The sequence below is a fragment of the Papio anubis genome, chromosome 6 (assembly GCF_008728515.1).
Source record: "Papio anubis isolate 15944 chromosome 6, Panubis1.0, whole genome shotgun sequence".
NCBI lineage: Eukaryota > Metazoa > Chordata > Mammalia > Primates > Cercopithecidae > Papio > Papio anubis.
In genome coordinates, this window is record NC_044981.1 from 130134974 (window position 1) to 130207062 (window position 72089).

The 72089-nt window shown below is 38.8% G+C and overlaps 1 protein-coding gene and 1 pseudogene across 1 annotated transcript; one reads left to right on the forward strand and one right to left on the reverse strand.

Moving 5' to 3' along the window:
- Positions 1-5748: 5748 nt before the first annotated feature.
- VNN1 (vanin 1) lies at positions 5749-39652 on the forward strand. The gene is made up of 7 exons (XM_003898170.4): positions 5749-5989; positions 7985-8115; positions 26288-26480; positions 27163-27454; positions 27890-28251; positions 35928-36098; positions 37124-39652. The coding sequence occupies exons 1-7, from the start codon at positions 5780-5782 to the stop codon at positions 37304-37306; spliced, it is 1542 nt and encodes a 513-aa protein (XP_003898219.2). The 5' UTR covers positions 5749-5779; the 3' UTR covers positions 37307-39652.
- Positions 20825-21710, reverse strand: LOC103884028 (annotated as a pseudogene).
- Positions 39653-72089: the final 32437 nt, after the last annotated feature.

Genomic DNA, 72089 nt, shown 5'->3' on the forward strand with positions numbered 1-72089 from the left:
ATTCTCCCGTCAGGGACTATCGCTCTCAGATCTTAGGTTTGTGCCCCAGATTCCTCTGTGTGCAGGAGGTGGCCATCTTCCCTCTTTATTGCCTCATGTTGGTTCCTTCTAGACTTCTCTCTTCTCTTTCCTAAGCCAGTTGTCTGGAGGCTGCACTATGCGCTCTGGTTGCCCCAGTTTCCTCGGCACCTCTCACCTCATGCATTTTTATGTAAGCTGACTCCTGCCCCCCTCTCTTTATTAAAAGGAACTTTAAAATCTAATCTCGGGGCAGGCTACCGTAACTCACACCTGTAATCTCAGCATTTTGGAAGGCCAAGGCAGGCAGATGGCTTGAGCCAAGGAGTTTGAGACCAGCCTGGACAATATGGCAAAACCCTGTCTCTACAAACAATAACAACAACAACAACAAATTAGCCGAGTATGCTGGTATGTCCCTATGGTGCCAGCTACTGGAGAGGCTGGGGTGGGAGGATCACTTGAGCCCAGGAGGTAGAGGCTGCAGTGAGCCAAGATTGTACCACTGCACTCCAGCCTAGGCAACAGAGTGAGAACTTGTCTGAAAAAAAAAAAAAGGCAAATCTCGTGGTCAGTTTTCAGCTCTTACTAAGCCTATACTTCTTGGAGTAATTTTCCCCCTGACATTTTAATACCTTTTGCTTTTTATTTTCTTGGATCTTTTTGTCTCTTCTCCCTCCCCCAACCACACTTATTTTGTTTATCATTGATAAAAACGATCGCTCTGCTAGACTCAGCTCTCACAGCTGTATCTTCCTCATCTAAAATCTTTCTACGGAGAGTGAAGCCACTCTTATGGCTTGACTTATTATTTCTGATACAGCAGAGTATAACTCACTGGTAAGCAAACAAATTTTTTCTTTCATGAGAGCAAGTTCAAGCTACATCATCATGTTTATAGGCTACATTAACAATGCAAAAATAGTTTTATTAAGTCCTATGCAACAATATGTATTCTTGTAACATTAACAACTTGTGATATTATAGTTCCTGGCTTATAAATCCCATATCCTTTGTTAGGGTTTTTTTGTTTTTGTTTTTGTTTTTGTTTTGTTTTGTTTTTGTTTTTTTAACATTAGGGGGTTTTAGGCCTCAGGAGCAGGTGTTATGAAACAGCATCTCCCTCTCTAACATTCCCCTGTCTTCCCTAAGGCAGGACTATAATCTGATTGTGGCTCAAAAGACCCTCATTTCAGAGAGGGTCCCACCCCATACCCTAGAGGAAGAAATGCTACAAAGAGATGTCAAGACAAACCTGAACAGACAAACTCTACTGGGTTTCCCCACTCAAACTGTTAGTATGGGATCATATCCTTTTTGTCCAATCGCATTTCTACACGGTTGTCAATCGTGACTATGTAATGAAGCTTCCATAAAAACCCAGAAGGACAGAGTGCAGAGTTTCCTTACAGCTGAACACGTGGAGGTTCCTGGAGGGTGGCATATCTAGGGGTGCGTGGAAGGCTCTCCAGTCTTTCCCCCATACCTCGCTCTATGCACCTCTTCATTTGTATCCTTTGTAATATCCTTTACAAGAAGCCACTAAAGGTCAGTGTTTCCGCGAGTTCTGTGAACCACTCTAGCAAATTAATTGAACCCAAAAAAAGGGGTCATGGAAACCCCAACCCAGAGCCATTTGGTCGGAAGATCTGGAGGCCCAGACTTGTTACTGGTGGGAAGGAGGGGGCGGTTTTGTGGGACTGAGCCCTTAGTATGCGGGATCTGATGCTATCTTTGGATAAATAGTGTTTGGATTGAACTGGAAGATAGCCAGCTGATGTCTGCTACAGAGTCAATTACTTGCTTTCTAGTGGGGAGAAATCCCCACCTACTTGGGGGTAACCAGCCTTTTGTGTTAATTGTTGTGGTGTGAGAGCAGAGGAAAAATGAATAGTTTTTCCTAAATGTCAACAAAAGAATTGACATTGTGTTGTAGACACTAAATATGAAAATATGGGCATATATTTTGAGTGGCAATGCAGAGGCCGACTGCCAGTCAATCTTTTATCGGACACATGTATGTGGACACACTTTTACACGCTGTGCACATGGCTTTTCAGAGTTCACCGGGTGAAGTGCCGGAGGCAGTGCTCACTGCACTCAGTCCTTGCTCTCCTCTCCTTTTCCCTTGTTTCTGGTTCTCTCTGCGTAAGCTGGGCAGGACTTGCTTCGGAGTTCCTCTGGGGGCCTGCTGCCTGGGTTGGGGTGATCACTGCTCTGCTAGCAAAATCCAGAACACTGTGGGTCTTGCTCTGTTCTGGACAGTGCGATGTCATGTTTTCCTTGCAAAAGGCAATCTGCTCCATCTATGCAAATTTGGTTGAAGGAGTCTGGAGGTACCAATTAGGGCTTTTGTCTACACTCAAAGTCATTTCCTTGGAGACAATTCTCCCAGTTTCTACTCTGTGTGAGCAGAAGGGCTGCATTTGGGGACCTTGGCAGGCTGTAGCAGCAGGGTTAAGGATCCAGAGAACCACCCTAGGAGTTGTAGTAGAGGCTGTTGGTGCCTCCCAGGTCCACATCCTGCTGATGATACTCTACTGCAAGAACTGCACTGTTTCTATTTCTATTTATTTTTCTCTCTCTTTTTTTTTTTTTTTCTTTGAGATGAAGTCTCACTCTGTCACCAAGCTGGAGTGCAATGGCACGATCTCGGCTCAAGACAAACTCCACCTCCCGGGTTCAAGCAATTCTCCTGTCTCAGCCTCCCGAGTAGCTGGGATTACAGGCGCCCCCCACCCCACTCCCTCCATGCCCAGCTAATTTTTGTATTTTTAGTAGAGACGGGGTTTCTCCATGTTGGTCAGGCTTGTCTCAAACTCCTGACCTTCGGTGATCCGCCCGCCTCAGCCTCCCAAAGTGCTGGGATTATAGGCGTGAGCCACCACACCTGGCCGAACTACAGTATTTCATCTGAAGATTTGCTCTCAGCTAGTATATGCTAGGTAGGCCAGAAAGGCTAGATTCATGTGGCAGTGACATGCTGGAAGAGGGACAGGGTTATTGGTCCTATGATTCAGTCTCAGTCTTTTAGTGAGCCTGTACCCCTGGGTTTATGAACTTCACTTGGCTTTTTTCTTCTGCCATTAGTTGGCATAAAAACAAGCTAGAGCTGAGATTTTCCCTTTCCCCATGTTAAAGATTAGAGTGGCTGGGGTTGGAGTTTTTCCTTCCCCTAGGTAGGTTAGGCTCTGGTAAAATACTTTACCTTGAAGGCAGGCTTTTATTTAGAAGAACAGACCAGAACTCTCAAGGTTGTCCACCCTGAGCCTCCAGCAATTCGTCAATTACAGTTCAAGTGACCCCATGGTACTGGCGCCAGCCATAGAGGACTCTGCTCCCAGTACACTCTTACCCTCTGTGTTTGCCTGTCTCTTCAATTTTGAGGACCGCAGTTTGTCCTGTGATCTCAGTTCTCTGATGCATCTTAGAAAAGTTGTTGATTTTCATTTGTTTAGCTTTTTTCTTGTTATGAGCATGGGAAAAATGACCGCCAAGCTCTTTATGAGTTGGACTAGAAACTCCATGGGAGGTTCAATATTTTTAATCTAAGAAGGGCAAATAAGTAATTTTTTAACTTCTTGGCAACTCATCTCAGTTTTAACTTTTATTTCAGTGCTTCCTTTTATAAATTGTTACATAATAATGACATCTGTTTGTGAAATATGTGGCATTCCCACCCACCTGGGCATGAAAAGGCCCTAAGAGGTCAGCAAGCAGTCAGAGAAGCTGGTGTTTACCGGAGACTCAGGAGGACCAGCCAAACACAACCGCTGGGTTACCTTGGCAATTGCAGAATAAATGCATTATAGTTACTAAAGTAAAAAATTAGATATGCATGTTTGCATATTGAATATAAAAATACCATTCAAAGACAAACAGATCTAAAAATAAAATGGAAAAACATAAACACTAATTCTGTAAATATTACCCTTAATGCACAACTGAAACAAAATTTGCCAACTTAGTATCAAAATCTACGAACAGTTTTTCTATTTGATATAATTTCCCTCTCCTCGCTCTGGATCTCCCTCCCCAGCTCTCAGTATTTTATTTTATTGTTTTTGCTCTCATTCTTCGTACACTTCTGTTGCCTCTGTGATAAGCAGCTTCAAAGTTGGTTCCCAATGTTTTATTGGATAGAATAGAGCAAAAGTGATGAAGTGTTGCTTCCCCGATTACATTACGAAGCATCCGTGGCTTCCTTCTCAAGTGGGTTCACTTGCTCTCTGGGAATCTCTCCTCTAAGGGAATCCAGATACCATACTGCTGGCTGCCCTGTGGTGAGGCTTGCATAACTAGGAACTCATGTCTCTGGGCAGCAGCCAATGAGGACCTGAGCCCTGCTGTCAGCCACATGAGGGAACTTGGAGCTTGGAAGTGAATCCTCCTGGAGTCAAGCCTTGGTATAACTAGCCTTGGCGGCTGCTTGACTGCAGCCTTGTGAAAGAGACTTTGGGCCAGAGGCACCAGCTAAACTGCCCCTGGATTCCTGACCCACAGAAAGTGGGAGATAATGTATGTTTGCTTTTTGAAGTTGCTGAATTTGGGGATAATTTGTTATATAGCAATAGAAAATGTGTAACTCTTTTGTATTCCTCTTTGTCCTGGCTTCCCCATTTTGAGGAAAAGCAAATCCAAGTGTAGAGCTGAAATATTCACATGAAAATAATAATAAAAGTTTTAAAATTATTTGAAAGTCTATGTGCTGACATTCCAAAATATATGAATTCCAAAAATTTATAAGTTGAAGTCCTAACTGCCAGTATCTTAGAATGTAATCTTTTTTGGAAACAGGGTCATTTCAGATCTAGTTAATTAAGATGAAGTTATACTGGAGTACAGTGGGCACTAAATCTAATGGGTCCTATGACTCAGTCTCAGTCTTTTAGTGGCCTGTAGCCCTGGGTTTATGACCTTCACTTGACTTTTTTTTTCTGCCCTTAGTTGGTATAAAAACAAAGGAGGTGGATCACCTGAGGTCAGGAGTTTGAGACCAGCCTGCCCAACCTGGCAAAACCCTATCTCAACTAAAAATACAAAAAATTAGCTGGGCATAGTGGCAGGCACCTGTAATCCCAGCTACTTGGGAGGCTGAGGCAGGAGAATCGCATGAACCCGAGAGGTGGAGGCTGCAGTGAGCTGAGATTGTGCCACTGCACTGCAGCCTGGGTGACAAGAGTGAAACTCTGTCTCAAAACAACAACAACAACAAACAACCAACAACAACAATAACGATAACAGAAGCTAGAGCTGGGATTTTCCTTTTCCTCATGTTAAAGATGAGAGTGGTGTCCTCACAAAAAGGGAAAACTTGGACACAGACACACACATGGGGAGAATATCATATGAAGAGACACAGGGAGAAGGCAGCCATCTATGGGTCAAGGATAGAGGCCTGGAACACATCCTTCCCTCACCGCCCTCAGGAGGAACCAACTCTGCTGACACCTTCCTCTGGGACTTCCTCTAGCCTCCAGAACCGCGAAACAATAAATTTTTTTACATTTTACACCACCCAGTTTATTGTATTTTGTCAGGCAGCCCTAGTGAAATAATGTACACACAGTTCTTGATTTACTCTTCACAAATTACTGCAATAAGGGAGGGTCCTTTGTTAACTAACAATGCTGTGAAATCATAGCGTTTTCTTAATCAACTTCCATAGTTTATTTTTAAGGTACTAACTCTGGACACCACGTGTCTTCTCTCTATAAATACCAGGACATGCTCTGTTTTTCAGCAGTCATTGGACTTCAGCATGACTACTCAGTTGCCGGCTTACGTGGCAATTTTGCTTTTCTATGTCTCAAGAACCAGCTGCCAGGACACTTTCACTGCAGCTGTTTATGAACATGCAGTGATATTGCCCAATGTCACCCTAACACCAGTGTCTCGTGAGGAGGCTTTGGCATTAATGAATCGTAATCTGGACATTTTGGAAGGAGCGATCACATCAGCAGCACAGCAGGTACCATCTCTACCATCTCTCCAGTGTACTGGATTCTATGAGAAAGGAGGGGGGTCCTAGGAGACAGGGCCAGTGTCAGGGTCCTTTATACTTTTAGATGACATATGTATCAGAGTAGCCAAGAACCTTTATTTTACAGTTAGAATTCTAGTTTCCTCTCAGAATTAGAGCAAGGACACTACCCTAACAGTAAGAACAATGTTAAGAAAAGAACAATTTGCTCATTATCAAGAAGCAGCAGACCTTTGAGGAACTGGCCATAAATTCAACAACTTTGTTCCCTTTTTCTGGTACAGATGGAGGATGGAGGATAAATAGATCAGGGACCAGGTGCTATTTTTAGAGTATTAGTGGCCTTCATGTACTCATGTGCTATTAAGGGTTTTCAGGTTTTGGAATAAATTTATAATCTGAAAACAAACAAGTTTTCAATTCCTTGCCAGCATGCATTATATACTTCATACTTCATTCTAATTACAAGATAAAAGTATATGTAATGCATTGTGAGTCCTTTAGTTGAGTGAAGGTTTCAGTTTCAAGTTAATCATACAGTATAAATTGTGGTTTATAGGAATATTATTTTAAAAGCTATTAATCGATTAGGTGTAGACCAGGGATATATGAAGTGTGATAAAAGTCATGGATAAATGTGTATTACATATATCCATAAATATGTATTCTTTTGTGTTGTTGTTGAGACAGGGTTTCACTCTGTCACCCAGGATGGAGTGTAGTGGTGTGATCACAGCTCACTGCAGCCTTGACTTCTCGGGCTCAGGTGATTCTCCCACTATAGCCTCCAGAGTAGCTGGGACCACAGGTGCGTGCCACCGTGCCCAGCTAAGTTTTGTATTTTTTGTAGAGATGGCATTTTGCCATGTTGCCCAGGCTGGACTTGAACTCCTGACCTCAGGTGATCCACCCGCCTCGGGCTCCCATAGTGCTGGCATTACAGGCATGAGCTACTGTGCCTGGCCTATATTCTTATATATACTAATATTTAAAAGGTTATCAGGAGTTCTGATGTTCTTTTTCACCCTTAGTCCAACTATTTCCTTAAAGATCACAGAGCTTTTTAAGGTGACTCTCTAATCAGAAGGTGCCCAGGTTAGCTCAGGCAGTACTTGCAGGCATGGCACAGTTCAAGTAACCAGTTTGTGGCTCCTCTTTTTCTGAGAAGCAGGAATCATGTTTGCAGGGGAAGGCTGGGGCAGAGGAGGAAACAAACAGAGCATTTATTAGTCAGTCCTGACACAGGCACAATTATCAGCCAAAGTTCAAGGAGAGGCTTGGTTCCAGGACAAGCTAGGTTTATAGTTAACAACTGCCATAGGAAACAACAATGGCAGGATTAGAAAATTAAAATGCTTGACTAAGTCGGGCGCGGCGGCTCATGCCTGTGATTCCAGCACTTTGGGAGGCTAAGGCGGGCGGATCACCTGAGGTCGGGAGTTCAAGACCAGCCTGATCAATATGGAGAAACCCCATCTCTGCTAAAAATACAAAAATTAGCCAGGCGTGGTGGCAGGTGCCTGTGATCCTAGCTACTCATGAGGCTGAGGCAGGAGAATCGCTTGAACCCGGGAGGTGGAGGTTGCGGTGAGCCGAGATAGTGCCATTGCACTCCAGCCTGGGCAACAAGAGCAAAACTCCATCTCAAAAAAGAAAAGAGAGAGAGAGAGAGAGAGAAAAAATGCTCCACTAGAAGCCCAAACCTCACCATTATGTAACATATCCATGTAATAAACCCGCATATGTACCCTCTGAATCTAAAATTAGAAATAAAGAAAAGAAAAGAAAAATGAAAAGAAACAACACTGCACTGAAAAAAAAGAAAATTAAAAACCTTTGGAAAAGAAAATAAATTATAAAAATATAGAAAACAAAATAAGATTTAAGGGGCGTGGGGGGAAGCCCAAATGGTTGTTACTCTGCCACTCAGTTCCTCAGCTCCTTTTGCAAGTCCCCCTTTTGATTAAGGTGCATTTTTAACAGGGTGCGCATATTATTGTGACTCCAGAAGATGGTATTTATGGCTGGAACTTCACCAGGGACTCTCTCTATCCATATTTGGAGGACATCCCAGACCCTGAAGTAAACTGGATCCCCTGTAATAATCCTAACAGGTAAAGAAACAACTTGTGAAAAATTCACTAGTGAATATCACCTTGATTTACCGGGGAAAACTTTGTTGATGATCATTGCATAGATCCACGATCAACTCTTAAGTTTCAGTATAGCTTAATTTTCATCTACTATGAGTATATTTACTGGGAGAGTAAATATGAATTATGAAGTCACAGAAATCAGAGCTAGAAGGTAGCTTAGAAATCATCACATTTGGGCCGGACGCGGTGGCTCACGCCTGTAAATCCAGCACTTTGGGAGACCGAGGTGGGTAGATCACGAGGTCAGGAGATCGAGACCATGCTGGCTAACATGGTGAAACCCTGTCTCTACTAAAAAAATACAAAAATTATCCAGGTGTGGTGGTGGGTGCCTGTAGTCCCAGCTATTCTGGAGGCTGAGGCAGGAGAATGGCGTGAACCCAGGAGGTGGAGCTTGCAGTGAGCCGAGATCGCGCCACCTCACTGCAGCCTGGGCGACAGAGCGAGACTCAGTCTCAAAAATAAAAAATAAAATAAAATAACGAAAATAAAGAAATCATCACATTCAATTTGAACATCTCTGGTCTCTGACTCCTCACCAGTGAACAGAAAAATATTTCCCTGTGTGGGTCTGTGATTTGAAAACTATATGAGTAAATGGCAAAATAGAGTCACATCGGTTTAAGATTAACAGTTTTCCTTTCTCATTGATGAGATAGCTGGTGAGATTAATGTAGTAAAGTCCTTAAAGTGTAAGCTGATTGTAACCTAAGAGGTGATATGTCAGGATTGTAAGTGGTTTAAGTCAGGTCTAGACTAAAGAGATATTAAGTATGATGAAAGCAGCACTATTAATTTTAATGTAAGGAAACCAACATCTTATACACCTAAGAAAATCATGTCGGTTCACATACTTCTTTCTGAATACACAAGGCTAAAATTGTTTTAGGAATTCCTCTTTTGGAACTATTCTCAAAACGACACAATGCCAGTTAGAATGGTGATCATTAAAAAGTCAGGAAACAACAGATGCTGGAGAGGACGTGGAGAAAGAGGAACGCTTTTACACTGTTGGTGGGAGTATAAATTGATTCAACCATTGTGGAAGACAGTGTGGTGATTCCTTAAGGATCTAGAACCACAAATACCATTTGACCCAGCAATCCCATTACTGGGTATATACCAAAGGATCATAAATCATTCTACTATAAAGACACATGCACACGTATGTTTACTGCAGCACTATTCACAATAGCAAAGACTTGGAACCAACCCAAATGCCCATCAATGGTAGACTGGATAAAGAAAACGTGGCACATAACACCATGGAACACTATGCAGCCATATAGAAGAATGAGTTCATGTCCTTTGCAGGGACATGGATAAAGCTGGAAACCATCATTCTCAGCAAACTAACACAGGAACAGAAAACCAAACACTGCATGTTCTCACTCATAGGTGGGAGTTGAACAATGAGAACACATGGACACAGGGAGGGGAACATCACACACCAGGGCCTATCAGGGTGTGGGGGGCTAAGGGAGGGATAACATTAGGAGAAATACCTAATGTAGATGATGGGTTAGTGGGTGCAGCAAACCACCATGGCACATATATACCTATGTAACAAACCTGCACGTTCTGCACATGTATCTCAGAACTTAAAGTATAATAATAATAATAATAATAATAATAATAATAATAGAAAAAAACCACAGAAACTGGCTGGGTGCGATGGCTCATGCCTGTAAGTCCAATACTTTGGGAGGCCGAGGCGGGAGGATCACCTGAGGTCAGGAGTTCGAGACCAGCCTGGCCAATTTGGCAAAACCCCATCACTACTAAAAATTAGTGGGGCGCAGTGGTGGGCACCTATAATCTCAGCTACTTGGGAGGCTGAGGCAGGGAGAACTGCTTGAACCTGGGAGGCAGAGGTTGCAGTAAGCCAAGATAGTGGCACTACACTCCAGCCTGGGTGACAGAGCTAGACTCTGTCTCAAACAAACAAACAAACAAACAAACAAACCCACAAAAACTACTTACAGAGACTCCTTGATTTTGATAAGATGGATTTTGACAAATTCCATGTTATATATCATAATCATGTACTCTATTCTTTTTTTTTTTGAGATGGAGTCTCGCTCTGTTGCCCAGGCTGGAGTGCAGTGGCCGGATCTCAGCTCACTGCAAGCTCCGCCTCCCAGGTTCACGCCATTCTCCTGCCTCAGCCTCCTGAGTAGCTGGGACTACAGGCGCCCGCCACCTTGCCCAGCTAGTTTTTTGTATTTTTTTTAGTAAAGACGGGGTTTCACCGTGTTAGCCAGGATGGTCTCGATCTCCTGACCTCGTGATCCTCCCGTCTTGGCCTCCTAAAGTGCTGGGATTACAGGCTTGAGCCACCACGCCCGGCATACTCTATTCTTATTTAATTGTATCATAATTATTTATTATTTAATCATGTCATATGTCAGTGCTTTCGTTTCTAGAAGGCAAGCACTCTATTATTACTTCCACTATGAACTGAATTGACTTATTTCCAAATGGCCTTTCCCTACAACCTCATCTCCAAGGGCCTCCTGAATATCCCCACAAGGATGTCCCATTCACTTCATTTCAAGGAACCCAGTCGCCCCTTTATGTTTTCCATCAACTAATGATGTCTGAATTTCTTGCCTCCTTAATTCTCTCACTCTCTCTACTTTTTTTTTTTTTTTCCGAGAGAGAGACTCTGTGTCACCCAGGCTGGAGTGCAGTGGCATGATCTCAGCTCACTGCAACCTCTATCCCCCAGATCCAAGCAATTCTCATGCCTCAGCCTCCTGAGGATGACAAGTGTGAGCCACAACGCCCAGCTAGTTTTTCGTATTTTCAGTAGAGACAGGTTTCACCATGTTGGCCAGGCTGGTCTTGAACCCCCGGCCTCAAGTGATCCACCTGCTCGGCCTCCCAAAGTGCTGGGATTACAGGTATGAGCCATCACACCCAGCTGCCTTAATTTATTAACTCTGCAATTTGTTTTTGACTACCTATTATGTCTAGACATTGTTCTTGGCAATGAAGTGAACAAAACAGATTAAAAATTCCTGTCCTCTTGAAATTTATATTCTAGTGTGGGGAGGTAATAAATTTTTTTAAAAAGATAATTATCTATCTATCATCTATCTATCTATCTTTATATAGATATCTTTCATCTGTCTACCTATCTATGATATGAGGTGGAAGTAAATGTTATGGAAAAAATAAAGTGGGGAAGGTGAATAGGGTGGCAAGCATGGGGCTGAAATTTTTAAAAGGTCATCAGAGGGCATCGCGGTGAGATTTCAGTGTAGACCTGAAAGAAATGAGGCGACAGATCATATGAGTACCCGAGAAAAGTGCATTCCAGGCTGAGGGAATTCTAAATTCCAGGATCCTGTGGTGAGAGTATGTGTCTAACCTATGGAACAGCAAAAGGGTTAGTGTGGTTACAGTGATGTGACAGAAGAGGAGAAAAGCAGGAAATAGAGGCAGAAGGGCAGGAGGATTGCAATGTAGAGAATAGATTCCAAGGTATAGGTCACCAAAGAAGCAGAGGACAGTTAAAAAGCTGTTGTGATAATTTTGGCAGAGAGATGATGGTGTCTGAGATCAAGAGATGGTAGACGTTTAGGTATTGAGAAGTGGACAGATTCCGAATAAAGTCTGAAAGTAGCACTGGCAGGTTTTGCTGAAAGACTAGATGTAGGATGTGAGAGAAAGGGAGGACTCAATATCCTTCCCTGCTCTCATAGAATCAGATCTCATCCTATTCAGTATGTTTGAAGTATGCGCAGAGTCGATTGCTTCCTCTTCTCATAGACACCGAACTTTTGGGACCACATCACCTCTTAGACTGAGTGTTAAAGGAACAGGCTGTCATCACTCTTCTTTTTTATTTAATTAATTTATTTAGCATTTATATGTCATATCATTCCAGAAGGATTTGAAGTTTCTAATTATATCTAATATAATTAAAAATAGGATAGTTTAGTCTTAACAACAAACTAGAAACCATATGAATAGAGGAAGCAGTTGTTATGAGGCATCATGGTAAAGAGCTGTTCATTACAATTGGACATTAAGTATAGTTTTAAGAGTTTCTGAGCAGTTAAGAGAAGTACAATTTTGTTCAGACATTTTCATTGCATCATAGAAGAAAGTTTGCATATTTCTTCAGCGACAAACTATGTCTAATAACCTAACTTAAAGATGAATTTACTTATTCAACTTTTTTTGTTAATTATTTTATTCTTAACTTTCATGGGTACATAGTAGATGTATATATTTACAGGGTACACGAGATGTTTTGATGTTTGTACACAGGCATGCAATGGTAATAATCATATCATGAAGAATGGGGTTTCCATCCCCTCCAGCATTTATCCTTTGTATTACTAACCATTCAATTATACTCTTCTAGGTCTTTTAAAATGTACAATTATTATTGATTATAGTCACCCTGTTGTGCTATCGAATACTAGACCTTATTCATTCATTTTAACTATTTTTTTTGTACCCATTAATCTCACTTTCTCCCCCACCCCTCCCCTAACTACCCTTCCCAGCCTCTGGTAACCATCTTTCTATTCTCTATCTCCATGGGTTCAATTGTTTGATTTTTAGATCCCACAAATAAGTGAGAACATGTGATGTTTGTCTTTCTGTGCCTAACTTATGTTATTTTGCATAACCTAATTGTCTCCAGTTCCATTCATATTGTTGCAAATAACTGAATCTCATTCTTTTTGTGGCTGCATAGTACTTTATTCTGTGCATGTACCACATGGTTGTTTCCAAATTTTGGTTATGTGAACAGAGTTGCAATGAACATGAAAGTGTAGATATCTTTTCTACATACTGATTTCCTTTTTGAGGGGCATATACCCAGCAGTGGGATTGCTGGATCATATGGTAGCTCCATTTTTAGTGTTTTGAGAAACCTCCAAACTGTTCTCCACAGTAACCGTACTAATTTACATTCCCACTAACAGCATACGAAGATTCCCTTTTCTCCACATCCTCACTAGCAATTTTAACCGGTACGAGATGATATAATTGTAGTTTTGATTTGCTTTTTTACTTTCTTATTTTTTTTTTTTTTTTGAGACAGAGCCTCACTCTTGCCACCCATGCTGGAGTGCAATTGGTGCGATCTCAGCTCACTGCTACCTCTGCCTCCTGGGTTCAAGTGATTCTTCTGCCTCAGCCTCCTGAGTAGCTGGGATTACAGGCGCCCGCCACTACACCCAGCTAATTTTTGTATTTTGAATAGAGACGGGGCTCCACCATGTTGGCCAGACTGGTCTCGAATTCTGAACTCAGGTGATCCGCCCGCCTAGGCCTCCCAGAGTGCTGGGATTACAGGCGTTAGCCACCGTGCCCTTGTTGATTTGCATTTTTCTGATGATCAGTGATGTTGAACACCTTTTCATATGCCTGTTTGCCGTTTGTATAACTTCTTTTGAGAAAAGTCTATTCAAATTGTTTGCCCATTTTTTAATTGGATTATTTGATTTTTTTCCTATAGAGTTGTTTTAGCTTCTTATATATTCCGGTTATTAATCCCTTGTCAGATGGGTAGTTTGCAAATATTTTATCCCATTCTGTGGGTTGTCTCTTAACTTTCTTGATAGTTTCCCCTGCTATGCAGAGACTTTTTACCTTCATGTGATTCCATTTGTCCATTTTTACTTTAGTTACCTGTGCCTGTGAGGTATTACTCAAGAAATCTTTGTTCAGACCAATGTCCTGGAGAGTTTCTCCAAAGTTTTCTTTTAGTAGTTTCATAGTTTGAGGTCAAATATTTAAATCTATAATTCATTTTTATTTATATGGTGAGAGATAGGGGTCTACTTTCATTCTTCTGCCTGTGGATATCCTGTTTTCCCAGCACCATTTATTGAAGAGACTGTCCTTTTCCCAATATATGCTCTTGGCATCGTTGTTGAAAATGAGTTCACTGTAGATGTTTAGATTTATTTGTGGGTTCTCTATTCTGTTTCATTGGTCTATGTGTCTGTTTTTATGCCAGTACCATGCTGTTTTGGTTACTAGAGCTCTGTAGTATAATTTAAAGTCAGGTAATGTGATTTCTCCAGTTTTTTTCTTTTCGCTCAGGATGGCTTTGGCTATTCTGGATTTTCTGTGGTTCCACATAAATTTTAGAATTCCTTTTCTATTTCTGTGAAGAATGTCATTAGTATTTTGATGGAGATTGCACTGAATCTGTACAATGCTTTGGATAATATGGGCATTTTAACAATATTGATTCTTCCAATCCATGAACATGGGATATCTTTCCATGTTTTGTGTCCCCTTCAATTTCTTATATCAATGCTTTACATACTTCATTTTAGAGAGCTTTCACTTCTTTGGGTAAGTTAATTCTTAGGTATTGTATTTTATTGATAGCTATTATAAATGCTATTCCTTTCTTGATTTCTTTTTCAGATTGCTTGCTGTTGGCACATAGAAATGCTACTGATTTTTGTATGTTGATTTTGTTGTCTGCAACTTTACTGAATTTGTTTACCAGTTCTATTAGTTTTTCGGTGGAGTCTTTAGGTTTTTCCAAGTATAGGATAATAGCATCTGCAAACAAAAATAATTTTACTTCTTTCCTTCCAATTTGGATGTCTTTTATTTCCTTCTCTTGTCTGATTACTTTAGTGAGGACATCTACTACTACGTTGAATAATAGTGGTGAAAAGGGACATCCTTGTCTGTTCCAGATCTTAGAGGAAAGCTTTCAGTTTTTCCTCATTCAGTATGATACTAGCCATGGGTTTGTCATAAATGGCTATTATTGTGTTGAAGTATGTTCCTTCTATACCCAGTTATTGAGGGTTTTTATTATGAAGGAATGATGAATTTTATCAAATATTTTTTCAGTGTCAATTGAAATGATCATACGGTTTTTGTTCTTCATTCTGTTGATATGATGCATCACATCAACTGATTTGTGTATGTTGAGCCATCCTTGCACCCTTGGGATAAATCCGACTTGGTCATGATAAATAATTTTTTAATGTGTTTTTGCATTTGGTTTGCTAGTATTTTGTTGAGGATCTTTGCATCAATGTTCATCAATAATTTTGGGCTGTAGTTTTCTTTTTTATGTGTCTTTGGTTTTGGTGTCAGGGCAATACTAGCCTCATTAAATGAGTTTGGAAGTATTCCCTTCTCTAATTTTTGGAATAGTTTGAATAGCATTGGAATTAGTTCTTTAATTGTTTGGTAAAATTCAACACCAAAGCCATTAAGTCCTTGGCTTTTCTTTGCTGGGAGAACTTTTATTACAGTTTCAATCTTATTATTTGTTATCGGTCTATTCAGGTTTTGGATTTCTTCATGGTTCAAGCTTGGGAGATTGTATGTGTCTAGGAATTTATTCATGTCTTCTAGGTTTTCCAATTTATTGGTATATAGTTGCTCATAGTAATCTCTAATGATCTTGAGAATTTCTGCAGTATTGGTTATAATGTCTCACTTTTCAACTCTGAGTTTATTTGTCTTCTCTCTTTTTTCTTAATCTCACTAAAAGTCAATTTTGTTTATCTTTTCAAAAAACCAACTTTTTGTTTCGCTGTTCTTTTGTATTTTTTTATTTCAATTTCATTTATTTCTGTTCTGATGTTTATTATTTTTCTTCTACTAATTTCAGATTTGGTTTGCTCTTCTTTTTATAGTTTTTAAATGCATCATTATGCTGTTTATTTGAAGGTTTTCTTCTTTGTTAATGTAGGTACTTATATCTACAAACTTTCCTCTTAGACTGATTTTGCTGTATCCTGTAGGTTTTGGTATGTTGCATTTCCATTTCCATTAGTTTCAATAAAATTTTTAACGCTCTTCTTAATTTCTTCATTAACCCACTGGTAATTCAGGAGCACATTCTTTAATTTCCATATGTTTGTATAGTTTTCAAAATTCCTTTTGCTATCGATTTCTAGTATTATTTCATTGTGGTTAGAGAAGATACTTGATATGATCTCAATTTTTTAAAAATGTTTTAAGATTTGCTTTGTGACCGAGCATATGGTCTCTTTTGAGAATGATCCATGTGTGGAGAAAATGTTTATTCTGTAGCCATTGGATGAAATTTTCTGTAACTATCTATTAGGTCAGTTGGTCTATAATGCAGATTAAGTCCAATGTTTCTTTATTGTTTTTCCCTCCAGATGATCTGTCCAGTGCTGAAAGTGGGATGTTGAAATCTCCAGCTATTGTTGCATTGGGGTCTATCACTCTCTTTAGCTCTAATAATATTTCCTTTATATATCTATGTGCTCAAGTGTTAGGTGCATATGTATTTACAATTGTTGTATCTTCTGACTGAATTGACCTCTTTATCATTATATAATTAATTTCTTTGTCTCTTTTTATGGTTTTTGTCCTAAAAACTATTCTGTCTGATAAAAATATAGCCACTCCTGCTCCTTTGGTTTTCCATTTGCATGGAATATCTTTTGCTATCCCTTTATTTTCAGTCTATGCGTGTCTTTATAAGTGAAGTGTGTTTCTTGTACACAACAGGTCATTGCCTTTTATTTGTTTTTAATCCATTCAGCCACTCTATGTCTTTTGATTGGAGAGTTTAGTCCATTTACATTTAATGTTTTATTGTTAAGTAAGGAAATACTCCTGACATTTTGTTTTTTGTTTTCCGGTTGTTTTGTGGTATTGTCTTCCTTGCTTCCTTCCTGTCTTCCTTTTTTGAAGGTGTTTTTTCTCTGATGGTATGTTTTAATTTTTGCTTTTTATTTTTTGTGTCTCTGTTGTAGGTTTTTTGATTTGATGTTATCATGCAGTTTGCAAATAACAACTTATAATTCTTATTTTAAACTGATGACAACTTAACACTGATCGCATAAACAAACAAGCAAAAACTAATAAAAGCTCCATACTTTAACTTCATCCCCCATACTTTTTAATTTTTAAAATTTCTATTTATATCTTATTATGCTATCTATGTCTTAAAAAGCTTTTCTCATTATTATTTTTGATTGGTTCATATTTTAGTTTTTCTACTCAAGATATGAGAAGTTTACATCACAATTATAGGTTATAATACTCCATGTTTGCCTATGTACTTACTATTACCAGTGAGTTTTGTACCTTCAGATGCTTTCGTATTGGTTATTGACGCTCTTTTCTTTCAGTTTGAAGAAATTTCTTTAGCATTTCTTATAGGAAACGGCAGTGGGTTCTTTTCTGGCCCACAGTGGGTCTAGAAATGCCACCCAGGAACTAAGTCTTGGAATTGAGAACTTTAGGATTCTGCTTGGTGCTTATGTTACTGTGGCTAAGTTGGTACCCAATTTGTAAGACAAAGTCCTTTTACTCTTCCCTCTCCTTTCGTGAAGCAGGAGTCTCACCCCATGGCCACCACAGCTGGGAAGGTGCTAGGTCACACCTGAAGCCAGCATGGTACTTGGACTCACCCAAGGCTTGTAGTGAGTACTGCCTGGCTATCACTGATGTTTATTCAAGGCCCAAGGACTCTTTAGTTAGCAGGTGATGAATCTTGCCAGGACTAGGACCTTCCATTCAAGGCAGAAAGTTCCCTTATAGCCCAGTGTATGTCTAGAAATGCCATCAGGGAGCTAGGACCTGGGTTGGGGGCTTCAGGACTCTGTTTGGTGCTTTATTTTACTGTGGGTGAGCTGTTATCCAAGTTGCAAGACAAAGTCCTTTCTATGCTCCTCTCTTCTTTTTTAAGGTAGAGGGATGGAGTTTCTCTCTCAAAGCTGTGAGCTGTGCTGCCTGGAATTGGAGGAGGGGTGATGCAAGCACTCCTTTGACCACTCCAGCTGGTGTCTCACTAGGTTATGGCACTCCAAGGCTACTGGTTCGGAGCTCAGTACAGCACTAGGACTTGCCTAGGAATTGTAGTCCTTGTGGCTTAAATCAGTGGTCCCCAACATTTTTGGCACCAGGGACTGGTTTTGTGGAAGACAATTTTTTAATGGGCAGGGTGGAGGATGGTTTCTGGGTAAAACTGTTCCATCTCAGATCGTCAGACATTAGTTAAATTCTCATAAGGAGCATACAACCTAGATTCCTCAGATGCACAGTTCGCAACAGGCTTCCACTCCTATGAGAATCTAATGCTGCAACTGATCTGACAGGAGGCGGAGCTCAGGCAGTAATGCCACTCACCTCCTGCTGTGCAGCCGGTTTCTAACAGGCCACCGACTGGGACTGCTGTGCAGCCCAATTCCTAATAGGTCACAGTCTGTGGCTTACGGATTGGGAACCCCTGGCCTAGACTGCCTTTCGAGTTTATTTAGAACCCCAGAGAACTTTAACCCACACTGGTGATGCTTGGTGGAACTCAGGTTCTGACTGCTGGGAAGGACAATTCCCCTCTGGCTAGAGCTGTTCTAAATGTGCCCTCTGTGGGCACTGGCTGAATTCTGTGCCATGTTGCTTTCTGCTGTTACACGGCATCACTGACTTCCAGTGCAAAGTCCCACAATTACTGTACTTTCCTTCTCCCAAGGGCACAAATTTTCTCTCCACACCATGTGGTGACCTGGAGGATGGGGGAGAGTGGTGTTGGCAATTAAAGACTTTCTTTCCTACCCTCTTCAGTGCCTCTTGTCTTGATATGATTTTAAAACAAAGTATTGTGATTACTCTTCTGATTTTTGGTTCTTATGAAGGTGCTTTCTTGTGTGGATGGTTGTTCAGTTTGGTGATCCTGCAGGAAGACAATCGCTGGAAGGTTCTATTTGGCCATCTTGCTCTGCTTCCTCCTCATCCTTTATTTCTTTCTCTTGCCGATTGCTCTGGCTAGGACTTCCAGTACAATGTCAAATAGAAGTGGTGAAGGTGGGCTTCCTTGTCTTGTTACAGTTCTTAGAACAAAGGCTTTCAGCTTTTCCCCATTCCATAGGATGTTAGCTGTGGGTGGTGACATAAATGCCATATATAGCCTTTATTATGGTGAGGTATGTTCCTTCTGTATAATAAAGTGCACATCTCTGAATTATGTATTACTTGCATTGTGGGTGCCAAGAAACTATTTATACTGCCTAGAATATTAACCTTTATTATGCCTAAAGAGTTCGTTAGTCAAATGTTGGTTTTGATGTACACCTCATAATTTAAAATTCAACATTTAAATTAAATAGTTTAATATTTTTTAATACCACCTAAATACAATATATTGATATAATCTAGAAAGTTAGATCAATGTTAGAAATGAAGTTTCACGGTGTACCTTTCCAGATTCATCATTAGCATTTCGTATTTTTACTTTTAGCTTTGATTTGAATGTTTCACAGATGAATTTAAATCTACACATGGTTATACCATAGCATAATATTAATAGGCAGTTCCCCTAAATTTGGGAACATCGCCTTAATGTAGTTGTGATGTTTTGAGGCTTCATAGTTTAAGCCCATTATACTATTATGGAGTCTATAGAGCAGGGTTATGGGGAAAGGCTTCAGAGAAGAGCTTTTTGTTGCTAGTATAACTTTATTTACAGAAACAACAAAAAACCCAAACTTATTTGAAGTCTGCTTAAATATTACTGTTAAATGTGAAGTATTTATATCTAAGATTCATAATCATATGAATGTCAACATTTAGTTTTGAGTAGAAAAAGATAAATCATTACTGTGAGTTAAGAAATTTAAATGGCGATGTGTGAGGGAGCTCGTAGCATGTCCATTCCACCCTTTCCATCTCCACCCTCCCCAGAGTTTCTTCCCCAGGGTGCCCTGCTTGTTGCTTTATTTTGGTGTCTCCAAGATGGTTGGAGATACCTGTCCAGCCTCTGGTGTTCTGCGTGGGGTCTTGTCTTCTTTCCATTCCACTCAGGCTCAACTCCAGACTGGAACATGGTTTGGGAAGCAGTGGGGATAGCCAAGATGGTTGTCAGTGGGTGGCCCAGCAGTTCCTGTCCCAGGAGTGGCCACAGACCAGGAGAGTGGTGGCTGTGCATGTGGCCAGCCTGCTGCCATTGTCTCATCCTTGTCAGGGCCCTCTCTTTCACCTTACAGCATCTGAGGGGCAGAGAGAGGGTTGGGGTCGACAATGCCCCTGCAAATTTTTTAAAAATAAAATTTAGATGACAAGTATATATCATATATGCAGTGACCAAGCATATAACTACTTTACAGTCATCTAACTGCTGTAGCAATGATATGTAACTACAGTGTCAAAACACCCTGACAGTTTTCGGAAACCCAAAGTGGAGACCACCTGCCATATCTTACTTTTTCTTTAGGTACAATACCCAAATTCATATTCATTTTGCTTACACATGAATAGTTTCAAATCTGTTCACATATGGTTTAAAGTTTTTGTCCCTATTGTCTTAACTCAGGCTTGTGTAACTTAAAATGAGCCTGAGCGTGGGTCTACATACAGCAAGATGTGCAATAAAAACACAATTTTAGTGCTACTTTCAAAATTCATGCTATTAAGAAGGATGCTGTTTTCAAAGCTGAAAAGATCATGAAATGGCTGACTTACATATCAGAGGTTGGATAATTCCTTATTATTGAGGTGTTATAGTTTCTATGTAGTAAATGTCTTCAAATATTAACTGAAAGATCAGTGAAGTATTTTCTCCTTTGTAATTCCAACTTCATTTTGCTTATTCTGAAGATAATTAATATTTTAATTGCAAAAGAAATTATAGCATTGGAAAATTTTCTCTATATGGAGAATAACAATGAACCAAATTTACCAATTAGGGAACCATTTCAGGAATTGTTAGACGGTGAATTTTTCTGCAGTAACTATGTTTCAGTTGCAATGCAGTATGCCCAGAAACAATCCATTTCAACTTCCGAATGTTTGATTTGGAAAATTTGTTTGATGAGTATTCAGTTAAACACTTGGATACAAGCTCTTTCCAGAAGGTCACATCTCTACCATTTATCTTGGAATGTTTCTGAAGACATTCTACTCATTTTATTAACTCTACATACTTCTGTTTTTGGATCTCCAATATGATTATAGACAATATCAACACAGAAGGCTTTGATTTAGACTCTAAAGGTTAGAGCTTTTGATCTTGACATGCCTTAAGTTGGGCTTCCAGTCAAAATTGAGGTCACTTCTCCTTTCAAATGGCAAGTTCTCTTGAATGAGTGCATAGTGGAGTTGCAGAAATTGAAAGGCAGTAGCCGCTTTCACTTTACATTACACCTTCTCCAATACAATCTTTTCCATTCTCATCAAGTCTGAAACTGTGAACCTTTATTCACTTATTTGGAACACATCCGTTGCCAACGGGACATTCCTTTCCTCTTCTATTGATTTTACAGCCAAATAGAAGCAGCTCAGTCCAACACATCCAAGGTGCTTGGACTGTACTTTCATTTAACACAGGAATCTGTCCAGTAAATTCACAGAGAAAATGCCTTTATGTTAAAGTCAAAGAACTGAGTTAGACTAGCATCTTGTACTTCAAAGTCCTGTAGCCTTGCAATCATTCTGAGGCTATTGTCTATCATGTGCAAATTCAATTGTCTCAAGCCACAGATCTTTAACTGACATCCAGACTTCTGTTCCAACAGGGCATTCAGCTGGTGTAGCAGTTTCTGAGAGTCAGGTGTCAGTACCTCTATCATCTTGATAGTGACTGGGGCTCAGTGGTAACCACCCTTCTTGGGCCTGCCCTCATCTCACCTCACAAAATCCAATCTCAGAGGCCTAGGAAACAAAGCAAAGAGAGAGACCCAGGGAACGGGAGCCTGGGTGGATGTCTCTGCAGAGCCACCTAGATCATATTGCCCTCCTCAGGGTCAGCTTGGAGCTGAAGGGCTCAAAAGGCATTTTGATATTTGATTGCATATTATTTCATACTGTTATTTCAGAGTTTTGTGTGCACATATTGTTTCTTCAGTAAGTCTAATGCTTTATAAGCATAGCAACCACATCTGACATTTCCATGTCTCGCACATTGTGTGCTTGGACAGCTCTGACTGGAATATTCTTCCCCTGGTTGCCCACATGTCTAATATAGTGCTTTGTGTTGTGTCAAAACCTAATGCATATTTGTTGAATATTTAACACGTGCTGATTTTAGGTTAGTAAATGTCTTTTCGATAATTGATGATTTTTGTTATACCTAGAGATTGAACACTTTGAAAGCAGCCTTAGAAAATGCATTTCAATTATTCTTTTTCACCCCCTCCTTCTGTGCCCAGGACAAAACTCTGCATGGATTAAGAACTTGGTAAATATTACAGATGAAGCAACAGGTGGATTTCAGGCACACATAAGCAAATTGAATTTTTTAACCCTCAATCAGGACATGTGGTTTAATTTTGGAGGATTTTATGTATATACCAAACAGCCTGAGAAATGTAGCTTGAATTGAAATATATTAGAATACATGAAGACTAACAGAGACAGTAGGAAAATATGTTTGTCATCAGAACTGTTTCAGAAATCCAAAACACCAACCTACCTATTCCACCACTTCAGGTGATCCAAAAAGACTGGGAGTAAACATGTTTCGAGTGGTTCAATGTGTTGTAATTTATATCTATGCATTTCAGATATTAATTGAAACAAAGGTGGGTTAAACTATTGAATGGTTGTTCTGTCTTATAAACACATTTAAATAATACTTTTCTACATGTATTATTATATCCTTTTCTGATCTTTTTCAAGGATCTATTTTATAGATGATTGCTATGGTCTTCCTTATATTAATTATACAAATTTGTTTGTAGATCTAATAACCAAGATTTGATGGCACCAAATTTTTCTTCATATAACAGTTATCTCAGCCTTCTCAGCTATGCTTCAATAACCTGGTGTAAACCATTTACCATTTCAGAGTTTTGCAATAGAGGATAAATATAGCAATATGTTATATATTATTTTCAAAATTGTATTTTAATTGCTTTACTGGGACAATTATTGGTAACTTTGAAAAAGAGTTAAAAAAATCAGACATTAACAAATGCTCCAGGATTTCCGTAGTTTCATACTAGCTGGTACTGCCCTAGCCAATCCTTGTTACCTCTTATTTGAACTATGGCAACAGCTTCCTAATGAATCCCTTGCATTTAGTCTCTCATTGTTCTAGTACATTCTATATTGCGTGTTCTATTTATCTTTATGAAGAAAATTTTGACCAGGTTGTTTTTGTCTTCAAAGGTTTTAATAGTACCTATTTGTTACTAAATTTGGAACAAATCTTAGCCTCTTGTGCAAAGCTCAATATCCATCCTTCCTTCCTTTGTCCCTCTCTCCCTCCCTCCCTTCCTTCTTTCTTTCTTTCTTTCTTTTTTTTTTTTTTTTTTTTTTTTTTGAGACAGAGTGTTGCTCTGTCACGCAGGCTGGAGTGCAGTGGCTCCAGCTAGGCTCACTGCAAGCTCCTCCTCCCAAGTTCATTTAGGTCATTCTCCTGCCTCAGCCTCCCGAGTAGGTGGGACTACAGGCACCCTTCACCACGCCTGGCTAATTTTTTGTATTTTTAGTAGAGATGGGGTTTTACCATGTTAGCCAGGATGGTCTCGATCTCCTGACCTCATGATCCACCTGCCTCAGCCTCGCAAAGTGGCTAGGAGCCACCATGCCCCCTCATCCCCTTCCCTCTCTCTTTCCTTTCTTCTAAAATCTGGTAATGTCTTCATTTCTCCCTCACTTTTGAAGGACAGTTCTGCTGGATAGAGCATTCTTGATTGTCAGATTTTTTTGTTCTTTCAGTACTTTAAATATATCAGCTCAATGCTTTCTGGTCTCCAAAGTTACTGATGAGAAACCTGCTGATAATCTTATTGGGGATCCCTTGTATGTATGAGTGACTTCTGTCTTGCTGCTTTCAAGATTCTTATTTTGTCTTTGGCTTTCTACAATTTGATTATAGTGTGTCTTAGTGTGGGTCTCTTTGAATTCATTCTCTCAGAGTCTGTTGAGCTTCTTGGATCTTTTTATTCATATCTTTCTTCAAATGTGGGAAGTTTTCAGCCATTATTTCTTCAAATAATCTCTCTTCTCCTTCTGAGACTCCCACAATGCATGTGTTGAACACTTGATGGTGTTCCTAAGGCTCTATTCAATTTTCTTTACTGTTTTTTGTTGTTGTTCTGCAGACTGAATAATTTCAACTGTCTTGTCTTCCAGTTTGCTGTTTCTTTTTTCTACATACCTGAATTGGTCTTTGAATCCTCCAATAAAATATTCATTTCAGTTATTGTAATTTTCAGCTCCAGTGTTTTTAGGTTTTCTATCTTTTTATTGATATTTCTACTTTGTTTTGGTTTTTGATTTTCTCCACATCTTCCTTTATTTTCTTGAGCATCTGTAAAACCATTGTTTTAAAGTCTGTGTTTAGTAGGTCTGTCATGCAGTCTTTTTCAGGGATGATTTTAGTTGGTTTATTTTCCCTCTCCTTTGAGTGAGCCATATTTTCCTGTTTCTTTGTATGATTTGTGATTTTTCTGGTTGATAACTAGACATTTGAATCTTATCACATGGTTACTCTGGGAACCAGATTCTCTGGGTTTGCTATGTTTGTTTTATTGTTGTTGTTGTAGGATGTTTGTGTTGAGGATCAGTTTGAGATGTAAATTTAAGGTCTTCTTAGGCCTTTTATGAGCCTGTGCCTTTCCCTGGGCATGTATGGCAACTTTCTAAATTTTCCTGTTTATTTAATTGCTTTTATGTATCTTTTTCCTTAAATGTCTCACTACCCAAAGGAGAAAAAGAGAAAAATAAATAAATAAATAAGGCACTGGCTCTTTAAATCTCCTGGGAGCCACTTCAGCCAGAGAGAGGGCCTGCAAAAATGGTGTGTGTGTGTGTGTGTGTGTATACACAACAATAGCTGCTTGCCTTTGTGTTTGTACCTCCATGATCAGAAGCAGCAATTAGTGATCAGAACACAGATCTCATATATTTGAAAGACAAAGTCATTATTGTCCACCCTGTTCCCATATGCTGCCTGCAAGCTGCTTTAGGAACACAGACATGGCAGCCTGCCACAGGGACATGGGATGAGGAATTGGTAACCACTATTGAGCTAAGAGTTAACATGAACTGAAATTAACTGTAAGTTACCTTCCAAGCATTCGTCTGGAAGTTGCAAGCACTAGAGCTCCAAAATAGCAATATCAGACAGATTTCAACTGTGCAATTGTTATCTAGGTGGGAGAGAAAAATTCCGTGCTCTGCTATCTTCCTAGGATCCCCCTATCTCTAAATTAAATTTTTTTGAGATGGAGTCTCCTTCTTGTTGCCTAGGATGGAGTACAATGGTGTGATGTCTGCTCACCACAACCTCTGCCTCCCAAGATCAAGCGATTCTCCCACCTCAGCCTCTCCATTAGCTGGGATTATAGGCACACACCCAGCTAATTTTGTATTTTTAGTAGAGACGAGGTTTCTCCATGTTGGTCAGGCTGCTCTCGAACTCCTGACCTCAGGTGATCCACCCACCTTGGCCTCCCAAAGTGTTGGGATTACAGGCATGAGCCACCGCACCTGGCCCCCCCCAATTTTTTTTTTTTTTTGAGACAGGGTTCAGGGTTTTGCTCTGTTGCCCATGTTGGAATGCAGTGAAACTTACTGTAGCCTCAAACTCCCAAGTTCAAGCAGTCCTCCCACCTCAGCCTCCCAAATATCTGAGACTACAGGCACACATCACTATGCCTGGCAATTTTTTTTTTGTTTTTTCATTTTTTGTAGAGAGACGGTCTTGCTTTGTTGCCCAGGCTGGTCTCAAACTCCTAGGCTCAAGCAATCCTTCCTCCTTATACTCCCAAAGTGCTGGAATTATAGGCGTGAACAACCACACCCACCCCAAAATATTTTTTAATGCCTCTCTTCTGTTAGACATAAGTTTAGTAAACAAGATATGTAAGTCATTGACCCATGATATCTACAGGATGCTGCAGACATTATAAGACGAACACATAAGTGAAAATATGATTATAGATTACGATAAATGCTATGAAGAAAAAATATGTGATCTGGTATCTTATCCTACAGTAGATTGCTACAACCAATTTTACTCAAGCATGGGATTCCTCTGAACTCCTTTCTTGTCTTAATCCTTCTCTTCTAATTATTGTTATTTATAATTTATTTTTGCATATATCAAATAATAAGTTTCGGCAACTATCATTCAGGATTTTCTTAAAAGCTAACATTGATTTACAAAGATTTTCTTCCTCCAATAAACATATATCAGATTTGGCCAAACCCCAGTACAAGAAAGACTCAGCTGCTTGGCCAAGAAAAACTCTATCTATGTTGTGGCAAATATTGGGGACAAGAAGCCATGCAATACCAGTGATCCTCAGTGTCCCCCCGATGGCCGTTACCAATACAACACTGATGTGGTATTTGATTCTCAAGGAAAACTGGTGGCACGCTACCATAAGGTAAAATTAATTTGCAAATAATCCAATTAGTTAATATCTAAGGAAATAAAGCGGGCAAGGAGAAAAATACGTTATTGATAATGATAAGCATACTTTAGAAATCAAGTAGAGGCAAAGCATAGAAAGTAATGATAAAGTGTGGAAAGCTCCTATAAAGAGGCTTAAGGGGTTCCGTGTGCATGTAAGAACACAGGAGTGTGTTTTTAGGAGTGTGTGGGAGTCAGAAAGTGCTACATGCATTATGCTGCACAATGTTGCCTTTTGGACTTTGTTTTTTTAAAGACATACCCTGGCAATGGGTCTAGGCTAGAATGAAAAACTGCTTACCACATAAACTCTGTCTTGAGGAGAATGGAGCAAACAAAGTTCCTTGCCAAGGAAAACAGTTAAGTATACTTGGCAAACAGAAGTAATCTATTTTACTCCCATGTCTTATAAGACTCCAAAGGGTCTTTATAGATAAAGATACCCATGTACACATCTGTAATGTGGAGACTGAACCAAAGGCTCAGTTTAGCCGGAATGGCCTCTGGTTCTCTAAAGCAAACTCTTTTCCCATGAAAACAGTGATCATAGATTAAATTGGTACTAAGATGTGAGCTTGCACTTTTTCCAACACTGTGATGTCCAGATCAACTTCCTAAAAGAATTTTTTTTTCTCTTTCTCTTCTGTTTATTGCAGCAAAACCTTTTCATGGGTGAAGAGCAATTCAATGTTCCCAAGGAGCCTGAGATCGTGACTTTCAATACCAGCTTTGGAAGTTTTGGCATTTTCACATGCTTTGATATACTCTTCCATGATCCTGCTGTTACCTTGGTGAAAGATTTCCACGTGGACACCATACTATTCCCAACAGCTTGGATGAATGTTTTGCCACATTTGTCAGCTGTTGAATTCCATTCAGCTTGGGCTATGGGCATGAGGGTCAATTTCCTTGCATCCAACATACATTACCCCTCAAAGAATATGACAGGTAATGTGTGATCTTAAAGATATGCAGGCTGATGTAATCAGAAAAAAAAAAAAAAACCATGTTTTTCTAGCTAATGCATACTCCTTAATACAATGTTTTCCAGCTCTTAATTTTTGAACATCTAGTTGTTAATATGCTATAGAATCAATCTCAGTCTAAATTGTTTTGTAGATTTATTTGGTTTTATTTATCTTGATTTTTTTTTCAAAATATATGACTTCTTACATACATCTCTCCTTTCTTGGCTTCTTGGTGTCATACTTTAACTGATTTCCTCTCACTTCTCTGTCTTTACCAGCATGTTTTACTGAAATTAATAAGACATATAACTTAGAGAGAGTAAAATGTGAATACGAGTTTAAAATAGTAATAGCAATCATGAAATCCCTTTTTACTTTCCCATTTCAAATGATATTTTCAATTTATTACTTCCAGGAAGTGGCATCTATGCACCCAGTTCTTCAAGAGCATTTCATTACGATATGAAGACAGAAGAGGGAAGACTCCTCCTCTCACAACTGGAATCCCACCCATCCCACTCTGTAGTTGTGAATTGGACTTCCTATGCCAGCAGTATAGAACCACCCTCGTCAGGAAACCAGGAATTTAAGGGCACTGTCTTTTTCGATGAATTCACTTTCGTGAAGCTCGCAGAAGTTGCAGGAAATTACACAGTTTGTCAGAAAACTCTCTGCTGTCATCTAAGCTACAAGATGTCTGACAACCTAACAGATGAAGTGTATGCCCTAGGGGCATTTGATGGACTGCACACTGTGGAAGGGCGCTATTATCTACAGGTAATATTTTGATGTCAGAAGAGTTACTGGACAAAATAAAGACACTCAGTTAAATATACATTTTAGATAAATAATGAATGATTTTTTAGTATACGCATATCCCGCTTTTGGGGATTTATGCATCCTAAAACTTTTGTTGTTTACCTGAAATTAAACTTGAGCTGGGAAGCCTATAAATATAGGCTAAATTTATTTGCTACATCTTTTTTTTTTTTTTTTTGAGACAGAATCTCACTCTGTTGCCCAAGCTGGAGTGCAGTGGCACACAATTCTCATGACTCAGCCTCCCAAGTAGCTGGGACTATAGGCAAGCGCCACCATGCCTGGCTAATTTTTTTTTTTTTTTTTGTATTTTAGTAGAGACTGGGTTTCACCATATTGACCAGGGTGGTCTTGAACTCCCTGAGCTCAGGCGATCCGCCCACTTTAGCCTCCCAAAGTATTGAGACTACAGGGATGAGCCACCAAGCCTGGCCTATTTGCTAAATCTTGAAATCTTAGATGTCAGTTAGATGTCAGTTCGATTTTAAGCTGATTGGGGAAAGGCAGAACATTTACTTGCAGTAGCAGTATTAAAAATAAATATTTAAATTATAGATAATTATAACAGTTCATTGAAAACCTGTTTTATTTCCTCCTGAACAAATTAAACCATTTTCCCTATGTGTTCACAAATACCTATCTTGCATTATAAAGAGTTTGACGCTAAGTATATCCTGGATATGAATGGAGTTGACCACCAAGATTGTTCAATGGAATGATTTATTGCTGCAAAGATCCAATCTCTCATGCTCACAAGTGGCCTCCATGGTCCTCTAATTCTACTCTTCTCTTCCTTGGTCTGGCCCTCATCTTATCTCACTTAACAGAGCTTCCTGTTGACAGTCTGACAATCTCAGCTCCATCCAGTCAGTTCCCTACACTGTAGTTACAGAAATCACAAAAAGCTGTTTTTGATTATAATACTGTCTGGCTTAAAATTCTTCACTGACTTCTAATTGACAGATCAAATTTCTTAACATGAAAGATATACGAAGTCTAGATGTGTGGTCCCTTCCTATTCTCCATCCTCTAATTTCACTTCTACTTACATATATCCTGGTCTTCTGCAATATAGAGATATTTTCCTATTTCCTATTTGCTAGCACCTGCAGAACCTCGAGGTGTTTGCATAGATTGTTTGGTCCTTTATCCATGGTGAGCCCCACCTACTCATTTTCATAGCACTTTTCAGGTGTTATCTTCACCAAGGAGCCTGCCTGGATATTTCCCAAGGAGCTACTCCTACCTCCCCAGCTGAGTTAAGTACCTCCTTTGTGTGCTCCCAGAGCACCATATGCTTAGCTTTATCAAAGACATACTATGTCATAGTATTCACATACTTATTTGAGACTGAGAACCCCTTGAGTGCTGAAATTATGCCAACTGCACAGTATTTTGTTTGCTCTATGATAACTACTCTATCAATACTTGTTCATTTTAGCAAGTGAAGGCCTACTATATGCCAGGTATTTATTTAGTGTTAATGATATGAAGATAAATAAGCATAGATTCTCCTCTTGAGGAATTAGTAATGGAGAAAGACATTTGAACAGATAGTTTCAGCATAGGTTGGCATGTGATAGTCCGTAGAATGCACATTTTGCTGCAGGAGTACTAAAGAGCTCCACTTAGATTAATTTGGGAATGCAGGGAAGTTTCTGGAGCTGATGCTATTATCCAGGTGAAAAAGAGGAGGAGGGGATTCTTTGTGGTGTGAAGAGCATGAACAAGGGTGTGGATGCAGGCAGGAGCAGGGTCTGCAGGGAAAATCAAGCAGGTCAGTGCTACTAAGGCATAGCTTGAGAAGCTGGGGTTGGTGGGAAATAAGCCTGGGGACAACATCCTGTCCTGCAGGATCTTACCGAGCACACTTAAAATTCAGCCTTTATTCTGCGGGTGATGGTCAGCTGGTGGAAGTGGTCCAGTGAGGGAATGATGTGGTCAGATCTGCCTTTGAGTGTATCATTTTTACGACTCTGTAGATGATGGAACAAAGACCCAAAAGACTAGATTATTAAAATAGTCTTATTAAGGGTCTGGACCAAGATTGTGTTTGTCGGAATAAAAGCAAAGCATGGAGTCTAGAAATGTTTAGAAAACGGAACTCAGTGGCTAATTTCATGTGGAACAGGAAAGCAGAATGAAGAATCCAGAATGTGGCAGGTTTCTGGTAAGAATGGCTGGGTGGGTGAGATGCCTCTGACAGATCAGGAGGCAAGAGAGGAGCAGACTGGTTGATAGTGGGTAGAGGCTGAGTTCAGTTATAGATACGATGGTTTTGAAGTCGTTATGAGACATTCAGCTGGACCCAGCCAGTTGGCTGTTGAATACTTTGGTGTGATGCTTAACGGAGGTACTAGAATTAGAAATATTGTTTCGAGAATCAGCAAGATACAAGGGGCGATTAAGCACACAAGAGTGAATGACACTGCAAAGGAGACTGTACTGACAATAAAGAACTATTGACAAGGTAGAACCTTTAGGAGCTTCAGTATTTAGGGCAGGAAAGGACAGAGGACAAGAAACCTGCAAATACAATTGAGAAATAAAAGATAATTTAAAAAGAACGTCTGGTAGATGCAAGGAAGTAGAGACTCTTGGAAGAAGGAAATCGGGAGGTGTATTAATGCAATACGTTGACCATTATTAGCATTTTTGAGTATAATTTTGGCAGAATTTTCTGAGCTCATAATGATAGGATGATGGGCAGATTATATTGGGTTGAAAAGTCAAAGGGAAGTGAATGCATTTTTTTCCCCAAGAAGTCTTATCTGAGACAAGAAGAAGAGAAGCAAGACAAGGGCTTAACAGAGACTCATGGTCAGGAGAAATGTGTGTGTGTGTGTGTATGTTTCTCAACAAATGAGAGAGCCTTGATTGCCTTTGTAGGTCTAGGAGAAAGAGCTACAAAATAAAAAATATATAAAATATGAGAGGAATCAGGCCAGGTGCAATGGCCTGTAATCCCAGCACTTTGGGAGGTCAAGGCGGGCAGATCACCTGAGATCAGGAGTTTGTGACCAGCCTGTCCAACGTGGTGAAACCCTGTCTCTACTAAAAATACAAAAATTAGCCAGGCATGGTGGCAGGCACCTGCAATCCCAGCTACTTGGGAGGTCGAGGCGGGAGAATTGCTTGATCCTGGGAGACGGAGGTTGCAGTGAGCTGATATTGTGCCACTGCACTCCAGCCTAGGCAAAAGAGTGAGACTCTGTCTCAAAATAAAATAAAATATAGGAGGAATCAATACTCCTACTCAGTGTTCCAAGGTGCTGGAGGAAAGGGGGAAAAATAGTATCATGAACACAGGTACAAAATGTCTAACAAGTGGAAATTAAATGAATTATATGGTATATTATGGTATATTATATGGTATATTAACATATGTAGCCTTATATATGTGACATACATGTGGTATTATATTGCTATATAAATTTTTATAATTGAAGTATAAATTGTGATGTATTATTTTTAAGTTTAAAAAGGTTGGTCACAAAACAAGAGGGTAATCTCTTAGCTCTTCTTGCCTCCTTTTCCTTCTTGCCTCCTCTACCTTTTCCGAACTTTTTGCCTCCCCCAGAGTCTCGGCTCTTCCTAAAGAGAGTTGTGGGAAGTTCTTTCTTAGTGTTGTGAGGTAGGTTAGCTTTGTCAGGTAAAACCAAGCTTTCTGTTTATCTTGCTAGACGGTGATATTCCATTTAAATGATTGGTACCAGTTATGTTTTGGAATCTTTCTATTTAAAGATAGTAATACATATTAATTGATATTACCAGCAGAATCTGGGAAAATACCCAGAATCAAGCATATTAATATATCTATTGGAAAACATGGGACTATTCAACTTAAATAGCTTCAATAAAAATGTTATAGCCTTATGTTAATTCAAGTTAGGTCTTAATGCCAATGTGCCAGTGGGTTACAAAAATCCTTTATTTTCAGAGGATTTTGGATTTTGGTATTGAAGATAAGGAATTTTGGTATAATATTATATTTATAATTTTTCATAGTCTAACTGTGATGATATATTATGCTTGAAAAATCTTGATTATCACCAAAAGCCACCTCCAATCCAAGTGAAGAGAAACAAAGAGAGGTAAAAGTGAAATAAACCCCTATCTTGCCACACAGATTTTCTAAGCATTCTATAGTGAATATGCATAATTTTGTTTATATCAATATGTCATTGCAAACTTATTGCTTTTATATTTTTTCTTTGTTTTTCCTAAAGTTATTAATTGCCTTATTTTTTAAAATTTAGTTAATTTTCTTTGACTTTTTGTTAAAACCCCATATCTTCCAACGGCATCTCAGAATAATTTTCCCACAATATCATTTTCATAAGATTATCTAGAGCTAAAAATAATAACCTTTCTCTGCACTGGTTTCCTTCTAGTCCTTCTGCACAGCTGTCATATTGAGATTTCCTTTACTGTCATCCTAGGAATGCTCTCTTAGCTATTTCCTTGCTTTGGGTTCTCTGTTTTTCTCCTTCTACCTTTATCTGTTCCTTTCTTCTGTTGGAGTCAACACTGTCTAGTTACATTGCTCTAATCTGAACTGGCTGCTCTCCATGCCTTGTACATGATAGGAGTCATCCTGGAATCTCCCTTTATCCTCGTGGTGAAGATTTTCTTTTTTTACCACTTCCTGGTGTGGATTTCCTGTTTTCTGTTCCCCATCTTCCTTGTTTTGGGCTTGTGCCCTCTTTCTTGTTGTTAACAGTTTCCGGAAAGAGAGTGATTGGGATGCAAGATTTTTGAGACTTACCAGTCTGAAAGTGCCTTTCCTCTTAAATTTAGTTAAGTATTTCCCTGGGCATGGAATTCAAAGGTGGTTATAACTTTTCTTCAGGATTGTGAATGTATTATATCCTCACATCTTATGTTGCTATTGAGAATTCTGAAGTTCTTCTGATTCTTGATTCTCTGTATGTGTATTCCTCATTCTGCACCTTCCCCAGAATGCATGCAGAGTTTCTTCCTTTACATTTTCTTTTTCTCTTTTTCTGAAACTCTTACTATTGGGATCTTTTGCCTCTTGGATTGGTGCTCTAATTTTCCGACATTTTCTCTGCTGTTTTTTACTACTTTATTTTTTCCCTCTACTTTCTGAGAGATTTCCTCCTCTTGATCTTCCAAATCTTGTACTGAATCTTTTATTTTTGTTAACATGTTCATAATTTCCAAGAACTCTTTTTTCTTGTCTTCTGAGTTTTACTTTTTCTTCAATACTTGTTGTTTTGAGCATGTATTATTTTTTCTTCTCTCTCTGAGGCTATTTAGAAAACTTTTTATTGAAGCTCCTTCCCCCTGCTTCCTTTAAGTTGTTTTTATCTGCTTTTTTATTTGCTTTTTCATGCAATAAGTTTTTCTCACATATCTGGTAACTCTTGGGGATTACCAAAAACTCATAGAAAATTCTGAGCATGTGAGTAACACTTGCCAATTTTGAGCTTCATGATAGAATGACCTAGCTGGACCTTTTGCTGGGGGGAAATCTAAGGTAAGTGTCTTTAGAGACTTCCTCTTGGGATGGTCATGTCTCGCAGTTTTCAAGATTCTTCTAATTTCCTTCTTGAATCAGTTGTCTAGTTTAGGAAATAAAAATACAGGATCTCCAGGTAAATTTGAAGTTCAGATAAGCATTTTTTTTTTTTTTTTTTTTTTTTGGTTGAGACAGTCTCTCTCTGTTGCCAAGGCTGGAGTGCAATGGCACGATCTCTACTCACTGCAACTTCTGCCTTCTGGGTTCAAACAATTCTCCTGCCTCAACCTCCCAAGCAGCTGGGATTAGAGGTGCATGCCACCACACCCAGCTAATTTTTTATATGTCTGGTACAGATGGGGTTTCACCATGTTGGCCAGGCTGGTCTCGAACTCTTGACCTCAAGTGATCCACCTGCCTCGGCCTCCCAAAGTGCTGGGATTACAGGCGGGAGTCACTGCTCGCAGCCCAGATAAACATCTTTTTTTTTATTAATTTTTTTTATTTTTAAAGTGTAAGAATGTCCCATTCAATATTTAAGACATACTTATACTAAAAAATTATTTGTTGTGTATCTGAACTTCAAATTTAACTGGGAGTCTTGCCCTGTGTTTTGCCTGGCAACCCTATTCCTGAAAGATAAATCCCTGGTGGCAGCATTAGGGAGCCAAGTGGGGAAAATGGCCTTGCAAGGTGTGGGTGGGGGTTGAGGGGGAACGTTTTCAACATTCAGTATTATTTATTCAGGTAATCCCCTTCAACTGTGTCTCTTAAACTTTCATCTAAAGAACATCCACTTTACACCCTCTGGAAATACTGTCAGTTATTTACTGGAGTAGGGGAGGATCAGTTACCCAATTTTTTGGAGGACTTAGTATGCAAGGCATCCTTCACAACTTTCTGCTCATTTTTTTTTTTTCCTTTGACTGCCACAACTTTACTCCTAGCTCTAGGTACAGAGCAGTCCCAGTGATTAAATCTTTGAGTACTTTGCAGTGTAGATAGGGTTGATTCTTGGCTCTTTCTACTGTTAGTTTAGAACTTGGCTTTCCTAGGTCTGCTAAATCAGTTACTACTTTTTCTATCAACATCCTAGTTTTTAAAACTGTGCTGTGGTCTATCCTATTTTCCTATCTTTGTGGGCTAAAAAATTAGTGTTCTTTTTGAAGGATTGTAGAAAATAAAATTGAAGCATGTGTTCATTCTACCTTTACCTGAAAGTTACTTCTATCCCATCTCAATACACTTGCACTGAAGTGATTACTTTCCACCTGCAAAGTGGAAAAAATGAGACCAGTTAGTGGCTACTGCTTTAGTCAAGCAAGAAATGAAGGTGACTTGGAATATGCCGTACAGATGGCATTAAATGAATATGGATCTCCTTTTGGAAACTTTTCACCCGCATGGTGAGATGACTCACATACTTAGATTTTATATTCAATAGCTACATACTATAGTGGAAAAAAAACTTAATGGAGAAGTGTTTCAGTTCTTGCACAGATATAGAGGATATGACTTTTCCAGATTACAGGGGTTGCCTCTAGGTCAACGCTGGGGTTCATTACAACTCTGAAGTTCTTTTATTGTGTGAAACAGGCAATAAGATATGATTTACACAGGTGCCTACATTAAACCTTTAAACACATTTTAAATTCTTGATAATTAAAATCATTAGTAACTTGAGAATATTGAAGATATAATTGTTCATGGCTATAGGCCAAGGATCTGATTGCTTTTATGTGGCTAATCTTTTTGACAGTGAATTGCAGGAGGCACTGGGGCTTAAAGTCCTTTATTTTTATTATTAGTTGTATTAATTATTCCGTAATAAGCTGGATGACTCTAATGAAGAAGTAACATTATTTTACCAAATAAAGTGGCATAGGCATTTTTCCAGATCAAGAGAGTATTTCAGTTGACTTTCTCATTTTTTTAAGAGCATCTAACATTTTATTTAATTATTTAATTCTATTTTTATCTTTAAAATTTACCCTAGCTTTATTGTCATTAACGAATGAAAATTATATATCTTTACAGTGTATGATGTGATATTTTGATATGTGTATACACCATGAAATGATTAAATCAAGCAAATTAACAAATCCCACATGACTTTCTTATGACTTACTGGTTTTCATGACTTCCCTAGATTTGTACCTTGTTGAAGTGTAAAACGACTAATTTAAAAACTTGCGGTGACTCAGTTGAAACAGCTTCTACCAGGTTTGAAATGTTCTCCCTCAGTGGCACTTTCGGAACCCAGTATGTCTTTCCTGAGGTGTTGCTGAGTGAAAATCAGCTTGCACCTGGAGAATTTCAGGTAAGAATCTTTGAATATTGCCAATTAGTTTCACGTAAGAGGAAGCACTTTTTGATATAAAAACCTGCTCAAGTGCTTACAAATATCATAAAAATTTCTGTTTGGAAAGTGCCAGATTGTCCTTGGGGATCATGAAGGACATTGAGCAGGCTGCTTTCTTGACTGGGAATTCTTAACATAGTAATTAGTGTGTCCTTGAGAATAAAAAGATATATATCTTATTTTGGGGATTATAGGGAGTTTAAGGTCTTCCACGTAGAAAGAAGATTCAATGAGAGTAGTTTCAGAACCAGTCCCACTGGAGCCCATTAGGATCACTGGGAAGTGATGGCCTAGGGAAGTTGAAAGGAGTCCCTCTCATCAAGTGAGTCAAGGCTCTGTGTGATGGTAGAAGGAAAAGAGACAAGGAAAAGCTGAAAAAGAGAGAATTCGACAGTGGCTGATGTTGGCAAAAAAGCAAAAACTTTTTAAAGTTCAGAAATAATCCCTTGTTGCACATGTGCTCTGCCCAGCCACATTCTTCTGCTGACTTCCTGCAAGTTCTCCTCTCACTCCCTGTTCCTGGTAGAAACCACTGCTGGGGTGACGGAGGACAATGGAATGATGAGGTGGTTGTAGTGAGCAAGAGACAGGAGATGACAGATGCTCAGTTCAAACCCCTCTTAGTCAATTGCTTCAGGCCATTGTGAGGAGCAATTGTGGGGAGCATTTATTTTGTCTGAGAGGACTAGGTTTATCTTCTGTACACTGCCAAATCCACTGGTTTGTGTTTATTAACTCTTATGGCGCCTCCACAGGTAAGTAAAGTAGAAGATATTGATTACAGGCATCTCAATAATAAATGAATCAGTGCCAGTTTCATAGCTCCAATTTTTTTCGTACTCGGCAACATTTCAAATTTTTCTGATACAACAGAATTTGGCCAGCTTTTTTGTTTCTTCATTCTGTTATAGTAAATTTTTAAAGTGAGTTATGGGATTGTATAACTTGAATGTAGCCTTTGCCTACTTTTTTATTTTAATCAGGTGTCAACTGATGGACGCTTGTTTAGTCTGAAGCCAACATCCGGACCTGTCTTAACAGTAACTCTGTTTGGGAGGTTGTATGAGAAAGACTGGGCATCAAATGCTTCATCAGGTCTCACAGTACAAGCAAGAAGAATAATGCTAATAGTTATAGCACCTATTGTATACTCATTAATTTGGTAGAATATTGACATTTTCTGTTTTTTACTTGGCATAATTTAAAAAATGATGGATAAGAAAAGAAAGATTGTTCTGGGTTAATATTGTTCTCTAGTATAAGTGAATTACTGATTTCTCTTTATTTAGACGAACACACACACACACCAGATAATATGAGCTTAATAAATTATCTGTTAATGTAGATTTTATAAAAAACTGTATTTGAACATTGGTCTTTCTTGGAAGTGAGCTAATTATATCAAATAAGTATTACAAATCTTTTATGCAGAAGAAATAAAAACTACGGGTAAAAAACATATCAGAACTATCATAAAATTTACTTACAAGAAGGCTGCTCTTGTTACCACTTTTATTATAATACATATCACTTATTCAGCTCTGTTGAAAATTTCCAAAGATTTTATTTGTTTGCTATTTTAGTTTTTTACCTAAACAATGCATTTTGATTATCTTGTGGTTTGAATAATGTCTCCCAAAAATTTACATGTTGAAGTACCTCAGAATGTGATTGTATTTGGAGACAGGGTCTTTAAAGAGGTAATATAAGGTCATTAGGATGGACCCTAATTCAATATGACTGGTGTTCATAAAAGAAGAGGTGAGTAGGGCACAACTAATTCACTATGACTGGTGTTCATAAAAGAAGGGGTGAGTAGGGCACAACAGGCTCAAAGGGAGACCATATGAAGACACAAAGGAAAAACAACTCTTTACAAGCTAAGGAGAGAGTCCCTCAGAATAAACCAACCGTGCCAACACCTTGATCTTGGATTTCCAGCCTCCAAAACTGTGAGAAATACATTTCTGTTGTTTAAGTCACCCAGTTCATGGTACTTTGTTAGGCAGCCCTGGCAAATGAATCAAAGACCATTCCTGTTCCTCTCTCCACCACTACTGTTTTCTACCATAATCTGAAGCTTCAACAAAAGGCTTACCTGGTAAGAATATTCAGCTGGTCTGGGTCCCCAAGACTCCAACAGACACTCTTAGAGAAGGATTGCTGATGGATTGATAGTGAAACCATTAGAACATTGAATTCCTCTGGAATTAGAAAATGAGAGAATCCCATTTTAAGAAATTAGGTATTTAATCTAGCATTATGTGTTCTATTTTAGTAACAGCAGAATCTCTTGACATTACACAATTCAGTGAAACAAAGAACATCATTTAAGCCAAAACATCTCGCAAAGTGACTAATAGACTCTGAGCACTAATATCATAGTACTGTGATGATGAACAATTACATAGCACCAATAGCAGCCATGCACTGTGCAAAGCATGCCCTTCTGCACAGGAGAGCAAGGCACTTGCAGCAGTGATCTATGCCAGCAAAACATCATTTTGAGACAAACATTTTTGTGGCAGATGTTTTTCCTAAAACGTACTATATCATCCAAGAAATATTTGAGTAAAATCCCTTGTGCCTTTGGGTGACATTAACTGAAGTTTGCTTTTTTTCAAGACCTAATAGAAAATAAGAAAACCCATAATGTATTTAGAAACAGGAATCCACAGAGCAAGTCTCCATACTCTCATATAATTTCAATGTAAAACAGAAAACATATTGATGTGTTGGTGATAGGTTTGAATTATTAAAAACTTCAAAAGAATTCTAAATGTTTCTTTTCTGCTCAACATTGACAACTATGGTAGGTCTCCCTTGTGGTATAATGAATTGTCCCCAAACTAATATCTTAAAACAACAAAGATTTATTACCTTATAGAGTTTCTGAGGGTCAGGATCCGGGACTGGCTTAGTGGAGTTGTTCTGAATCCGGGCCTTTGTAAAGTTGTAGTTAACTTGTCCCCAGGGCTGCCATCATCTCAAGGCTCAGGTAGGGCTGGAGAAAATCTGTTTCTAAGCTCACTCACGGTTGTTGCCAGGCCTCCATTCTGTAGGATGCTAGAAAAACTTTCATAAAATGTCATCTGGCTTCTCCTAGAGCAATGATACTGAGAGAGAAAGCACATGAGAGAAAGAACGAGGGAGCTTGGATGTAAGCCACAGTCTTTGAAAACCTAATCACAGAAGTGACATCTCTTCTTTCACACGATATTGGTCACATGGACCAACAATGGCACAATGTGGAGAGAACAGAGTTGAGAATATCAGGAGGTGGGGCTTCTTGGGGCCATTCTGGATGCTACCACAGTGAATATATGTATTTATATTTACATATGTATATATTGCAATGTAATTTTAAAAATAGGATTGTTTTCCTTTTCTTTTTGCTGTATGTGATATGTATTTCAAAATACACTCCCAATAGTCATATCTATTAGAAAAGTACTACACTAAAAAACTTTCTATATGTTGTATAATTAAATTAAATAATGTAATAATCTCTACTTTTGGTCAATAGTAAATTTAACTGTTTGCCTTAACTACAGTTTGTGGTAAAACCATCTCCTTTTAATATATACAAAGGACTTTTTTTTTTTTTTTTTTTTTTTTGAGACAGAGTTTCACTCTTGTTGCCCAGGCTGGAATGCAATGGCACGATCTCAGCTCACTGCAACCTCCATCTCCTGGGTCCAAGCGATTCTCCTGCCCGAGCCTCCTGAGTAGCTGGGATTACAGGCTGGGATTACAGGCGTGCTCCACCATGCCTGGCTAATTTTGTATTTTTAGTAGAGATGGGTTTCTCCATGTTGGTCAGGCTGGTCTCGAAATCTGATCTCAGGTGATCTGCCTGTCTAGGCCTCCCAAAGTGCTGGGATTACAGGCGTGACCCACCATGCTCAGCCCATGGGACTTTTGCATTCATTTTTCCGAAGCTTACTTTGTAGGGGAACATACATTAAAAAGTAACATAAAATAAACAGCAAAAGTTCCAGAATTATTAATTCATGAAGTGCAACCACTAGGAAAAAGGGTCTTAAAAACATTATCCTCTTTACCTAATTGATTCTTTGAAGAAACCAATATTCTTTTTCCTAATAATCTATTTTATATACAATATATATCAAAAGTATATAAATATATATGTATATAACAAAAGTGAAAGAAACTGACTCTTAATCACAATGTTCTGAATATCAAGAGGAACACTAAAAAAGTCAACTAGAAAATCAAGTCAACGTCAAAAGCTGTTCTGAAACACATCACTTTGATTTTATACTGAAAGCTGATACCTCGAATTTCCTCTGCTTCGCTGTCCTGTGGTTGTACTGGGCATGTTCCAAATGTGTCACTTTTATTTTTATTTTTTATTTAAAAAAATAATTTCAATGGTTATTTTAGATTTGGGGGTACATGTGCAGGTTTGTTACATGGGTATATTAGGTAATGCTGAGGTTTGGGGTACAAATGTCATCCAGGTGATAAGTATAACACCCAATAGGTAGTTTTCAGCCCTTTCCCTCTCCCTGTTTCCCAGCTGTAGTAGCCCCCAGTGTCTGTTGTTGCCATCTTTATGTATACCAAATGTTTAGCTTCCCTTTGAAAGTGAGAATATGAGTATTTGGTTTTCTGTTCCTGCCTTAACTCGCTTAGGATAATGACCTCCAGCTGCATCCATGTTGCTGCAAAATACATGATTTTGTTCTTTTTTATGGCTGTGTAGTATTCTATGGTGTATATGTACCATATTTTCTTTATCTAACCCATCACTGATGGGCAACTATGTTGATTCCATGTCTTTGCTATTGTGAATAGTGCTATCATGAACATACGAGCGCACATGTCTTTTAACAATTTCTTCTCCTTTGGGTATATAGTTAGTAATGCGGTTGCTGGATCAGATGGTAGTTCTGTTTTGAATTCTTTGAGAAATCTCCAAACTGCTTTCCACAGTGGCTGAACTAATTTACATTCCCACCAACAGTACAGAGCTCCCTTTTCTCCACAGCCCCAACAGCAGCTGTTATTTTTGACTTTTTAAATAATAGCTATTCTGACTGGTATGAGATGGTATCTCATTGTGGTTTTGATTTGCATTTCTCTGATAATGAGTAATGTTGAGCATTTGTTCATATCTTTCTTGACTACTTGCATGTCTTCTTTTGAGAAGGATCTGTTCATGTCCTTTGCTCATTTTTAATGGAGTTTTTTTTGTTGTTGATTCAAGTTCCTTATACATTCTGGATATTAACCTTTATTAGATCTTTGGTCAGATGCAGTTTGCGGGTATTGTCTCCCATTCTGTAGGTTGTCTGTTTACTCCGTTGATAGTTTCTTTTGCTGTGCAGAAGCTCATTAGTTTAATTAGGTTCCACTTGTCAATTTTCTTTTTTGTTGCAATTGCTTTTAAGGTCTTAGCCATAAATTCTTTTCTAAGGCTGATGCCTAGAAATGTAGGCATTTCCTACATTTTCATCTAGATTCTTGTTGTTCCCAGGTCTTATGTTTAAATCTTTAATCCATCTTAACAAAATAACCTACAGATTAGTGCTATTCCTACCAAACTACCAAGGTTATTTTTCACAGAATTAGAAAAACTATTTTATAATTCATGTGAACCAGAAAAGAACCCCCAGAGCCAAAGCAAAATCGTAAGCAAAAAACAAAACAAACACACAAAAACCAACAAAGGCAGCAGCATCACATTATCCAACTTCAAACTACATTAAGTCCACAGTAACTAAAACATCATGGTACTGATACAAAAACAGACACACAGACCAATGGAACAGAATAGAGAACTCAGAAATAAAGCTGCACACTGATATAGCTTGTATATTTGTCCCCACCCAAATCTCACGTTGAATTGTAATACCCAATGCTGGAGGTGGGGGCCTGGTGGGAGGCATTTGGGTCATGGGGATGCAGCTTTCGCAGCTTGGTACTTCTTGGTGATAGTGAGGTCTCACAAGATCTGGTCATTTAAAAGCGTGTGGCAGTCCCCCTACTCTCCCTTGCTCCTGCTTTTGCCATGTGAAACGCCTGCTCCTGCTTCGTCTTCTGTCATGAATAAAATCTTCCCAAGGCCTCCCCAGAAGCAGATGCTGGCACTGTGCTTCCTGTACAGTCTGCAGAACCATGAGCCAATAAAACCTCTTTTCATATAAATTACCCAGTCTCTGGCATTTCTTTATAGTAATGCCAAGAACAGTCTAATACACACACCTACAACCATATAATTTTTGACCAAGTAGACAAAAATAAGCAATAGGGAAAGGACTCTCTATTCAGTAAATGGTGCTGGGATAACTGGCTAGCCATATGCAGAAGAATGAAACTGGACCCCTACCTTTCACCATAATTTTTGTTTTTGAAAAGATAGTAAAATTCTTAGATGAGGAGAGTATCCTACACTTATAATAATGCTTAGGCAGCATGCTCTAGTGTGCAATGGAATTATTGTTTACAGAAAATGCAAAAACAAATCTATGTTCTAATAATATTCTTACCTATTTGGGGTTTGTGTAATTTAAATGAAACCTAGTGGATAAAAATACTAAGTAAATATGGGACCTAGTAAATCTAAATATCTGTAGCACTTCAAATATGATGATAATGATAACCCAATCTTAAAATACGAGGAAAACACATATAAATCAATAGTGCTGTATTATAGTGCTGTTACTGTGTATAACATTTTTATCATGGCAACTTATAGACTAAACATAAAGAAAAGCTGTACCCTTAAAAATTGAGATCTACAGTGTTTTCTTTTTTTTTTTTTTGAGATGGGGTCTTGCTCTGTCTCCCAGGCTGCAGTGCAATGGCACTGTCTTGGCTCACTGCAACCTCCGCCTCTTGGGTTCAAACGAGTCTCCTGCCTCAGCCTCTTGAGTAGCTGGGCCTACAGGCGCATGCCACCACACCCAGCTAATTTTTTGTGTTTTTAGTAGAGACAGGGTTTCACCGTGTTAGCCAGGATGGTCTCGATCTCCTGACTTTGTGATCCGCCTGCCTTGGCCTCCCAAAGTGTTGGGATTACGGGCATGAACCACCGTGCCCAGCAGAGATCTACTATTTATCCAGAGTTCTTAGTGAATCCAAGGAGAGGGTCATGGAAAAGTAACAAGGTCTAACGTGAAACAATGATGAGAGGGAAGTGGTAAAGAAAAGGGGAGGGGAGAACTAATGAGAGTTCGCCATAATACAATAAAAATCTGGCACTTTCAAATACTAAATATGAAGTTTCTTAAATTGGCAAGGCAGAGGAACATGTGCACACACAGATATACATGTACTGATGGCCACACACACAGGCCAAAGCATGTTTGGGGAACCACATTTGGACACAGATGCAGACTAAAATGTGAGTCAGCTGTGTTTCTACTTCTAGAAAAGTGCTATGACAGAGGCTGGGAGCGGTGGCTCACACCTGTAATCCCAACACTTTGGGAGGCTGAGGTGGGCGGATCAAGAGGTCAGGAGATTGAGACCATCCTGGCTAACATCGTGAAAACCCGTCTCTACTAAAAATACAAAAAAATTAGTTGGGCGTGGTGGTGGGCGCCTGTAGTCCCATCTACTCAAGAGGCTGAGGCAGGAGAACCGTGTGAACCCGGGAGGTGGAGCTTGCAGTGTCACACTCCAGCCTGGGCGACAGAGCGAGACTCCATCTCAAAAAAAAGAAAGAAAGAAAGAAAGAAAAGTGCTATGACAGAAAGGTTTGCTTGGGTGGTTTGCTTGGGTGTGGTGCTATCAGACAGGAAACAGACTATATATCCCTTCAAAAGCCAGCCTTCAAAAATGCCCTCATATAGGGAAAAGCATCTGGCTTGTGGTAGAGGGTTGACTTCTGCTCAACAGTGATGTCCAGGTGATAATCTCATTCTCCTCCAGCCTCCAAGCATCTCAGGAGTATCTGTCTGTTATAGTTTTTTTCTATTCATAGCTCAGTACAGTTGACCCTTGAGCAATGCAGGTTTGAACTGCACACATCCACTTATATGTAGATTTTTTCAATAAATATATTGAAAAATATTTTGGAGATCTGTGACAATTTGAAAAATCTTGCAGACAAACCACATAGCCTAGAAATATTGAAAAAATTAAGAAAAAGATAAGTCATGAAAGCATACAACGTATGTTATCATTTTATCATTTATTGCCATAAAATATATACAAATCTATTATATAAAGGCAAAATGTATCAGAATACACATGCACTTACAGACCGTACATAATCCCATTTGCAATGAAGAGAAATGTAAGATGTAGTATTAAGTCATTGTAAAGATTTTATGTGTAAAGATGAAGTATTAAGTCATTACCACATAAAATTTACTGTAGTATTACGTATTGTACTACTGTGAAAATGTTATTGCCCCTTCCTGTTGCTACTGTGGTGAGCTCAAGTGTTGCAAGACTCTGCTTCACGCCCTGTGACAATAATCGTCTTTGACTGAGCAGTTCCTCTTCAGTAAATTGGGGATTGCAGCAAAAGGTGATTTTGGAGTTCTTGTGTATTTTTCATTGTGTTTAGTGCAATACCACAAACCTTGAGTAACACCATGGGACCCATAGGAAGTGCCACTAGTGATGGTGGAAATGCTTCCAAGAAGCAGAAAAAAGTCACAACATTACAAGAAAAAGTTGAATTGCCTGATACGGACCATAGATTGTGGTCTACAGCTGCAGGTGTCCCCATTTCAGACAGACAATTGTATTTTCTATTTTTTATGGCTTTCTTAATACCATTTTTCCTTTAACTTACTTTATTGTAAGAATACAGCAAATAATACAATATGTGCATATACAATATGTGTTAATCAATCATTTATGTTATTGGTAATGCTTCTGGTCAACCGTAGGCTATCCGTAGTTAAATCTGTGGGGAGTCAAAAATTAGATTTGGATTTTTAACTCTGTGACAGATGGGCACCCCTAACATCCACATTATTCAAGAGTCAACTGTACTTGTCAAATTTCCATAGTCAGGTGTGAAGGCTTTGGAAGTTTCCTAATCCTGGACTGTGGTTTCAATTTAACCTTAGAGAATTTGGGCTTACTGGAGTCATTCATTTTCGGGGCACAGAGGCTAGAGAGAGGAAGATTTCTCTGGTCTGGCTCATACCCCACAAAAACTTCAATAATTGCAGGATCAACAGGACACCGTGTCTGGTGGTTTGCAGACAAGAACACACCGGACTAATAAGGCTTTCTTGCAGTTCTGAGACAGGACACTGGGATGAGTGGAGCCCAGGTGCCAGGACCAGGATAGAAGGGCCAGCCGAGCAGCTGACGGGAGTTCAGGAATGTGGTCTATGATCATGATAACCTAGTGTGAACCTTCATGAGGAATGGTTTTGTCCCAGAAGGTGGGACCAGAGAATGCTCAGTGGGGTACCATTAGACTGACTCTCTTCATCCAGCTTTTGGTCCTTTTCTTTATTCTTTACTAAATGCATCTTTGTGATGACAGGAGAGCTTCAAAGCATTCTCCAACAGAGACTTAGGGAGCCAGCAGAGGCGAGGGAAAGGAGATAACGTGGGCATCAGCTCAGGACGTTTTCTCCATCTCAATTCACTCTTTTTTGTTTATTTATCTTAAAAAATGCCAAACTTCCCCCCAAAAATGCTGTGGTGTTTTCATCCTTCTTTTGCTAAAAGTATTCACTTTCAAGTGAATGGAGAAAACAAGGGAGAGGAAAAGCTTCTTTTATCTCTACAAATACATCTGTATAAAAATTTAAAAAAATAAAAAACACAGAACTTTGAGGTTCCTAGAGCACTCAGTCCTTGGAGAGGGTTCCAGTTGCCCGAGTCCGTTGGTGTAGTGAAGGATGCTCTCACTGGCTCTAAACCCCTGGTCTTGCAAAATATTCAACATTGCAAAAAGGAAAGAAAAAGATCAATTGTGAAGTACAAAAATGCCCCCACAGTGTTCCATGACCCCCTCACCCTAACATTCTGGAAGCAAAGCAAGCTCCACCTTTCACACCCTCAAAAGGATGGCTGCTCTTTTCCTATGCTGGGCCAACCCCTCAGTACTCTGCTCAGTGCCTTCTACCACACCTGTGTAGTGGCCCTAACAAGAGTTATTGTGTTTGTTTTAAATATACTTGTAGTGTGTTTTAGTGTTGCTGAGGTATAACAATAACATGCACTTTTCAAGTACCTACTAAAACCAGGAACTTTCTCACACAAAACAATCTTGTTAAGGAAGCACTATTTATTTCATTTTAAAAGGATAATGCTTGATACATATACACAACAGAATACTATGCACCCATAAAAAAGAACAAAATCATGTCCTATGCAGTAACATGGAAGGAGCTGGAGGCCATTATCCCAAGTGAGTAAGAAGAGAAAACCAAATACCACATGTTCTCACTTATAAATAGGATCTAAATATCGGTTACTCATGGACATAAAGATGAGAACCACAGACACCAGGAACTACTGGAGGGGAGAGAAGGGAGGGGGCAAGGGTTGAAAAGCTAACTATTGGGTGCTCTGTTCACCACCCAGGTGATGGGATCATTTGTACTGGAAACCTCAGTGTAACACAATATACCCCATGTCACAACCCTGCACATGTACCCCCTGAAACTAAAAAAAAAGTTGAAACTGTTTACAAAATAGAAAAAAACTAAAGCACAACATTCAGACTTACAGAGGCAAAGGGTTATGGTCCCCTACTTATAACATTTTGACTTACAAATTTTCAACTTACAATGATGCAAAAGTCATATACATTTAGTAGAAAGTGTACTTCAAATTTTGAATTTTGATCTTTTCTTGGGCTAGCGATATGTGGTATGATATTCTCTCATGATGCTGGACAGTGGCAGCGAGCTGAGCGGCAGCTCCCAGTCAGCCACGTGATCACAACTGTAAAACATTGATACCATACTCCACAGTGTATTCAATACATTACATGAGATATTCAACACTTTATTATAGGCTTTGTGTTAGACTATCTTTCCGTACTACAGGGTAATGTTAAGTATTCTGAGCATATTTATGGTAGGCTAGGCTAAGCTATCATGTTTGGTAGGTTACATGTATTAAATACTTTCTTGACTTAAAGGTATTTTCAATTTATTATGGGTTTTTTGGAACGTAGCCCAATAAATTGTAATATATGCATCTGTAATATGCATACACTCAAGGTTAGCCAATAAGTGGTTGAGCTGGGATAAAAGGTAATTGTAAGCCAATACCACCTGTTCCTTCAAGGACAACGCTAACATAAGACTATACATTCCCTATCCTTTCCATGGATCTGAAGGCAATTTTATCTTTATCTTCTCGCCTTATTAATACTTTGTTTATAATGCTTTATAGTTTTTACAAGACATTTTAAACATACATTTTACATATTTCACAAGGTAGGCACATTTTTCTCCATTCTGCATTAGAGAGCAGAGTGTCACGTTCAAAGTTCCTAACTTATATGTATCAAATCCTCAAACCAGAATAATTTAACTTCATGCTTACTGCTTTCCCTACCACTTAATGTTGCTAGTATTTTCTTACTAGCAACTACCTGAACGCTTCCCTGTGCTTCTTGAAGAGCTCATTGTCAAGCCTATTTAAGTTCTGGCTATTGATTTATTGTTTAACGATTATTAAAGCCAAATTTATATCGCAGCCTTAGCTTTTAAGAGAGACATACCACATTCCTCAGAGTCAATGTTTTAGCTTTAACAGCACAGAATTCGATACAATGCAGTGTGAGGGTTAAGGTGAAAGTACGCAATTAATATTTAAACATATATGTGGAAGGCCATCATAATGTGCCCGGAATTGGTGGGTTCTTGGGTCTTGCTGACTTCAAGAATGAAGCAGCAGACCCTCGTGGTGAGTGATACAGTTCTTAAAGATGGTATGTCCGGCGTTTGTTCTTTCAGACGTTCAGATGTCTCTCGAGCTTCTTTCTTCTGGTAGGTTCGAGATCTCACTGACAGGAGTGAAGTTGCAGACCTTTGTGGTGAGTGTTACAGCTTTTAAAGGCAGTACGTCTGGAGTTGTTCATTCTTTCTGGTGGGTTATGCGGTCTCGGTAGCTTCAGGAGTGAAGCTGCACACCTCTGTGGTGAACGTTACAACTCACAAAGTCAGCATGAACCGAAAGAATAAACGGCAGCAAGATCTACTGCAAAGAGCAAAACAACAGCGCTTCGGAAAGAAGACCCACAGGGGTTGCCAGGGCCTGGTAGCCTGCTTTTATTCCCTTATCTGACTCCACCTACATCCTGATGATTGGTCTATTTTACAGAGAGCTGATTGGTCCATTTTACAGAGAGCTGATTGGTCTATTTTGACAGCATGCTGATTGGTACATTTATAATCCTCTAGCTAGACGTAAAAGTTCTCCAAGTCCCCACTAGGTTAGTTAGATACGGAGTACTAATTGGTGTATTTACAATCCTTGAGCTAGACACAGAGTGCTGATTGGTGCATTTACGATCCCTTAGTTAGACATAAAAGTTCCCCAAGTCCTCACCAGACTCAGGAGCCCTGCTGGCTTCACCCAGTGGATTCCTTACCAGGGCTGCAGGCAAGCTGCACTGCTCCGCTCCTGGTTGGTTAATGGGGACCCAGTGCTGTGGAGCAGGGGGCAGCACTTGTCGGGAAGGCGCTGGCCACGTGAGAGCCCACGGCCATGTGACAGCCCACCACCAGGGGTTGGGGCTCGGATATGGCCGGCTGCAGGTCCTACGCCCTGCCCCACAGGGAGGCAGCTGAGGACTGGTGAGAATTTGAGTGCAGTGCCAGCGGGCCAGCACTGCTGGGGGACCCAGGGCAACCTCCGCAGCTACTGGCCTGGGTGCTTAGCCTGTCACTGCCTTGGGCCTGCAGCGCCAGCCGGTTGGCCGCTTTGAGTGTGGGGCCTTCAGCCCCTGCGCCCGGGGGAACTCATGCTGGCCCTCGAGCCTCACGCGCAGCCCCAGTTCCCGGGCGCCTCTCCCTCCACACCTCACGGCAAGCAGAGGGAGCCGGCTCCGGTCTCGGCCAGCCCAGAGAGGGGCTCCCACAGTTCAGTGGCAAGCTGAAGGGCTCCTCAAGCCCCTCCAGAGTGGATGCCAAGGCCGAGGAGGTGCGGAGCATGAGGGCTACTAACACGTTGTCACTGCTCAATAATTAATCATATCTGTTGATGTGGTGTGGAGAATAAGAATTTTCCTTGGGACATTGGGAGAAGACTGGCAACATAAAGAGAATTTTTCTGGCATGGAAAGTAAGTTTAAAGGGATCAATGAAAATATATAAACAGAAGAGTGAGCTCTTTTAATCTCGCCATTTTGAAATTCTGTTTGGTGGTCCAGTTATAGATATACAGCAAAGGTGCTTATCAGCATGAAAAGCTATTTAATAATCCACACTTCCTGGAAACTTTGGACTCCTGCCAAAGCAAATAGGACCCAGGTGTCACCATGGTAGCAGATTATCTGATAAATAGTTAATGTTTGGACTGTATGCGTTCTAGACATGTTGATTGGATAAACTTTGATTTGAGATATAAAAAATATTAGAATCAGAAATTCTGTTTTAATAGATTATGATGTTGATTTAATGAAATTGGTTTTGAACCAGTTGACTTTTTTTCTTCCTGTTTTTGGTAAAATTTTGTTTTGCTCCATTAAATAGAACTAACTAAGGGTTTGTTATCTCAATATTAGTAAAAATTAATTCAAAAGCCTGCTGTCATGTGTACCTAGCTAGTACTGGAAAACTAGCTTTTGTGGACATCAATTATAAAAGCATTGTGGTAAGAAAATAAAATCTGATAGCCTGACAATAACTTCCTAAATACACACATATAATTTAATCTTACTGGAAATAAATATGTGGAAATTATCTTCAGAAACTGCTGATAAAATGTTATACTATATTTATAGATTAAGACAATTACAAATACTATTTTGAAAACGTTTTGAAATTAATGTTACTATGTTGTCTCATCTGCTTAGCATTTAATTAATAGTAGTCTACCCATTCATTCATAGACAGGTGTTAAGTAAAGTTCTCATTCATGTAGTAGCCTCATGTAGTTTCCCTCTCTAGGTATTTTAAGGGTCTGTGAGAGAAATCAGCAAAAGAGATGGGAAACCCTTTAATTTAAATAATAATTATTATTATTTTTTCTTTTTGAGACAGGGTCTAACTTTGTCACCCAGGCTGAAGTGCAGTGGTGTGAACACTGCTCACTGCAGCCTCGACTTTCTGGGCTCAAGTGATCCTCACACCTTACCCTCCCAACTAGCTGGGACTATAGGCATACACCACAAAAAACGCAGCTAATTTTTGTATTTTTTATAGAGGTGGTGTTTCACCATGTTGCCCAGGCTGGTCTTGAACTCCTGAGCTCCAGTGATCCACTGGCCTTGGCCTCCCAAAGTGAAGGGATTACAAATGTAAGCCACCACACCTAGCCTGATTTAATTTTTATTTGCAAATTCTTGGTAGTGGTTAGGAGCTAGAACTCAAGTCAGACAAATCTGGAATCAAATTCCACAGCTGCTTCTTAGTAGTAACTGATTTAATTTTCAGTTCCCCTTTTTTTTTTTGGTAAAGTAATGGTTAAAAATAATATCTATTATTTAGAGGTACTGTAAGAATAAACGTGGGATTTCATGTAATTCCCTTGGCCTAGAGACTAGTACAGGGTTAGTCAAAGATCTTCCTCCTCCCCTTCCTTCCTTCTTTTTTTTCCTTCTCTTCCTCTTCCTCATTTTCTTTCCATGTTTCCTCTCCCTCCTCCTCCTCTCCTTTCCCCCTCCTCTTCCTTCCTCCCCTCCTCCTTCTCTTCCTCTTGCTTATTCTTCGTCTTTGTTACTTGTTACTTTGTTATTACTGACAATTGCCAAGCTTAGGCTGCACTTGCACACGCAGTATGTTCAGGCTCTGCCGTCAAGAGTTCCCAAGATGCACAACAAGGGTCTGAGTAACACATGGTGGAAAATCTGCTATTGTAGATTGTTCTAGTTTCTCCCAAGCAAAGGCAAAGTTTGTTTCATGCTGGGTCACTCCCTTCTGGAGCATTTTGGGAGGAGGAAGGAAGGCTAAAAATCCACGTCTTACAAAAATTTGTAGAAGGCTGCCCTCTACAGGTACATATAAATATAATATCTGGGTAAGAAATTCAAAGTTCAAATAGAAATTAGCATACAAGATGTAGTGTCTTAGGGATGTTTCAGAATGAGAAAATATTCTTCCTGAAATGTATAAGTTGAGTGGCTTGTTGACATGCTCTTCTATTTCTGGTTGTCAACAAATGGATATATAGACAATCTTCTAACACTCTACTCTGTAATAATTCAGAGTAGGTGGTATCACAATGAGTTTATTTACCACTCAACTTGTTTTCTGAAAGGAGTTTTGGGAGATGCATGAGACCTGCTAACAATTGGTCTGTCCTCAGGGCTCTGAATTGAACACAATTTTTGAAGCACCACTTTGCTTTTTAGCCTCCATATTATTATTAGCTTCCTTAACTATTATTTACTGAGCTTCTACTGGGTTCCAGGGACTGTGATAAACCTTTTATATATATTTATTCCAAATATACTACTTTGATGTAAATGCTCTTAATGTGCTAAGCTATTTAGATAGACGCACCCGTGATATAATATTTTATCTAAAATGTAGGGATCTACATGAAGTTCTCTACACAGTGAACTAATTCAGTAGCTGTTTGATTCCTGACCCAGAGATGGTTTCATATCTTTTGCAAGGTTAGTAGAAGACATTATTGTCATGTTCTGTACTTATACACTCTCTAGTAATCATCATAATTATTAGTACTGAACTGCATTGTAGCTTAATCTTTAAAGAAGTATATCATTTACTACCCTTTGTAGTCAGGAATAGAGTGTTACAAAGTTGTATTACATAGGGAATCTATTTCGGTTCTGGTTCTCAATACTTTACGTTCAGAAAATCATTTCTCTTACATTCCATCAGATATGATCAGACTATTAGAAACTGAGCCACTTTTTTTTTTTTTTTTTTCCCAGGCAGAGTCTCTCTCTGTCACTCAGGCTGGAATGCAGTGGTGTGATCTCCGCTCACTGCAACCTCTGCCTCCTGTGTTCAAACAATTCTCTTGCCTCAGCCTCCTGAGTAGCTGGGACTACAGGCATGCGCCACCATGCCCAGTTAATTTTTGTATTTTCAGTAGAGATGGAGTTTCACCATGTTGGCCAGGATGGTCTCGATCTGTTTACCTTATAATCTACCCGCCTCGCCCTCCCAAAGTGCTGGGATTATAGGCGTGAGACTGAGCCACTTTTAACAGAACTCACCAAAGATGATTTATAAACCAGAATGAGTCTAGTCATTTACACACATGGGAGAAATAAAATAGCAGCACAAGGAGATAGAACCGAAGACAGTTCTGCGTATAATTACCGAATTCCTTAGCTTCCTTGAGTATCAGTCTCTCTAACAAAAGTGGGATTAATGTTTCCAGACTCTCAGTATTGGCAAGAAGATTAAATTTGAAAATGCAATACAGGACCCATATCCAGTAAGCACCCTGAAAGTGATTGATTGTTTACTACTAAGCCAGTCAGATATACTTATTTCAGAACAGCAGTACCTTCATGTTATAAAACTACTTGGGAAACCTGATATTACGTATAAGTTACTTGCTAAAGATTATTTTAAAATCAGAGTAAAGGGAATTTTATCTGCTTTCAGAATGCTTTTTAGAAAGTCATGATAGTGCTGTTGGATCATCTTTATCCACAATAGGAATAGAACTGTGCAACTGACTATATGCCATGTCCCATGCCAGGAAGCACTTAGTTCTGAACAAAGCCAGGTCTATGCCAATCTGATTTCAGGGGATTTAAGCCACATTCTTTGTATCTCCTGCCAGCCCCGAATTCCACATGTGGAGACATTTCTTTATGTATTGAAGACCTCAAGATTTGCCTGTGTATTATTATTATTATTATTATTTTGAGACGGAATCTCTCTCTGTCACCCAGGCTGGAGTGCAGTGGCACGATCTCGGCTCACTGCAAGCTCTGCCTCCCTGGTTCACGCCATTCTCCTGGCTCAGCCTCCCCAGTAGCTGGGACTATAGGCGCTCGCCACCACGCCCGGCTAATTTTTTGTATTTTTAGTAAAGACGGGGTTTCACCGTGTTAGCCAGGATGGTCTCTATCTCCTGACCTCGTGATCCTTCCACCTCAGCCTCCCAAAGTGTTGGGATTACAGGCGTGAGCCACCATGCCCGACCTTGCCTATGTACTTTTAATGGTGAACATCTCTAGGCATGGTCATGTTCAATTTGCTACGGAAACGTTGGGGCCCCTGGCAACTGTATTCCTGAAAAGATGGACTCTTAAATGAAAAGAAGAGAGCATCTGAAGAAAGGGGAGGTGGAAGGAGGTCAGACAAAATCTTCACTAACTTTGCTGTAAAAAATTGAGGGATGAATGGGAAAGAGTAAGGACCCTCATGACAGAATTTTCCTGAAGCCTGAAACACTTTTGGAACAGTTTCCAAGAAATAACCAATTACATCCCTGGTAAGCTTATAAGGAAGTTTATATACAGTGTTTTGTGGAGATAAGACTGTTTTCTTTTTATGCCAGCAGAAAATAGCTAAGCCTAAATGTAAGCATCAAATGCAATTGTAAAGACTGATATCTTTTTCCTTGTTTTTGCCTCAGTCAACTTTTTTTTTAATATATTGCAAATTGTATTTTTACTCTAGCTGTCTTTTGTATTTTTAGCAGAATGGACAGAAGAATCTTACCAGGAGAATGACTTTGAATTCCCATCTTGTTGATTTGATTGAGGGTAGGAAATTCTCGTAGTATCTTTTCCATAGTCTATATCAGGGTCAGTAAACTATTTGTTATACATAATGTTTTATTGGAACACAACTGCACTCATTCATTTGCTATTGCTATTGACTATGACTTATTTCATGTTACAGTGGCAAAGTCTAGTAGCTATCACAGATCTGTGGCCTGCAAAACTTAAGATATTTATTTTCTAGAAATTGCTGATTCCTAGTTTGTGTAATAAGCAAAACCTCTATAAATATAAAAGTAAACATTTTAATCCTTGGTTATGCATTTCACAATTTATCATCATCTGTAAGGATTTGATTTTTTTTGTAGTGATGGCTGATTATGCTACTTTTCTTCCATTATGATGGAAAACAGTCAATATTTGTGCCAGTTACACACTGTCCTGTGCATCTGCTTTCAGTACCTTTTTAACAGTCAGAGCATTTAAAATACACCTGTGTTGATATCCAAGCCCCACAATGGAACCAACCTCTTCACTTGTAAAGCATCAAACTTCTTAATCACCTGAGACTGATTTCAAAAATAAAAAATAAAAGTGCAGCAAGCTCCAAATTTATCCTGAACTCTTCTTATGTTAATACTTTGTTACCCATAAACTCTGTGGTCATAAGCTAACTCGTTCTAAAATATCTGTTAATATTAGTGGGTGTAGTCCTCAGAGAATTTCTATTTCATTTATTACTTTACACTGAAGGCACTGTGGGAAGTGTGAAATAAAGGATACAGCTGCAATCAATCACTATAATAAAGTACAACAGGGGATATGATATCTGCATTTTAAAAGAAAACTTCCAGAAAAAAATACCTTAATCCAAAGAAGCTGTTCTAAAGAGGTAACTTTGGGTACACTTGCCTATTATTGGGCAAGATGAGTTGGGGCAGATATCTTAGGTTCATGGGGTATTCAAGTCATATCACATGATCTCTCTAAATGTTTAATTGTGGTATAGTTGTATTGAAGTGATATGTAGAGGTGTGAGGACTGCAGTATATTTAGACTGTGGGAAAAACTGAAGAGATTGACCACAAATAAGCTGGGAGGAAGGTAGTCTAAAAAAGACTCCCTGCAGCATGACTTTGCAAAATGGGCCTTACGATGTGGAATGCTAGGGAACAAGAAGGGCAAGACAAACTCATCTGAATTTGACAGCAGGTTAAAATTAGAATGTCAACTATTTGACCTGGAAGGTAGAAACTTGGTCTTGTTCATTGTTTTCAAAACACTGAGCACTGCCTCTACCATCTAGGAATAGAAGATACTTCTTTGATAATTCCTGAATGGATGAGTAAGAGAATGAATGAAATAATGGATGGATGGAATAGTAGAGATAAAAGAAACAAGGAGATTATCTATGCCAATCTGCTAACTTTACAGATAAAGATTCTAAGGCCCAGATAATCTTCTAATGAGAGGTAAGTAAAGGTCCAAGTAAAGTTAACATCATCAAATATCAGTTCCATTCACACAACCATTAATACAGCTAATATTGTATATAAGTATATGCAAGAAAATGTTTGTAGAATATAATGATTTATATTCTAAATCATTATTTAGAATATAAAATACATTCTTAAGAAATAAAAATAGTTAACTGTATTACAAGGCCATATGAAAAAGAAAGACAAAATTCTAAGGAAGTGAAAGCATGAGAGAAACTGACTTCAATTTTAAGGTGAAAGTAACAAGTGAATTGAATTTTCAAGGCTGAGTAGAGTTGGATACATTGGCATTATGGGTTGAATAGTATCCCCCAAATTTCATACATTGAAGTTTTAACCCCCAGTACCTCAAAATGTAATTGTATTGGAAGATGGGGCCTTTAAGAGGTGATTAAGTTAAAATAAGACTGCTAGTGTTGGTCCTAATGCAATCGCACTGGAGTCAGAAGAAGAGAAAATTTGGATACACGAAAAACACCAAAAATGTGTTAGACCATGCGAAATCACAGTGAGAATGCAGTCATCTGTTAGCCAAGGAGAGAAGCCTCAGGAGAAATCAAACCTGTTGACACCATGATCTTGGACTTCCAGCCTCCAGAACTATGAGAAAATAAATTTCTGTTGTTTAAGCCATTCTGTGTTATTTTATTATGGCAGCCCCAGAAAACTAACACAGTTGGGAAGAGGAGAAAGAGCAAGAAAGGGAAGGGTTTCTCTTCCTTTCAAGGCTTATAACCCCCTGTATTTCTTGTAACATCATCTTCCATCGCCCTGAACCCATGCTCCATCAAATACATCTTATTTGATCTTCACTTTTTCTTTCCTTCTGGTTCATCCTGCTGTGTGACAAACACTTTCACATTTACTCTAATCAAACTTAATAAATGCAGCTGTTGGGAAAATAGAATTTAAAACCAAATCTCCTCTCAACCCAGAAAACCATTCCACAAAGGTAGAAGAGAAAGAAAACATTTGTATTATGTGATGCATATCACAGGCAGTCCACTAAGATATTGCAAAGACAAAATACACCTCATTCTTTTTTTGTTGTTGTTGTTATTGTTATACTTTAAGTTCTAGGGTACATTATATAGGCAAGCAGACACAATCTGTTCCAGACATTGTGATGATTAATTTTTGTGTGTCAACTTGATTGGGCCACAGGGTGCCCAGATATTTGGTTAAACATTATTCTGAGTATTTCTGTGAGGGTGTTTTTGGGGTAAGATCAGCACTTAAACTCTAATGCAGATTGTCTTCCTAAGGGGAGTAGGCCTCATCCATTCAGTTGAAAGTCTGAATAGAGCAAAAAGGTTGACCTTCCCCCAGGTAAGAGAGAATTCCTCCTGAGTGACTGGCTTTGAACTAGAACATTGGCTTTTTCTTACCTTCAGACTCAAACTGAGACGTTGGCTATTCATGGGTCTCAGGTCTGCTAGTCTTAGGACTGGAGCTACATCATCAACTCTAATGGGTTTCCAGCTTGCCAACTCACCCTGAACAATGTGGTACTTGCCAGCCTCCATAATGCATGAACCAGCTCCTTTTAATAGATCTCTTTCTTTTATTTCTCACCATTCTGGAGGGTGGGAAAACCAAGAACAAGGTGTTGGTATATTTGGTATCTGGTAAAGGCCTGCTTTCTGGTTCATAGATGACGTTTTCTCTCTGTGTCCTCACAGGGTAGAAGGGGGGAGCTGTACTCTCTCTGGCTCCTTATAAGGGAACTAATTTCATTCATAAAGGCTCCACCTTCATAACTTAATCACCCCCAAAGTTTTAATTAGTTCTACCTCCTAATACATCCCATGAGGAATTAGGTTTTAACAAATGAATTTTGAGGGGCACAAACATTTAGACCATAGAAACATCCTATTTGTTCCGTTTCTCTGGTGAACCCTGATGAATACACACATTTTCTTCAAATAAACTATAACTAGTGCTTATGTAAGAGGACTTGACAGCACCATATGTTACACATAATTCATCCTAAACCCACATGGTAGTTGGGGTAACCATCTGTGTTAGCTTACTGGCTTTAACCAAGGTGAAAATCAACTGCTTTTTATGACAAGAGGGAGTTTTGCAACTTGGAGCAAGTAGTAAGCTGAGGCTAGTTTCCTACCATCCCACAGAATCTGGGAGATAGGGTGCTGTCTTCCTTAATGTTTACATTTCCAAGAGATGGTTCCCAGTCCTTGAGAAAGACACTCCTGGGTCACAATGCTGACAAGAGGCTGAGTTAGCATTAAAAAGATTTACCTACATTTTAAAGAGACAGGGAAAGACCTTAAAGCACAAGTTTTCTAATACAAAGACTCTTTGAAAAAGGGAAAGCAAGGAAAATCTCTTTTCTTATTTTCTACAGGGAAAATGAAACCTCTTGTTTTTAATTTGTATTTGCTCTACGTTTCCCTGGACTTCGCATTCCTTCAAACTGTTATTGCATTTCTCACTTTCTTTGCAGTGTCATATGTCTCAAAAAATTTATTTACCCTGGCTACCTTTATTTTCTTACCATACACTATCTTCTCCATGGTCCATAATACTCCACTGACATTGCTTCCAAACCACTAATGATACCTTTTTAAATCTTTGACCTTATGCTTGATCTCTATCCTTACTCTAACACTCAGTGGCATTTTACTCCATAACTTCATTAAACTCTTCTTCCCCTCTTGGCTTTGTTGGTCGATTTTTTATCATCCCAGTATCTGGAAGTATTTTACTTATATATTGACATTTCTTACAGTTCCATCTTCCTCCCTCTTTCCCCTTCTGGGATTTCTTTTATCTTCTGCCACAGACAACTTCAACTATTACCACTAGGTGAATGCCTTCTGAATCAATACTGCAAGCTCTGAGATTTCTCCTTTGTGCTAGAGATGTGAATATTCAGCTAATCTGGTAGAAATCTGTCAGTCAACCAACCAGCAGTTAGGGATCACCTGCTATATGCTAGGCCCTGGGGTTATAGCAGTGAACAAAGCATACAAAGTCTCTGTCTTCAGGCAGGTGTGGTGGTTGACTCATGCCTGTAATCTCAGCACTTGGGGAAGCTGAGGCAGGTGTATCCCTTGATCCCAGGAGTTCAAGACCAGCCTGGATACTATGGCCAAATCTCTTCTCTCCAAAAAAAAGAAAAAGAAAAAAAAAGAAAATACAAAAACTAGCTGGGTGTGGTGGTGCATGCCTTTAGAATCCCAGGAGGTTAAGGTTACAGTGAGCCATGATTACACCACTGCACTCCAGCCTGGGTGACAGAGGGAGACCCTATCTCAAAAACGAAACAACAAAAACAAAATCTCTGCCTTCATGGAGTTCATGATTCTGCAGGAATGTCCTATTCAGTCGTCAAAGCAGTAGAGAGCAGGCACGCGTGTCCAAGGATGTAGATCATACCGTCACTTCACTAAGACCCATTTGGTGATGGAGCTGATACTTAGCTTGAAATTCACTGGGTGAGAGTGGGAATTAAGATATTTTAAGTTTTATTTCTTTTTTTAGGGTGTGTGTGTGTGTGTGTGTGTGTGTATGCTTAATAGAAAGGAAAAAGAAGCTTTATTTCGAATGCCCACAGTAAACATTCAAGACACTTTTGTTGATTAAAAAAAGATGCTGGAATAAGAATAACATTTTAAAACAAGATTGTTACTAACTAAAGGACTTTAATTGTCCACTATGAAATTAGTTTATTAAGATTAAACAAGAGTTTTTGTGTGTATTTTCCTATTCTAAATTTAGCTGGTTTGTGAAGTCTCTGAGGATTATCTTTGCAGATTCAGCTTATATGTGGCCTCATGCATGAAGCCTGTTCTGGCTGCCACAAGGGGTTTTCAAATCCTTCTGCTCTCCCATAACACAGCCTTTATATTTCCATTTAGCAGTCCCTCTATTGTGCAATAAATATTTATTTGTATGTCAATCTCACTATTAACTGTATATTCCTAGAAGAAAAAATCATTATCCAATTAGATAAGTTCTCCAGATGAAAGAAAGAGCAGGAGATGAAGAGAAGATTTACTGCCTGTGCGGTTTTGTAATTAGCACAGTGAAACTAAGAGAATTCCATATCAATGTAATCCTTTGATTAAAAGGCTTTTAAAAATGAATAATTAAAATAATTAATTTATCCAGTAAATCAGTGTTATTCAGTAAGCCAATATTTATTAAGCATCTATGGTTTATCAAGCACTGTGTTTTTTTTTTGTTTTTTTTTTTTTTTTTTGAGATGAAGTCTGACTCTGTCACCCAGGTTGGAATGTGGTGGCGTGATCTCGGTTCACTACAAGCTCTGCCTCCCGGGTTCACACCATTCTCCTGCCTCAGCCTCCCGAGTAGCTGGGACTACAGGCGTCCGCCGCCACCACCACGCCCAGCTAATTTTTTGTATTTTTAGTAGAGACGGGGTTTCACTAAGCCAAGATGGTCTCGATCTGCTGACCTCGTGATCCGCCCGCCTCGGCCTCCCAAAGTGCTGGGATTACAGGCATGAGCCACGGCGCCTGGCCTGTCAAGCACTGTTTTAAGCCATGGGGAGAGACTAGTGAATAAAGCAGACGAGAGCCTTGATTTCCTAGAGCTTGGTAAACTTTTATACATGAGGTACTGTGCTTGCCTGCAAAGAAGATTGATTCGTGATAAGACAGGAATATGTATGATTCAGGCAATATTAAACTCATTTTGAGAAAAGTGAATGACATTTTCTATGTACTATTAACAAGAACTGAACCTGGATATTATTTCTTGAATCAACCTTTAATATCTGGAGACTTCGGAAGCAGCAGTTATATTCATTTAGTAAAGGATAATTACACTGTATGCCCTTTTGCTTGTTCTATCACTGCTTTTAATAATGGCTATTTAGGTCACAGTTGACTCATTGTGGGGTGTCAGTGTTTCTCTAGTGATCCCAAGGCAGGAGAATGGGGCAGCAGACCCCCATGGCTTCCTTCAAAAATACAATTGACACAGTTAATATTGCTTTGATCCTGCTGTGTAACAAATGATACCAAAATTCCATAGCTTAAAATAATAGCAACTTGTGCTCATGAATCCATGGGGTCAGCTAGGGTGGCTGCCACGTGCTGCAGGTCTTCATGCCCTGGTCTGTTCCACATGTCTCTCATCTTCCTTGGACAAGTGACTTAGCTGGGTACGTTGTATTCCTGGTGATAGGATAAAGGACATTCATAAACATGTCCTCCCAAAGACTAGGTTTGGAGCTGGAACATTTTTATTTCTGTTCACGTTCTTTTGGCCAAGACATGTCAAATGCAAAGTTCAAATTCAAAGGGCAAAAAAAGTACTTTCTACCCCCAGTGAAGGAAAGACAGAGGTGTGGACGTGAGGAGGGTGAAGAACTGAGACTGATAATCAATGAGTCATAATGATGCTTTAATCCTATGCAGAGTAACATATAGAAATGGAAGAGAAACTGCCCTTGTGCAGCTCTTCATTTTGCCATATTGGAGGATCTGGTTCCATGTAGAGAGGGTCATTTTGGAAGTGTTATATATAAAACCATTTTTTTTTATATTTGGTTTTTGATTTACTTATGTTTCCTGATTTTTATTCTTTGCTTTATTCTTATATATCTTCGTTTAATTTTTTTTCTCTTTTCTATTTTAAAATAATTTTTATTTAATCAACTTTTATTGTATTCAAAAGTCTAAATGTAAAAACTGATAAGATAGGAAGGGCGCAGTGGCTCATGCCTGTAATCTCAGCACTTTGGGAGGCCTAGGTGGGTGGATCACCTGAGGTCTGGAGCTCGAGACCAGCCTGGTCAATATGGTGAAATCCCATCTCTACTAAAAAAATGCAAAAATTAGCTAGGTGTGGTGGCAGGCGCCTGTAACCCCAGCTACTTGGGTGGCTAAGGCAGGAGAATTGCTTGAACCTGGGAGGCAGAGGTTGCAGTGAGCTGAGATCGCACCATTGCACTCCAGCCTGGGCGACAAGAGTGAAACTCCTCTCAAAAACAAACAAACAAACAAAAACTGATGGGATAAATGTGTGTGACCATATAACATTTAAGACAGTACTTTTCTATTGTGGTTGATAACATTATTGGGTTGTAATTTCCAGTAATTAAAAGAAGAAATAGAATAAAATAGGAAATATCAGAGTGACTTAAACAAAGTAAGGGTATTTTTTAATGAAAACATTTGTTATGGGTGCTACCTACATATGTACTGAATAAAAATATAAAATGTATTTCTTTTTGTAGTTGTGGTTCAAAAGTAGTTGGAAAGCCATTGCTTTAAAGTATTTTCTAACTATAATATGTTATGGGGTTTGAGTACATTCTATTTTTAAAAAATATTCATTTGTTGGGTACAAGTCATCTCTTTTTGAAAGCAAGTTTTTTTTTTTTTAAATGCTAGTTATTTTCTTTGTACAGATGTCTAATAGAGAAGTACTTTTCTTTCAAATCAATCAACAATTAAGTCAGTTTTAATGGACACGTGTTTTCATATATATACTGTTAACGCATCGTTGTGGTTCCTGGTGACCCGTGCTTGGAGTTATTTTTAAAGTAGTGGTAATATTTACCTTCCCTATTTAGCTTGATCACTGCTAGCTTCCTGATGCTGGTTCAGAATAAAAGCTCCTCCCAGTTATATTTCTTGATAACATATTGTTAGCTTGTTTCAGAAAGATTTACTGTCAGCTTTTTTTTTTTTTTTTTTTTGTTTTAATATTTGCGTCATTCTGTCTTTGTTAACTGTGGCCTATCATAGAGCAGCAGTGGGCTCTAGCCCGCAGCAAGTATACAGGAGATTGATGCAGACTGGTCCCAAAGGCAGTATTCCTGCTGTCTGCTCATCCACTGACTATGCTCACTCTTACCTGAGCAGGTAGGTCTGAATTTGCTCAACAGCCAAACCAAATCCTAGAGACTAACCCAAAGGCCTAGAGTAGTATTTTACAGGAAGAATGCTAAAGATAATGAGATTTATCAATGGCTTGGTACTTATTCATCTGTTAAAATTTAGGATGATTTAGTGTGAAGATTAACAAGGGTTTTCTGTAATTTAGTTGCTTAATAGCCACTTTAGTAAGAGAAGCTAAAAGAATGGTTATATATTTTTAAATAGCTTGCTTTACATGTCTTTTAAAAAGAGTTGTGTCTCTTTTATTAAAAATTCATTTATGGAAAGCTAGGACATATAAAAAATTGAAACTTTTTAAAAATCTCCTTTTCTTGTTAATGAAGAAGGAAATTCTATGCTGGGTACAATGGCTAGTTTTAACATCATATATAAGCAGTCTTTATAGATATTTTTTAGGTTTTATAATTACAATATGTCTTATTGTCACTGTATACAAAACTAAACTGCAAAATCATAATCTTATTTGCACAAATATTATTTGTACAAATATATTTGGTAGGAAAATCCCAGTACATTTTCAAATGTATTGTGTCATATCAACATAATCCCTTTCAATTTAAACTAAATTCAGTGTGTGTGTGTATACATGCCATGTATTAGATCAATTAACTGAAGAACCTTTTAGTTTTATTACCTAAATCTGATTCATATTACTTTATGCATGTCAAACTAGCAGAAACACTTTCATGTATAGTACATTTACCATAATATTGCTGATGACTGTTTTACTCTTTTTTTTGTTGGTCTGTGTTGATGTAGGAGCAAACAAATGAGTTTTGTCCCATTTCCTGTTTCTTTGAAACAGAACTGGTTCACTTCCAGCAATGTTTCATCTCAAGAACCATGACTTAAACATTTAAAAATGCTGTTTCTCCTCACCCTGGTCTCTTTCCACCTTTAAAAATAAGTATTTTTCAAAAATATTTGTAGTATGTTTATTAAAAATACTGGATAAATTACAGAGCTGCAAGTATAGTTTTGGAATAAAATTATTATTGTCTATTTTACATTTTTTTCCCAAATTTTTATAATAGAACAAAAACAGGAAATGAGTTCAGTTCAGAAATTTAGCAAAAGTATGATTTTAGTACAAAGGTAAAATAGATAAATAAATCATGCAAAGAATTAAACAAGTCAAAGAAACACAAAGAATACAAATTTATTGATAATTATTCACCAATAGTTTTTTTAAAATGAAATTCAATTTATAAACAATACACGTACTTTTATTAAAAAGTTTTCTAGTTATGAAAGTGAAACATTCCCATAGAAAGAAACTTAGAATATATCATAGAGATGGAAAAGTAAATAAAATTCGCCCATAATTCACCATTCAGGTAAAAATATTGCTAAAATTTTGTATTATTTTCTTTTTGTTGTTGTTTAATTTTTTTGTTTTGTTTTTTGAGTTTCAGTCTCACTATCGCTGAGTAAGCAATATTGAGAATTGGAGTACTCCATTCTATACCTTTTTCCCATAATTACATAAACATATGTAACTGTGTATCCCTATGTATCATGTCTTTAAGTACTCTGCAGATGTTTTCTTTACTTAACAATATATTGACATATGATATTTTAAAATACATAATTGTATATTTTAAAATAATCTGTAAATGTTTTTTCTTTACTTAAAAATACATTATTGACAACTTTCTGTCTCTATATAGAAAGAACCAGCTCATTTTAACATCTTGTTAAACACATATAATATGTCTACTGATATATATATCTAAGTCTGACATAAAAGTTGAGACTATTTTACTTTTTTCTTTCGTTGCTATTGCAAAAACAATTGCACTGAACTGAGCTGATTCAAACAACGTGAGCGTTTTAAATCTTAAAAAATGCTGCTAGATCAACTTTCCAAAATTAAATTATAACTGCGCATCTTTCCATCTAGTCAAGAAGTTTAACTTGCCGGCCCCTCAGCACCTCTGATAACAACTAGGTGTTATTAAGATAATTAGAATTTAAGTTCCAGGCCAATATTAAGTGTTTCCTTGAAATTTATTTTTTTTTCATTTTGAATATTCTTTTAACAAGCATTGTATTGTGTCATATTAACATAACCCCTTTCAATTTAAACTAAACCTTAATTTAGATATTACTCGTTGTTGCTTGTATTTTCATCTCTTGCTATGTAGAAATTTTTGTTTTGATTTAATTTTTATATTGCTAGAGTATTTGCTAGAATTTCTCAGCAGGTGGTCATAAATGTATTTTTACTGTCATTCTTTTACTCTTATATGATCACCCTTTTGGCTGCATATAGGATTGATGAATTATCCTATTTCCCTCATAATTTCTAACTTCATTCTATTGCCTTCTGGCTCCCAAAATTACAGATGAGATGTCCTATGCTAGCCTGAACTTCTTTCCTTTTAAAATAACCAGTTCTTTCTATTTGGATGCTTATACAATATTTTCCTTGATACTCAGAATTCAGAACCAGGCTAAGTATATGTGCATGAATTTTTTTATAGGCTCCACAAGGCACAGAAGTGAGCTAATGAACTCCTCAGTTCATTTGTTCATTCATTCAATTCTTTATTCCCTTTTGTGCTCAGTACATGTTGTAGACATTTTCAGGCCTTGGAGGTTCAGCAGTGAATAAAACACATGCCATTCCCTTCTGACATCCTACTTCTATATATGTATTTCATCTTATTGTTTCTCCCTCCCTATTTATCTCTGTTTCTCCTTTCCTTCCCTTCTGCCTATAGTGATCCATTAGAGTGCATCTACTTAAATTTAAATATATGTGTATTCTTGAAACAGCACCTCGATTTCCCTTGCGTTACTCTTGGATGTTTACTTAGTTGATGAACACTGTCTACAATATGCTATTATAAGCACTTTATAAAAATTAACTCATTCCAGCTTCATAAGAGCTCCAGAAAATGGGTTGTTTGTTTTTGTTTTCTTTTTGTTTGTTTTTCACATGAGGAAACTGCAGCCTCCAGAGGCTGACTAGTATGTTCAAAGCCATAAGACCAGTGAATGGCCTAGCTGGGACTTGAACCAAAGCAGCTGACCACTAAAAGGCCTTTCCTTCTTCACATAGCTCCAACCTCACAAGGGCAAAGCATTCCATTTCCCCTGCTTCTTGTCCTCCGCCAGTCACCATCTTCCCCATCTCTCTAACTAGTACCTCCATCTTGCAAGCTGGTCAACCCAAAGCCCTGTTACTTCCCTCGGTGACTTTCTCCAAACCCACAGTCAAGTCTATCTGCAATTTCTTCATGGCCGTATCTTCAAAACATGTCCAAACTTGATCTGTCCTCTCCATGCTGACAGCCACTGCTCTGCTCCAAAGCACCACCTTCTCTCGCCAGGTGGCAGCTTCTGTTGCAGCAGCTCCCTAATTGATCTCCTTGCTTATGTCTTTGCTCCTCTGCATCTGTTCTCAAGGCAGCAATCAGAGTGATACTGTTAGAAAAGTCAAATCAGGTCGGGTATGGTAACTCATGTCTGTATTCCTAACGCTTTTGGAGGCCAAGGCAGGAGGATTGCTTGAAGCCCAGGCATCCAAGACCAGCCTGGGCAACTTAGAAATATGTCATGATGACACATATCTGTGGTTCCATCTATTTGGGGAGTTGAGGCAGGAGGATCATTTGAACCCCAGAGACTGAGACTGCAGTGAACCATGATGGCGCCATTGCACTCCAGCCTGGGCGACACAGAAAGATGTTATTTAAAAAAAAAAAAAAAGAGTGAATGAATTTTGTATTTCTTTATATTTTGGCTTAATGTATGTGAGACTCCTCTATTTTATCCACCGGATCCGTGATTCAGTCTTTAGTTGTGATTATTCTCTTTTATAATTATTTCCTGGGTTTTCAAAATGTCTATATCATTTCTTTTGGTTTCAAATCTTTATCTGTACTCTTCTGGTGTTTCTACTAAATTATACTTAAAATTCTTATTTTCCTGCTTCTATAGCAGCTGCCTTTTCTGGATGACTTGGCCTCACCCTGTGTTGCTACTGTATTTTGTTAAATGGCTTCTGAACTTTCCTTGGTAGCTCGTATCAGGGGCATAGGATGTTTTTGGTGGTCATGAAGACTGGGCTGACAGGGGATGTCAGGAGGAAGAGTTTCCTCTCACCTGCCGATCTATTTACAATGTTTGCTTCCAGTTCTTTAATGCTGTGACTTTCCTCACTCTTGATTTTTAAGAAATGTATCTTTTCATCAACTGTATTTCAATTTTAAAACAAAATATGCCAGAATTATTTTAAAGTGAACTCGATGATTGATTTGTGCAGAGGTCATTATTAGTCCTTTCATGACGCAGTTTCCCATTTCTTGAGATCCTAATTCTTATACCTTTCTCAAAGTATTACCTTAAGAGTATTATTAGGAGGTATTGGGTATAAGAATCTTATACCTCTCTGCAAGTAAGTTGTTTTCTTTTTAAGTACACATGAGTGCTATAAGCCCTTGAATATACCATAAAGTCATATTTCCCGTATTTAACATTTTGTGGTTTCAAACTTTTTCTTGGTTTCAAACTTTCTGTATACAGTACCCCATTTAATTACAAGACACAGTGTTCCTGAGAAGTTAAAGGTCAGCCTATATTTGTCACTGTAAAGGTACATTATTTTGGGGCTATGGATTTGTAGGAAGAGGACAAACTACACTTACTGTAAAGTTAAATTCTAGACTGTTAACTATAGATACAAGTACAGAACATGACATAGCCACACAGAGCAGGAGAGACCAGAACATTTCAGCAGTGTCTATTTCCCCAGAAACACTGATGGGGACACATGACAGCCAACAACACTCTCATCCGGGGTCGGATCTTGCTAGATTTCAAAGTTTGTTCTTGCTACCAGCACTGCTCTTTTAAAAGCTGGGCTCTGAAGCACCTTTTGAGAATATCTGATCCTAACAATTATTCTTCCATTTAAGGACATGGTTAAAAACTTCACGCTTCCTTGGTTCAGGAAACAAATGCAAAGTGAACTTGTTTTCAATCCAAGGTATATATATAGAGAGAGAGGCTGGGGACCAGGTGTCTCCAGAAAACATTTTCTGTATTTGAGGACTATTTAATGGATTCACCTAGCATTTATTTATTTATTTTTTTCTGGAACATTTAAAATCATTTATCTCCTTTGCACATCACAGACTTATGACCTTTCATAAACTCAAACTGGTTGTATTGGCTACCAGTATTTTCTTTATGATGCTCCAGTGGTCACAGATTGGGCAAGAACCAAATGAAACTTAAAAGTTTACCAGAGATTTGAATGTGATAGCTTCTGTGGGTTCATACACCTTTTATATAACATTACCTAAGATCAATAAGAGATCATAAAACAGCAGTATATTTAGGTTAAGACAAAGTTTAGTTGCAATTTTAGGTCCATATTACTTTTAAATTCTCTCCCACAAATCATTCAGGGTATCATGTACTTTAGAATATTTATTATCAAAGCAAATACAAGATAGCCATCAAAAGTTCTAGAGCAAAATGTCACATTCTGGCATAGATTATAATGTCCCATGTCTCTATCTCTGATTTAGCATTATGTGGTAACTGCAAAATTACCAGACAGAAGAAAAACAGTGTCACTGAAACAGACACACACAAACAATAACACACACACAAACCCAAACACGCCAATCAGGCATTGAGATAGTGGCTTCTGCCTGGGTCATAGACATTTTGTTTATTCCTAGTTTCCTTTAAGATATGAAGTGGCCCCTACTTTGAATTGCCCAGAAACTTAACTGCTCCACATTTTCTGCTTGGTGACTGCTTTTGCATGTCTGTTTGGCTTGTGCATTCAGGTAAGGATACACTAGTATATATGCCTGGTGGAAAGCTCTTCACTGTTGCAACTGCAGGCCACTCCACTATCCCTTTTCTTGTAGGGATGCCAGTTTCCTTTGGGAAAGGGGCAGAGGATCTTGATCTTTTCCTAAATCGGCTTTGGAGCTCGGGTGATTTTCTCTTGTAGGCACTCGGCATGCTGAGAAGTTCTTCATCCAAACCTGCATAACCGCCGCCTCCCCTAGGCTTTGTTCATTAGGACACCACTGTTTGCAGCTTAGTTTTCAAAAGGTTTTGACTCCCACCCTTTCCACCCACTACTCTGACTCTATGATTGCTTCTTTTGGGGGACTCTGGGGACCTCTTTTTCTTTTATTTAATAGCAAATTTCTCCTTTGTTCAATATCAGCTGTTGAGCCTACTCTCCACACCTTCCATAGAGTTCTTACCTACTTTTCACCTGTTAAAAAAGAGTGGTGAGGAGGAAACCAATCACTTCTTATTGGCTTAGAAGCTATGTCCTTGAGTCAATAATCTAAAATAAACCAAAATAAGGGGGGAAAATGGAAGCAAGTTCAGGTTGTGAAATGTACAGCTTCAAGGAAGCCAGGGATGTTTCTGTCCTTTTCTTTTATCTTGTATGTCTCTGGTCCAGTAAGGATGACTTCCCTTAAGAATAATGTCTGAAAGTCAGAAGCTTTATTTACACTTTCACAAAAAAAAATTTCATATCTCAATCACTTCTTTTTTAGTTTTTCACTGGTAAGGCCAAACGTATTTCATAGAACCTCTCCTCTGAATACCAATGGAAAAGAAACTCAACTAGCTTGTACCAGTCACAGAGCTCCAGATCTGTAGTTCTCTTTGCTGTGTTGTCTATAAAAATTGCAGTAATAGCTCACTTATATTAAAATAGTTACTCATGCTTGAAAGTATACAGAACTTGATGAATTTAAGTATGTTACAGATGGGCAGAATGCAGCCTCACATACACACACCACTGTAGGATTAGATCAAGTTCCAGGAGACTGTGAGAAGTGTGGTCTTAACATCAGGCAGGCACAGATGCAGCATGTCACCGTGCAGCTTTCTTTGGCCTGATGGGGCGCATGACTGGCAAATGTCTCAGTATTGGCTCTGGGCATATTTTTAATGCCCCTGTTCTTTTACATTTGAGACTCATGTTGTACCATTCTGGAAGAATTTATGTGAAAAATGTATGTACTTATGGGATCACTTTGGCTGCTTGTTGGGGATACATTCTGTGGAGAGACAAGAGAAAAAGCAGGGGAACCAGCTGGGAGGTTATTAGATTAATCTGGAAGTTGTTGGTGACTTGGACCAGGATGGTGATAGTAGAAATGATGAGAAATGATCTGATTCTAAATACATTTTCAATGAAGGGCCAAGATCATTTATTGATGAATTGGATATGTTGTTGAGTGTGAGAAGCTAAGAATTAACTCAAAGTTTTGGATGGTGGACGTTCAAGAATAGAGTTGTCACGTTCTAGAGATGTAGAGAGGAGGAGGAGAAGCTAGGCACAGGAGGGAGGTCAAGGGCTTGGCTTTAGACATGTTAAGTGGCAATATCCTGTGGGCAGCAGGAAACATTAGTCCACAGTTCAGGGGAAAGGTCAAAGTTGGAAGTGTTCATTTGAAGCTCATCAGCATATAGACTATGCCATAATACAGTATGAAATCACCAAGGGAGTGGTTATGAATAGAGAAGGGAACTGAGGACTGAGCCTTAGGGCTACTGAGATGAAGAAGAAACATAACGGCAGCTGACGAGAGCAGCTCGTGAGGTAGCAGAACCACAAGGGGGTGGTGACCCAGGAGCCAAGGGAAGAAATTGTTTCAAGGGGGAATTGAAAGGCCAAGCAAGAACTTGAGGCCTGATAACTTACCACTGGGCTTAGTAATGTAGAAAAACTTGGTTAAGAATGGTTTTGGTGGAATATTGATGATGAAATTCTCATTACAGTGAATTTTAAAAGATAAGATTAGAGGAATTAGAGACAGGGGGTATAAATGACTCAAAGAGTTCCTTTCTGATAAAGGGGTAGTTGATAAATGAAAGAAGATGCAGGCTTCAATAATTCTTTTAAGGTGGAAAACATTACTGCATATTTGAGAGTGAAGGTATTTGGAAGGGAACCACTGAAGATGCAGGGGAGAGAGAGTTGGAGGGTATATCTTGGAATAGGCATGAACAGGTGGGTATGGGACACATCTGAGGAGTGGCCTGTGAAGGGAGAGAGTCCATTCATTTGCAATAATTTGCAGCAATAAGGGTGTAAGCTGAACATGCAAACAGGTATAGGCTGGTGGCATGTGGACATTCTCTTCTGATTGCATCACTTTTTTCAGTGAAACAGAATGCAAAGTCGTTAGGTGAGAGTAAGGATGTGAATAAGTATTTGAGATTCAAGAAGGGAGGGGGCATGAAATAGTCATCTCAGAGAGGAGAGGAATGAAGGTAAAAGGGAAATGGAGTAGGATTCCTGAGCAATTGTCATGGTCCATTTTTGTTACGAATTTAAAAGAAGGTTGCTGTGTGTTTTTCTGTACCACATTCAGTGTGCAGGAGTGGAGTGAGAGGAAACTGCATTTAGCTACTGTTCAAGTTTAGCCAGGAAAGTATGTTAATGGGAGAGAGCTTAACATAATGCCAGGAAATACTGGAATCTAAACTGAGTAAAGAGGTAGACATGAGTAAATGAAGGACAGTGGAAAGGTGTGTAAAATAAATGAATTGAGGTCTTCAAGGGAGTTGAAAAATTGTTGGAAAGGAAGCACTTGTGAAAAATTGTTAGAAAGGAAGCACATAGGCTGGGAGGACAGGATGTGAAGCTTGAAACCAATAATTTGGATGACTCTTGTCATTTATAATGACATCCCGGGATATGACCATGGAAGGTGAGATGAGATGGAGGTGAGTCTATAATTGTTAAAAGAGGTCAATAAATTAAGAGTCCATTATTGGAAGGATCATTTAGGTGGACAATAAAATTGCTAAGAACTTTAGCAGGAGTAGCATTACAGACAGTGACAGTAAGCCAGGAGCTCATATCTTCAAGAAGTACAGAGAGATGACTTGGGAGTCTGTACATGCCTGCAATAGGAGGAAGTTGATGTGGTTTGTTTCCCCACTCAAATCTCATCTTGAATTGTAGTTCTCATAATCCCCATGTGTCATGGGAGGGACCTGGTGGGAGGTAATTGAATCATGGGGGAAGCTACCTCCATGCTGTTCTCATGATAGTGAGTGAGTCCTCATGAGATCTGATGGTTTTCTTAGGGGCTTTTACCCCACTTCACTCTACACTTCTCCTTTCTGCCACCATGTGAAGAGGAACGTGTTTACTTCCCCTTCCACCATGATTGTAAGTTTCCTGAGGCCTCCCCAGTCCTGCAAAACTGTGAGTCAATTAAATCTCTTTCCTTTATAAATTACCCAGTGTCAGGCAGTTCTTCATAGGAGTGTGAGAATGGACTAATACAGAGGTATAGCATGAAGACATGAACTTCAAAGGTTGCAAAGGGTTAGAGGTTAGGGAGGAAAAAGGGATAATGATCTTCAATGGCAATGAGTGTAAGTGGACACTTACTCTTCCTCCAGATCATATAATATGAAAAGATACAAGGAATATAGTAAAGAAAACAGCCACCATTGACAAGGCTGCGGGGGAGAAGGTGTCCTGAGGGGAGAGAGTTTTAGTTAGAACAAAGAGAGGGAAGCATTTAAAAAAGAATTTTAGAAAATGGAATAAAGACCATGAGTTCCCAAGGGCACCCTTGGAAGGGTTTTGTGAGTAACAGCACAATGGGAAATTGGTTTGGATTAGGAAATGAGTAGAGTAGTATAGAGATGAAAATCTGAGCAATAAGGGATGGGTGGTTGATGGAATCAGGGACAAAGGTTATGATAGGGTTAGTGTTCATGACCTTCTATTGGAAAGTTGGGGCACTCT

What these genes read in the sequence shown, in the direction of transcription:
- VNN1 (XM_003898170.4), top strand. Translation starts at nt 5,780, where the DNA reads ATGACTACTCAGTTGCCGGCTTACGTGGCAATTTTGCTTTTCTATGTC. An exon ending in TGGTGGCACGCTACCATAAG is followed by an intron (nt 26,481 to 27,162) that starts GTAAAATTAATT and finishes TGTTTATTGCAG; the next exon opens with CAAAACCTTTTCATGGGTGA. An exon ending in CCCCTCAAAGAATATGACAG is followed by an intron (nt 27,455 to 27,889) that starts GTAATGTGTGAT and finishes TATTACTTCCAG; the next exon opens with GAAGTGGCATCTATGCACCC.